The sequence below is a fragment of the Ruditapes philippinarum genome, unplaced genomic scaffold (assembly GCF_026571515.1).
Source record: "Ruditapes philippinarum isolate M1 unplaced genomic scaffold, ASM2657151v2 ctg3346_1_1_1_1, whole genome shotgun sequence".
Lineage (NCBI taxonomy): Eukaryota > Metazoa > Mollusca > Bivalvia > Venerida > Veneridae > Ruditapes > Ruditapes philippinarum.
Window position 1 is genome coordinate 1 of NW_026857779.1, and position 58,797 is coordinate 58,797.

At 33.3% G+C, this 58,797-nt stretch overlaps 4 protein-coding genes and 1 long non-coding RNA gene across 5 annotated transcripts; 4 read left to right on the forward strand and 1 right to left on the reverse strand.

The window, feature by feature from the left end:
* Positions 1 to 1,180: 1,180 nt before the first annotated feature.
* Positions 1,181 to 38,034, reverse strand: LOC132750998 (intermembrane lipid transfer protein Vps13-like; the record flags this gene model as incomplete). The annotated part of the gene is given in 3 exon segments (XM_060741097.1): positions 1,181 to 1,224; positions 22,135 to 22,316; positions 37,868 to 38,034. Coding segments are annotated over 2 exon segments (141 nt in total), but the record flags the coding sequence as incomplete, so codon positions are not given.
* Positions 2,718 to 3,588, forward strand: LOC132750997 (uncharacterized). The gene is made up of 3 exons (XR_009628626.1): positions 2,718 to 2,965; positions 3,173 to 3,243; positions 3,496 to 3,588. It is a non-coding gene; the product is annotated as an uncharacterized LOC132750997 (long non-coding RNA).
* Positions 3,906 to 6,131, forward strand: LOC132750996 (uncharacterized). The gene is made up of 2 exons (XM_060741096.1): positions 3,906 to 5,931; positions 5,965 to 6,131. The coding sequence occupies exons 1-2, from the start codon at positions 4,878 to 4,880 to the stop codon at positions 6,129 to 6,131; spliced, it is 1,221 nt and encodes a 406-aa protein (XP_060597079.1). The 5' UTR covers positions 3,906 to 4,877.
* LOC132751007 (uncharacterized) lies at positions 31,673 to 35,659 on the forward strand. Its single transcript, XM_060741104.1, has 3 exons — positions 31,673 to 31,868; positions 34,278 to 34,658; positions 35,139 to 35,659. Exons 1-3 carry the CDS (start codon positions 31,745 to 31,747, stop codon positions 35,579 to 35,581), a joined length of 948 nt encoding a protein of 315 aa, XP_060597087.1. The 5' UTR covers positions 31,673 to 31,744; the 3' UTR covers positions 35,582 to 35,659.
* Positions 38,035 to 38,325: 291 nt separating the features above from the next.
* LOC132750999 (citramalyl-CoA lyase, mitochondrial-like) lies at positions 38,326 to 58,561 on the forward strand. The gene is made up of 10 exons (XM_060741098.1): positions 38,326 to 38,472; positions 41,404 to 41,565; positions 42,699 to 42,835; positions 44,415 to 44,428; positions 45,768 to 45,782; positions 50,049 to 50,198; positions 53,371 to 53,569; positions 54,905 to 55,018; positions 57,178 to 57,356; positions 58,059 to 58,561. The coding sequence occupies exons 2-10, from the start codon at positions 41,420 to 41,422 to the stop codon at positions 58,164 to 58,166; spliced, it is 1,062 nt and encodes a 353-aa protein (XP_060597081.1). The 5' UTR covers positions 38,326 to 38,472; positions 41,404 to 41,419; the 3' UTR covers positions 58,167 to 58,561.
* The last annotated feature ends 236 nt before the right edge of the window (positions 58,562 to 58,797 follow it).

Sequence of the window (58,797 nt, forward strand, 5' to 3'; positions counted from 1 at the left end):
ACTTTACCACCTCTAATATGGCATAATACAGAATTACACTACCTTCTGCAATATTAAAACACTAGGACTCACTCAGAATGCCTATGGCTTCAAAAGTTCATCTTTATCAATTATTCTCCATACAAATTGTGGAAATGTGTTCCTTTTGATTAATTAATATTGATATTATTGAAACTGACATGTGTTCAATTAAGAGTTCTAAAATTTAATTTTTCAACTGAAGAATCAATGTTGGTTGCTTCTAATGAAATGAACAAAATTAATATATGGTAGTGTATATCTATCACAATGACTATTTAAAGTATAAATTATAAGGTGCTGAAGCAGATTTTGCACGCATTAGGGCATCTATAAACATGGGACTGAACTTTTCTTGGGCTAAAACTTGTACAAGATATTAGAACCCAATTGATATTCTGTCAATAACCTATAACCACAACATACAAAATAGATTACAAAGTTCTTGCCTAAAATTTACAAATCTTTGAAATAATATGAAAGAGTTTTTTTATCATTTTTTCTTGCTCGCCTAGTTTATTTATCAGACCAATTGCTCACCTAGTTTATATATCAGACCAATTGCTCACCTAGTTTATATATCAGACCAATTGCTCACCTAGTTAATATATCAGACCAATTGCTCACCTAGTTTATATATCAAACCAATTGCTCACCTAGTTTATATATCAGACCAATTGCTCACCTAGTTTATATATCAGACCAATTGCTCACCTAGTTAATATATCAGACCAATTGCTCACCTAGTATATATATCAGACCAATTGCTCACCTAGTTTATATATCAGACCAATTGCTCACCTAGTTTATATATCAGACCAATACCTAGTTTATATATCAGACCAATTGCTCACCTAGTTTATATATCAGACCAATTGCTCACCTAGTTTATATATCAGACCAATTGCTCACCTAGTTTATATATCAGACCAATTGCTCACCTAGTTTATATATCAGACCAATTGCTCACCTAGTTTATATATCAGACCAATTGCTCACCTAGTTTATATATCAGACAAATTGTTTGCCTAGTTTATATATCAGACCAATTGTTTATTAAGCAAGTAAACTGCCACAGTTAAATGTATCTTATTAAGCAAGTAAACTGCCACAGTTATGTATCATGACCAAGTCTCACTGCAAATTTGAATAATTCACTTACTAAAGCTTCAGGTCTCAGCTGCAAGTCTGTCAATTCTACATCGCCTGAAAATAAAACAAAACAATAAAATCAATATAATCTTAGGTCACAGTAACCTTGTATTAAATTTTGTGATATGGTAACAAATGTTCCTGGTTATAAAATAGCTTTTTTAAAAACATTAAAAATGCAATATCTAATATTTGCTGTAACAGAAATAAATACATGAGAAACAATAACTTAGACAGTTTAATATATGTCAACATAATGTCACACAACAGACAGTATTTTGTACTGTTAGACTGTTTGTACTAGGAAAACTCATCTTATATTCCCCATTCTGAGACAATTTATGTACTTTAAATAAGGTCATTCATGTGCAATTATTATAAGAGAATTGCATGCTTAGGATGACATCATTTGGCCGTAATTCCGAAATATGATTTATATATGATATACAAGAAAGGAAATAAAACACCAATTGTGTCATTGACAAAAATGCCTAACTCTCCTGTACCTAGCAGAAACTCAGCAGAACCTCCTTACACTGGTAAACAGTTACCCTCAAGCTACATATTCTGGTCAGTTTACTAGCAGGCAACACGGTTAACAGTTACCCTCAAGCTAGATATTCTGGTCAGTTTACTAGCAGGCAACACGGTAAACAGTTACCCTCAAGCTACGTATTCTGGTCAATGTACTGGCAGGCAACACAGTAAACAGTTACCCTCAAGCTAGATATTCTGGTCAGTTTACTAGCAGGCAACACGGTAAACAGTTACCCTCAAGCTACGTATTATGGTCAGTGTACTGGCAGGCAACACAGTAAACAGTTATCCTCAAGCTAGATATTCTGGTCAGTTTACTAGCAGGCAACACGGTAAACAGTTACCCTCAAGCTACATATTATGGTCAGTGTACTGGCAGGGAACACAGTAAATAGTTATCTTCAAGCTACTGATATTCAGAGGTCAGTGTACCTGCAGGCAACATGGTAAACAGTTACCGTCAAGCTACTGATATTAAGAGGTCAGTGTACTGGCAGGCAACATGATAAACAGTTACCCTCAAGCTACTGATATTCAGAGGTCAGACTGTACCTGCAGGAAACACGGTAAACAGTTACCCTCAAGCTACTGATATTCAGAGGTAAGTGTACTGGCAAGGAACACAGTAAACAGTTACCATCAAGCTACTGATATTCAGAGGTAAGTGTACTGGCAAGGAACACAGTAAACAGTTACCCTCAAGCTACTGATATTCAGAGGTCAGTGTACTGGCAAGGAACACAGTAAACAGTTACCATCAAGCTACTGATATTCTGACTCAGTGTACTGACAGGCAACATGGTAAACAGTTACCCTCAAGCAACATATTCTGGTCAGTGTACAGGCAGACAACATGGTAAACAGTTACCCTCAAGCAACATATTCTGGTCAGTGTACAGGCAGACAACATGGTAAACAGTTACCCTCAAGCAACATATTCTGGTCAGTGTACCGACAGACAATGATATTATTCTTATAAAACAAAGATCCATTGACATTTTACTGTAATGTCACTGTGACCAGACCGTCTTGACTGTGATTTCAATGTATTTTGTAAGAGTTTTAGTCATTGCCATGCACTTTGAACTTTATTGTTGGCATACTCTGTTTTGATTGGTTGTTAGTAATTTCTTTGTATCACGTGCTGATTCGCGGGGTTTTCAGTGCCGCCTACGTTTTTCTGTGTAATCTGTAGTTGAGATTGTGTCTTGGTAAACTTTTGAAAGTTTGTCTTCTTGTTATAAGGAAATATATCTTGGTATGTATATTTAGTATTTGTTGTATTACATGAGCTTCTGTTGAAATGAGTATTACATTCGTTTCTTTGTTTTCGGCGATATTTTAGACGTATATGTAATATTGCATATTTTGTGTACATGAAATTGAAATGGCATAATCTGGTATATAATTACTACTACTGTCACATATATTTCTTTTGTGCACAATACTTATTTTTAACTTACAGACTAAGCAGCACACACTGGAGAGAGAGAGTTTTATGCAGATGCAGTGTAATGTGATTGGTACCATATACTGGTGAGTGTACATGTTGTGGTTATGTTTGTACTATGTTTATGTTGAATACAGGTTTGACATGTGATTTATATGTATTAGGATTTGTGACATTTATGAAAGGTTAAGTATTAATGTATTTTGGCCACTAGCATTTGAGGAATTAATTGTATTACTCATACTATGATGATCTTGTTAAAATGTTGCTCATGTAATATGTATTTGTAATTCATTATTTTAATTATATAGTAATTGGTTGATGAAATGTATTTTCAGGTCACTTGTTGTTGTAACTGCAAGTAGCTGTCAACCATCATTTGTAATTGCTTGTGACAGATATGTAAATAAAGAAGAGAACTTAGAAGTGAACCCAACATCTTGGTTTTTATTTAATATATAATGCTTTATGTAAAAGCCCAAGAGTAACATTTGGCGCCCAAAAAAATGTGCAGTTAGTTGCACTTGGTTCTACTTTCGGTTTCGTTACTTTCGATTCCGTCTAAAACATGTGACCTTGTTCTTCTGAAAGGTAGGTAACGAGGAATTTGTAACAATTATCAGCGGCTACTAAAACTGTGTCATGATTACAGATTGATATTGTGGCAAAGTACTATTTAGTGTCCATATTGTTCAGAAGGCCTTTGTGATTTAAAAAAAAAATAAAGAAATAAATAAACAATTTAAAACAGCTGTTTTCAGTCATAGTTGAGCATCATAGATAAACATTTATTTGAAAGATGATTGCATAGTTTGTGGAGATATTGATTATTGTATTGTGATTTAAATAAATAGATGTAAAATAAATATAATATTTTCTTGATAAAATATATTGTCATCAAAGCTGAAATTTATTTTGGGTTATTGAATTGCACCTCCCTGTCATACTTTATATTGAAACATATTTGACCTTGAACTTTATTTGACCTTGAACCATACTTAACCCCGAACATTAAAGGTCAAACGATAATAATTTAATTGATTGTGTGTGAAAATATAGTGTTTAGACCTGATTTCTGATTGACATTTTATTTATTTTCATTAAAAAAAAAAAAAAAAAAAATTAGGAAATTTTGACATACTTTATTTTTTTAATGTAAACATTATTAAATTTTTTTCTTTTAGGCAATACACAGTTAGATATTAGTTTATTTGATATTGGAAACTTTTCATTTGTCATTGATTGATTAAATTACAATTTAGTACAATTGACATTAAAGATTTTACATTTTAAATTTTACTTTTTGATTGTTTACTTAGTGTGACAGTAACATACCGTTAATTAATTTACAATTTAACATCCGTATAGACAAGTAAATTAAAGACTATTTACTTTTAAGGTTTGAACTTGGATATATATGATAATGGTTCTACTGCGGCTTAACGTTAAGTGATTGATGGTTTTACTATGTCTTGATATGGGTTAGATAATTCAAAGTACTGATGATCTGTGACTATAGTTCTACAATATAGTGTCCATATTATGTATATATGAGATTTTTTATTTTGAGAATGTTCATATGATATAGTGTATTGATTGAAAAGTAATACTATTGTGAATTAAAGTGAATTACAGTGTAAATCACTGATTGACTATTGATAACTGATATTTGTGAAGCAACAATTAGACATTGTGAATTGAATAGTGAATAGTTTTCATTATGACGACATTAAGTAGCATTGAGGAAGATCCCTACTCACCTGAGGAAGAGGAGAAAGATTTGGGAGAGGAAATAACTGCAGATGAAGCTAAATTGATTGAAGCTTTAAGGACTTTGAAAATTAAGCCCAAATTAGGATCAGCTACTGATTTGATGAAATTTATGAAATTGTTTGGTGATATTAAAGAGGATGATGATGATGAGCATACTGCTACTGCAACAGGACATCCTGAGCCAGCACCTAAGTCAGGAAAGTATCAATATCCACGTTTGTCAATATTTTTTGGCGAAGAAGGGAAAGGTGAAGTAACATGGGATAGTTTTAAATATGAGGTAGATGCGTATCGTTCTGATGGTATATTTAAGCAGGAACAGATACTACATGGAATAAGACGGGCGTTAAAAGGGAGTGCCAGTGATAAGGTCAGGAGACTCGGACCAGATGCAACACTTGAAGAAGTTATGGATAAACTGGAAAATGATTATGGCACAGTCGAGTCTAGAGAAAGTGTGATGAGGAAGTTTTATTCAAGTAAACAAAAACAAGGAGAATCTGTTGAACAGTATGCTTCCCGGTTAGAAGAGCTTTTTGATCAAGCCGTGAAATTGGGATCACTTAAAAGAACAGATACAGATATTTTGAAGGAAGTTTTACATAATGGACTTTTAAAGGATCTTAAACATATGACAGTATACCAAATGGATAAGATTAAGGACTTCAATGACTTTAAAAGAGAATTGAGGAAGATTGAATCTGACTTGAAGGATAGTGGCAGCCCTAAGGACATGAAGGAGAAGACATGTAAAGTGGCGGTGAATACAGAGTCCAATGAGATGACAGAAGTGAAGAAGTTGCTGCAGAAGTTGAATGATAGGATAGACTTGTTAGAGAAACAGAAAGAGGAAGGAGCAGTGGGAGGTGCAAATGTTCCGAGATATTGGATGAACAGCCGAGGTTATCATAGAGGAAGAGGGATGACAAGAGGCCGTGGATATGCTGGTAGAGGAAGTGGAACATATAATGGAGTATATAGAGGTACTGGAGCATATAGAGGTACTGGAGCATATAGAGGATCATACACAGGAGGATCATACACAGGAGGATCATACACAGGAACTAGTAATCCAGGGGAATGCTATGTATGCAGGAAACCAGGACATTTAAGGAGAGATTGCCCAACTTTATTGAAAGACATCACCTGTTTCAAGTGTAACGAGAAAGGCCACCGACAACGAGATTGCCCAAAAGTGTAAGTGCCTCTGTTACAGGATCGAACTTTGGCACAGGTAAGTATAACGATCCAAAATTAGTAGGTGAAACCAACGAAGTTAAAATCTGTATTGAAGATACTCCAGTCACAGCCTTGCTTGATACAGGAAGTTGCGTAAGTGTAATATCAGAATCTTTTCAACAGGAATTTTTAACCGGTACATCAATTAAACCTATAAATGACATACTCAATATTGAATGCGCAGATGGAAACAGGTTGCCATATTTGGGATACGTTGAAGTTAAATTGGATGTACTAGAGGGATTACCAAAATCAAATTCACATCAATGCCTACTTCTAGTTACACCTGATACCAAGTATTCATCAAAAACTCCAGTAATTTTGGGAACCAATATTCTACAGGAACTTCTTAAAGAATGTAAAGAAAACTTTGGTGATCAATTTTTACAGAAGGCGGACTTGTTTACACCATGGTATTTGAGTTTTAGGGCAATAGTTATAAGAGAAAATGGACTTAGGAGGAACAAGAATAGATTGGCCATAGTTAGGAGTGCAGCATTACAGAAGATTATTTTGAAACCAAATGAGACTTTAGAAGTCAAAGGTTATACAGATAAGGAGATTGATTATCCTTCTACAACTGCTATTCTTCAGGAAACTCCGCTTAGTACCATATCATCGAATATAGACATCAATCCTGCTGTAGTTCAATATTGTTATCACAATAATGGAGAAATGAAGATTAATGTGTCAAACTTGACTACACATACTTTGACCATACCTCCTAGGGCAGTAATTTGTGAACTGCAACCAGTGACTGTGGCAGAAGAGGTCTTTGACAAGATAGAAGATGATCAAAAGTCAGATGACATTATTAACGAATTGAACATAGACGACAACCACATACTTGATGACGACCAGATTAAGCAGTTAAAGAAGTTACTTACAAGGCACAAGGACATATTTTCTACCAGTGATACTGACATTGGATTATGCAACAAAGTAAAACATCGCATTGAATTATTGAATAGTATTCCTTTCAAACAACGACATAGAAGAATACCGCCGAACATGTTGGAAGAGGTGCGCCAACACATAGAACAACTTTTGGCTGGAGGTATAATTAGACCATCAAAGTCACCTTGGACGTCTAATGTGGTTTTAGTTAGAAAGCGAAATGGCAAGTTGCGTTTATGTGTTGATTTTCGAATGCTGAATGATCGTTCTGTGAAAGATAGCTACGCCTTACCAAGAATAGAGGAAATTTTCGACTGTCTACATGGCGCAAAGTATTTTACAACTATCGACATGAAGTCGGGGTACCATCAAGTAGAGGTTGAGGAGTCTCATAAAGAACGCACAGGATTTACAGTTGGGTCAATTGGTTTTTTCGAGTATAACCGTATGCCGTTCGGGTTGACAAATGCCCCTGCTACTTATCAGCGTTTAATGGAGGAATGTCTACAAGGTCTTAATACTAGGATATGTCTCATATACTTGGACGATTTAATAATATTTTCAGAAACATTTGAGGAACATCTCGAACGATTGGACATTATCATGAAGCGCTTGAAGGACTGTAATTTGAAGTTGGCTCCAGAGAAGTGTTTCTTCTTTAAACCCAAGGTAAATTTTTTAGGACATGTCGTCAGTGGAGCTGGTATCGAGACGGATCCAGAAAAGATTAATAAGGTACAAAATTGGCCAATTCCATCCAACTCCGATGAATTACGATCATTTCTTGCCTTTGCTGGGTATTATAGGAGATTCATCCGTGACTTTAGCAAGTTAATTAGACCTCTGTCAGAATTGCTGCCGCCTACATCCACCAAGAAGGGACATAAGCGATTGAAAGTGGAATGGAAGTGGACTGAAGTGGAACAGCAAGTCTTTGATAATCTCAAGAAGATACTGTCATCCCCACCAATATTGGCCTATCCTGATTTCAGCAAGCCTTTTGAAGTTCACACAGATGCATCGACCAAAGCGTTAGGAGCCATATTGTACCAGGAACAAGAAGGTGTTAAGAGGGTGATTGCTTATGCCAGCAGGGCTTGTACCAAGGCTGAACAGAACTACAGTGCTTTCAAACTTGAATACTTAGCATTGAAATGGGCCATCACAGACAAGTTTAAAGATTACCTGAGTGGAAAACATTTCACAGTTTTAACCGACAATAATCCTTTGACACATATATTAACCAGCGCAAAATTAGATGCCACAGGTCAAAGATGGGCTTCCCAACTAGGACAATTTTCATTTGATGTCAAGTATCGAGCAGGATTAAGAAATGCAGACGCAGATGGCATGAGTCGATATCCACACGAGAAGTTATTGGAGGGAGCTGAAGAATGTATTCGAATAGATGACAAAACTGTTAAGGCTATATGCAGTTGTATTGTAATATCACCATTTATTGAGATGTTGCCTGTAGCTACGTTAAACATATTGGAAACAATTGATGTTGATGATGAGAGTCAAGTATTGGCACAGAAGGAAATTTTTGAGATTCGAAGAAGTCAAAGACAGGACCCATTGATAGAGAGATGGAGAAAAGCGGTAATTGATAGGACAGTACCAAATACTTATATGACAAAGGACGACTTGACCATGAAGAAGCAATTTCAGAAGCTTAAGATGAGAAGAGGAATTTTATTTAGGAATGTCAAGGATGAGGACAGAGAGGTGGAACAGTTGGTGTTACCACAATGTTTTAAAGAGGAAGTACTACGTGGTCTCCATAGTGAGGTTGGTCATCCAGGGCGAGAATGAACTCTTCGTCTTGTTAGAGAACGTTTTTATTGGCCAGGAATGTCGACTGATATAGACCAGTATGTGACGAAATGTGATCGATGTTTGCGTAGGAAGTCATCTGTTCATAGTAGAGCACCTCTTGTTAACGTCAACACAACTTATCCATTAGAGCTAGTGTGCTTCGATTATTTAACTTTGGAGCCTTCAAAAGGTGGAATAGGAAATATATTAGTTGTCACTGACCATTATACAAAGTTTGCTGTAGCCATCCCAACTATTAATCAGACAGCCAGAACTACTGCTGAAGCCTTCTACAATAATTTTATTATACCATATGGAATTCCAACTCGCCTTCATTCGGACCAAGGGGCAAATTTTGAGAGTGAACTTATTCGAGAACTTTGTAACATCATGAACATCAAGAAGAGCCATACAACACCATATCACCCGCAAGGTAATTCGGGCCCAGAGCGATTTAACAGGACGCTTTTGGACATGCTTGGTACGTTGGAGCCACATCAAAAGAGAGATTGGAAGAAATACATAAATCCTCTAGTTTATGCTTACAATTGTATTCCACATGAAAGTCTAGGAATTTCACCTTACGAACTCATGTTTCTTAGAAGACCAAAACTTCCAGTTGATTTAACATTTGAAAAGGCTACTGAAAAGGAAATAAACAGCAAGGAGGCAAAGGATTACATTATTGAAATGAAGGATAGGATAAGAAGAACACAAAAGATAGTTAAAGAGCATTTGGACAGGTCAAAAATAAAACAGAAGAAGTATTATGACAAGAAGGCGAAAGCTGCAAAGATAACGGTTGGTGACTTGGTATTAGTAAAGAAGCTCGCATTTGATGGAAAGCATAAGATAGATGATAAGTTTGAAGAAGAGTTGTACCATGTGGAAGAACAAACAAGACCAGACATCCCTGTTTTCCGTGTAAGGTCCGAAAAAACTCATACAGAGAAAATTCTGCACAGAAATCACTTGTTTCTGGTGGATAATAAGGAAGATGATGTAGACACTAATGAAGAGTTAGATGATGGAAGTATTAAGGATAATGTATCGTCTGATGCTAATGCAATCGATGAAGTTGTGAAGAAAGATAACCGTGACGTCACAGGTGATGATTCTGAAAGTGAAGATGGACAGAGCTCTGTTTCTATTACAGACTGGTACGGGGACGCCTGTAATCCTGACACAAGTAAGAAAAATGTAAATGAAGATGTTGAGAATACAGTAGAAGACAATGTGGCAGAAGATGATTTTGTTGAAGTTGAGGACACGGTAGAAGAAAATATGGCAGGAGATGGTTCTGGTGATGATGGTGATATACACAGTCATGAAGAAGATGCAGATGGTCTTGGTGATACCTCTAAAATGGAAATACATACAACAGATGGTGCAAACATAGAAGATGCAACTGAGAAACAAAATAATGAGATTAATAATGAAGTTAAACCTGTACCAATGCCTCGAAGAACTGGGAGAGCTAGAAGACCACCGGACAGATATGGAGAATACCAGATGAATCAAATGGCGCAGTGTTCAGGAGACAATAAATTTCAGGTTTTAGATAAATTAATGAATTCTGGAATCCTTGACGACGTAGATAGTGTGACTGCATATAGGATTGTCAGAGCTTTCGTTAAGTGATATTGTCATTTAAAAATGTCAATATATGTATATGTCATTAATACTGTCAATTAATATATTTGTCATTTGATATATGATTTTACTTTATTTTTTTATATAACAATGTATAATTAATTATTCTTTTGTATTTTACTTCTATAAGGCTAATTGCGAGGCCGCAATTAAGAACTGTGGGATGGAAAGTGGTAAGTTATTTTTTTGTTTATTTTGAATTGATATTTAGTCAACTGAGTAAGGTGTGTTACAACTTAATGGATAGTGGTTATGCAAAATTTGGGCGAGTATGATTCATATATCTAGTATATAGTATATAAGGTTAATGTAGTGTTTTGAGTAGGAGCGTCGTGTAGTTGTTCTTTGACATGACATATTTATGACGTGTGACTTAAAGACTGTGACTTAATGACGAGACGTCATTTTTGTAAGGTGGGGGAGTGTGTGACCAGACCGTCTTGACTGTGATTTCAATGTATTTTGTAAGAGTTTTAGTCATTGCCATGCACTTTGAACTTTATTGTTGGCATACTCTGTTTTGATTGGTTGTTAGTAATTTCTTTGTATCACGTGCTGATTCGCGGGGTTTTCAGTGCCGCCTACGTTTTTCTGTGTAACCTGTAGTTGAGATTGTGTCTTGGTAAACTTTTGAAAGTTTGTCTTCTTGTTATAAGGAAATATATCTTGGTATGTATATTTAGTATTTGTTGTATTACATGAGCTTCTGTTGAAATGAGTATTACATTCGTTTCTTTGTTTTCGGCGATATTTTAGACGTATATGTAATATTGCATATTTTGTGTACATGAAATTGAAATGGCATAAATCTGGTGAAATATAATTACTACTACTGTCACATATATTTCTTTTGTGCACAATACTTATTTTTAACTTACAGACTAAGCAGCACACACTGGAGAGAGAGAGTTTTATGCAGATGCAGTGTAATGTGATTGGTACCATATACTGGTGAGTGTACAATGTTGTGGTTATGTTTGTACTATGTTTATGTTGAATACAGGTTTTGACATGTGATTTATATGTATTAGGAATTTGTGACATTTATGAAAGGTTAAGTATTAATGTATTTTGGCCACTAGCATTTGAGGAATTAATTGTATTACTCATACTATGATGATCTTGTTAAAATGTTGCTCATGTAATATGTATTTGTAATTCATTATTTTAATTATATAGTAATTGGTTGATGAAATGTATTTTCAGGTCACTTGTTGTTGTAACTGCAAGTAGCTGTCAACCATCATTTGTAATTGCTTGTGACAGATATGTAAATAAAGAAGAGAACTTAGAAGTGAACCCAACATCTTGGTTTTTATTTAATATATAATGCTTTATGTAAAAGCCCAAGAGTAACATCACAATCATATTGTGTCAGGGTCATATGAACATGTTACATAACTAGCAATAAAATTAAAGATATTAAATGTTGACTTTTGCAATTAAAAAAACATGTGTACATTTTAGAAAATTGTCCTCTAAATTCATATTAATGGTTTTAAAACCACTTGTGTAATGGCGTGGGATTTCACTCTTTATTGCTTTAATAAAGCATTTAGTAATAGAATTCTTGACATTTATGCTTGACCTTGACTTTAATATTTGATCTTGATATTTTAACAGAGCATTTACCTTCATTTGAAGTTGAGATCTATATCCGAGTGTTCAGCTACATGGAAACAATTCAATTTAAGTACATGAATAACATCATATAATGAAGATCATAAATTCTAGTCACACTTATCTTGTTAATTTACCTGAATACCCTTTAGTATTTATGTGATAGACCAGCCCAGTTCTGAATTTCCAGTGTGAGCGTAGGGGCCTTTCAACACCTGAGCATGAATGACCAGTATAAAGTCTGGTTACACTACTGGTCTGGACATATATGTATACTCAGGGCCAGCAAAATCTGATTTTGACTTACTTGTCAGTTTTTATTTGAAGCATTTTTAACTTGTCCGTATGATATTTACATAGTTAATTCTTAAAAATTTTCACTTGTCCGTACAGGCTGTGGGACAACCTGGGCAATACGGACAATTGATTTTGCCGGCCCTGATACTATGTCTTAGACGTGTTTCAATCATTATATATCCAATCACTGAAAGAGTTTACTTGAAAAGATCTCTATATCATATAAAAAAGAGATCATTTACTCCCTTAAATTAAGATATTTATCAAAATAATTTTTATATTGTTTCTGCTGCACAATCATTTTGTTGTCTGTGTTTAACTATTTGCCAAAATTAAAGCTGCATACCTCCAGATGAACTAAATTATTTAAAGAAAATCAACCATGAGAAAAATTGTGCTATCATTAATATTCACAATTCAAGAATAAATTTACAAGTTATATGCAATTTACGAATGATTTATTTATTACCATATTTTTTACTGTTTGATTGTGTTTAGTGCTATCTGCTGTGTATAAATTAGTTTCTTTCATCATTTGACAATATTTTACTTTTAAATACATTCTAAAAATTAGCATTATTATTATGAAAATAAGCATGAATCTGAAAGGCATGCTGTTTCAAGGGGTATAATAAGATATTGTGTTTATTTTAATTATGAATACAAAACAAACAGATTTTACTTTTAGGAAACTTTTGATGTTGTTCAGATCCCACTGATTATGACAGCTTACTCTAAGGTCAAGACCCTAAATATCTCTCTATATATATGAGACCGAAGTTTGACACCTGAACTCTCTGCACATATCAGTTGACTTGCACATGAAGATTTTAATGTCTCAGTGAGAATCAAACCAACAGTGGTAAAACAGTGGGGAAATTGATTTTAAAATCAGCAACCTTAACCATACAGCTATGACACAACAAGATAATTGGTTTCCTAGAAAATTAGTCAATATTGTAAGTCATTTATCATCATTTCACTCAGATTTGTGGCCTGAGTGTTAATTACAAAATTCAGTGGAGAAAAGCTAGTAAATTGAATAACTTAAGAATTCCCCAACTTTTCACACTGTTAGCTAATGACATAAAATCTTTGTTTCCCAGTTTCATCAATGAAGACAATTTAGAGCATTTATATTTACAAATGTATATATTGTTTGTTGTATCCGTATTAAATCTTATCTTTATTTGAGAGACAGAGATGGAGATACAATGTAACTACATATTAAATAGACTGACAGTGTGTGTTCCACATGACTATCTTGCAGATGTGACATCAGTGTCATAACTCTGATATGATGACAATATTACAGTTTATATCTTAGAATAAGTCTAGGACAGGAGTTGATCAAATCAATATCTACATGTAGCTATAAACAATTTTTTAACATTTTGCAGGATTCATACCAGTATCTGATATTATAACGAAACAGCCTACAATCAGAGTGATTGAAAAGTACTATATTTAAATTGCTGAATTTCTTAGCTTCCATTTCCGGAACTGTCCCATTATCAATTTTGGGGGTATCAAAATAAACAATTGAAATTATTAAGTCTGCCAACCTCCCAGTTAAGAACCTGGTCACACTGAACTTCCATATAAGCTGACCTGGCTCTGTGCTAGTGGTAAAGGCTGACCATTTTCAGTTGCACCAGGTTACATAAATATGACAAGATTTTGTTAATATGTGATTCACAATTAATGTCTGATATAGCATTGTGGCAACCAAATTTACCAGGTATGAAAATGTTAAAATTCTCTGCACTCAATTAAATTTCCTTCCTTTCCTATGTAAAAATTTGCAGTACTTGCAGAAACGACTATAAAATGTGACCCTTGGGAATATTGTAATCCTTTATAGTATTACATATGCTGAGACTACTCTGAGACAAACATTTTTATATACTGCCAGGCATACTAAATGTGAACTTCATAAAGTATGAGACATTTGTAGGTGATAATCTCAAACAGAGCTAGACTTACTGTTATGACACCATATAACCATACCAGACTTTGTAAACTAATTCAAACAGAATACTGATGTGACATGCAAATGTGTAGGACAGTTTTGTAATTATATGTTAAGGCACTTTATAACTTGTTTACAGAGAAACTGTGATTGCATGTAACAACCTATCAGAGAAACTGTTTGTAACCTTCTAACAGAGAAACTGTGATTGTAACATTAGTTCTAAACGGTAGAAACTGTGTTTTTTTAAATTCTTACAAAAAACTGTAATTGTATACTTATGACAGAAAAACTGTATTTGTAGCCTTTTAACAGAGAAACAATGATAATTTTACAGAGAAACTATGACTTTAACCTTCTTACAGTTACAGAGAAACTGTATTTGTACTATGATCCCTGAGTTAAACAACACATCCTCTTTATACCCACATCTTAGGTGATCTTGACCTCTGACCCGGTGAGCTGGTTCATATGCAAGTTTGGATGCAAGCACGCACAATCAAACACTGAACAGCCATTTTGACAACTATGTCGAGCTCGGCGCAAGCAGACTTGACACTAAGCATAATACTTCAAAGCGTCAGCAAAATACAGCGCCAACAAACAAATTTTATTATTTTTATTTGACCTTTGACCTCTGGTGACCTTGACCTTCATTTTGAGCTGGACAAGAGAACATTTATGCTAAGTTGTTTTTAAATTCTATGTATTCAGAAGTTATACTCCCAAATGAATGTTTTATTTTGTAATTTGACCTTTGACCCCTAAGTATGACCTTAACCTTCACCTAAGACACCTGACTTTTTTACGTGACACTCTGCCTCACTATGGTTATATTAAAATCACTCCATGCATATGGAAGTTACGCTCTGGGCTGACCCTCAAGTGTGACTGTGTCCTCTCAGAGGCAGACCTTGGTTTTGTGTGGAACACACCACCCCATTATGGTGAAGATTGGTACCAAATTATTTTGTAATCCTTCAAAGAATAAGCAAGATATAGACCTGATAAATCTGGACGAACGCACAGACGCAAAATAATACACCAAACTTAAAATACGCCAAAAGTGGCAACTTTAAAAAGTAGAGATCCCCGCAAGCCGGCTTGAAATAATTATGATCCCCAAGTTACATAATTTATTATATATATATGATCCCTTGGTTACATATGATCCCTGGATTATATATATATATGATCCCTTGGTTACACATAATCCCTTGGATACATATGATCCCAGAGTTATCAAATTATGATCACTGAGTTACATATGATCATCCATTTGATCCAATTTAAGATCTAGTAATTTTAATTTTGTTTTGCCTCAAAATGATTCTTATGTTAAAAATACATTTTTCTACAATGCCATAAAATACTGGAATTCTTTACCAGACAACATTAGATCAATTGACAATATCCAAACATTTAAAACGAAAGTAAAACTTTTTTTAAGTAATGAAAATGATAAACAAGTGAATAATATGTTTATTTATTATTAAATTGATGTGTAACTTATGATAAGGTTTTGTAACATGTTTATGTTGTACTTGATATGTTTTAGTTTAAACAAAATTTATTTCATTTTGTTTGTGTACAATGTACTTGTCTTATTATATTGAAAAATGTGTCTTGATTGTTGAAAATTGTCATTAATAATATTTTAACTTCTTTATAATTCATTTATTATTATGTAAGTTAGTGTAATTATTTTACAGTAAATGGACCCCATTGGAAATAAGCTTTTAGCTTAATGGGCAATCCTAGGGTTACATAGAACATACTCATTAATTAATCTTATAATTATTTTTGTTGTATATATGTGTGTGTTTTAATATATGCAAGTTGATATATGTGTTAACATTGTATGTGTATATGTCTATTCCCTGAATAAATAGATACGATTGGTTACATATAATTCCTAGGTTCCATTATAATCTCTGAGTTATATAAGCTCAATAGGTTACATATAATCCAATAGGTTACATATAATCCAATAGGTTACATATAATCCTGATGCTACATTATAATCCCTAGGTTACATATAGGTTACATATAATCCCTAGGTTACATATAGGTTACATATAATCCCTAGGTTACATATAATCCCTAGGTAACATATAATTCCTGGGTTACATAATTATGATCTTTGAGTTATATATGCTCAATGGGTTACATACAATCTGTCAAGGATGACTTGAACATTTGGTTATTGTTCATACTTCATATATTTGTTTGAATTATCTTTCCTTGTGACCTTTTAACATTGTTAAGTTAATAGACACAAGAACAGTCCTCTCAGGTGTTATATAAATACCAACATAAAACAAAACAATAAAAAAAATAATGGCATTTTTATTTGTTATAATACATTACATGTAATGTTACTCCAATGTCCTTGACTTTGCAACCTTGTCTACTCTGTGTTTAAATCATTCTGGAGACAATAACATGACATATCTCATTCAACATCAAATAAAGTCAGAGGCTTTACACACTATTGCATGTAAGCCAATGAAATCACTGTGAATATTTCAAATACAGTAACAGCAAATGGTAACAGCCAACTACAAGACAACTAATATCATAGAACCAGTGGATACTGAGTGGTGATTGGTGTAGAATTACTCTGATTCAATTAATAAACTGACATCATGAAATAAAAAAAGAAATTCGATCAATGGCTTAATATGACATACTGAAAATGAAGTTTAAAAAGCACCATTATTTTTTGTTGCTGTTTTTTTTATGTAAGGTAATATTTGTTTTGCTAAACCATAAATGGTATGGTTAAAATAATAGAAGTATTAAAGTTACAAGTTATATTAATATAAAAGAATAAAGTCATTTAGATTGTTATTTACAATAAATACCACCTGGTTTCCATCATAACTTTATTCATGTGTCATTTACCATAAATTGATCCAGCATTTTCCATGTGTTTTTTTTAAAATTTAACCATTAGCCAGTGCTGGGAGCAAATGTATCACATTCATGTTAACTGATCATGGTCACTGTCTTCAAGCTTTTTAAGTCAGTAATTTTATTTTTTATTTACCCTAAAAATGATAAATGATTGTGTCCAGTCTGAAAGCTGGACATTTAAAGTCCGTTAAACAGGGTAGGGATATAAATCTTTAATATAATACAATGATCGCTGTAAAATATTTACATGTATATAATTTCTACAGACTAAAATTACTAAGAAGCACAAGTTATTACTATAGTTTCTATCAGAGAAATATATACGTGTTATAAGTAACGAAGCAATTCCCAGACAATGCGTTGTCTCCCAGGACAAGGTAAGGAAGACAGATACAAGAAAATTGTAATATTGACAATGATGAAGGGTCACAACTAAATCACTAATCACAAGTTAAACTTGACATTTGCCTGTAAAGAAACATTCTCTCCAAGGCATTTGTGTGTAACAGGAACCAGAAAATCCTACATGAGTTACTCCGACAAATCCAGGATTCTCAACAATTTGTATCAATTTCTGTATGAATATCATTAATGATTTATTGTATATATTATTTGGAGCAAAGATGAAAATATGCCTCCCATGTTTCAATAGATATATATTATTCTCATTTATCACATACATGGAAGAAGCTTTTAGGAAGAACCAAAATATAAATGTCATTCCATAAAAAAATGTTTTAATTGATTCAGAAACAAATGAAATACATTCATCTAGTTATATATAGAGCAGTTGTACAGAATATTCCAGCTTTCTGTCTGGATTTATTGAAACTTTTTGCAAGATAACACCTGTTTGCTTTGGTTTATGGAAGCATTTTCAAAATTCCAACAGTCTGTTTGGTTTCTTTAAGAATTTTTAAGATTGCAGCTGTCTGTCTGGGTTATTTAAACATTTGCAAGACTTCAGGTTTTTTCTAAACATTTTCAAGACTCCAGCTGTCCCTCTGGGTTTATTGAAAAATCAACAAGATTCCAGCTTTTCATCTGGGTTTAGTGAAACATTTACAAAATCCCAGCTGTCCGTCTACCAGTTTATTGAAACATTAACGAGATCCCAGATTCCAACTAGCTTTATTAAAACATGTGCAAGATTCCAGATTCCAACTGGGTTTATTGAAACATAAACAAGATACCAGATTCCAACTGGGTTTATTGAAACATAAACAAGATTCCAGATTCCAACTGGGTTTATTGAAACATCAACAAGATTCCAGATTCCAACTGGGTTTATTGAAACATAAACAAGATTCCAGATTCCGACTGGGTTTATTGACACATAAACAAGGTTCCAGATTCCAACACATAAACAAGGTTCCAGATTCCAAATGGGTTTATTGAAACATAAACATTATTCCAGATTCCAACTGGGTTTATTGAAACATAAACATTATTCCAGATTCCAACTGGGTTTATTGAAACATAAACATGATTCAAGATTCCAACTGTTTTAATTGAATCATAAACAAGATTCCAGATCCAACTGGGTTTATTGAAACATAAACAAGATTCTAGATTCCAACTGGGTTTATTGAAACATAAACAAGATTCTATATTCCAACTGGGTTTATTGAAACATACACAAGATTCCAGATTCCAACTGGGTTTATTGAAACATAAACAAGATTCTAGATTCCAACAGGGTTTATTGAAACATAAACAAGATTCTAGATTCTATCTGGGTTTATTGAAACATAAACAAGATTCTAGATTCCAACTGGGTTTATTGAAACATAAACAAGATTCCAGATTCCAACTGGGTTTATTGACACATAAACAAGGTTCCAGATTCCAACACATAAACAAGGTTCCATATTCCAAATGGGTTTATTGAAACATAAACATTATTCCAGATTCCAACTGGGTTTATTGAAACATAAACATTATTCCAGATTCCAACAGGGTTTATTGAAACATAAACATGATTCCAGATTCCAACTGTTTTTATTGAATCATAAACAAGATTCTAGATTCCAACTGGGTTTATTGAAACATAAACAAGATTCCAGATTCCAACTGGGTTTATTGAAACATAAACGAGATTCTAGATTCCAACTGGGTTTATTGAAACATAAACAAGATTCTAGATTCCAACTGGGTTTATTGAAACATAAACAAGATTCTAGATTCCAACAGGGTTTATTGAAACATAAACAAGATTCTAGATTCTATCTGGGTTTATTGAAACATAAACAAGATTCTAGATTCCAACTGGGTTTATTGAAACATACACAAGATTCCAGATTCCAACTGGGTTTATTGAAACATAAACAAGATTCTAGATTCCAACAGGGTTTATTGAAACATAAACAAGATTCTAGATTCCATCTGGGTTTATTGAAACATAAACAAGATTCTAGATTCCAACTGGGTTTATTGAAACATAAACAAGATTCTAGATTCCAACTGGGTTTATTGAAACATAAACAAGGTTCCAGATTCCATCTGGGTTTATTGAAACATAAACAAGATTCCAACTGGATTTATTTAAACATAAACAAGATTCTAGATTCCATCTGGGTTTATTGAAACATTAACAAGATTCTAGATTCCAACTGGGTTTTTTGAAAAAAGGAAGATTTTTAGGTATATTGAAACCTTGACAAGGTTCCAGCTGTCAATCTGGAAATATTGAAACCTTTACTGTGAGTGAGCTTCAGTCTCAGGGTTTACTGAAGCATTTGAAAAATTCCTGCTGTACATCTTGGTTTAATGAATCATGTGCAAGGTTCCAGCTGTCCATCTTGGTTTTAGAAATTTTTGCTCGCTAATTCAAGAGTTTTCTTACAATTTGTTAAAAATTTTTTTTATATAAATTCTCTTTTTATTCCAGCACTATGTTGGGTATATCCTGGTGAATATCTTCATGGTGTTTCACATTAGCCTAATTTATAATGGAATTAACAACTTTATATGTCATTTCTCTACCTAGCAAACATCTTGACTCAAACTCAAATATTGCTGACTTTGTCATTAATTTTGTTAATAACAAAAATACAGACCAGGTGACTCTCCAGTTTTACCAACTATGACCATTTATTAGCATACCTAACACTGTTTTCAAGTAAGTTACCTAAAAAATATATATGATTTTTTCTTAATAGCAGTACAAATCTTGTATTTTTAATTACTCTGAATTCCGAAAATGGATCAACTAAAAGCAGTACTTAGAATCAACTTCAATGTACTATAAATTTTTTAAAAAATGTACATATTTCATAAAAACGTACTTATCTTCCATATTTAAAATCTACGTTTTTGTAGATATTAAGTTATTTAAGATATACTAGAAACTCAGGTAATTCATCAAAAATATAACAATTTATAATACGATATTTAGAAACATAACATTATAATTATGTAGTCAAGCATAGATCATAACTGGCACCAGAATTCTATCTATGATTAACATTGTATTAATGGATCAAACAAGACTTTTGCAGAATATGATGTTGTGATAATGTACACCCGACATTACAGTAAACGTTCTAGTCTCCAAGCGGGATTACAAATCAACAGTCTACCAGACGACACTGTGTGCTCGTATATTGTCACACAATTATATAAATCTGCTGAGACATTCTTCAAGACTGCTCGCAGTTTGCTGCATGTGATTCATTTCCAACGCCCCGTCAATAACATAAAATTGCTTCATTTAATTCCATTCAATACAATACAATGCACGGATGGTCTGTCCAATACTGAATAATGTCTATATGATATAGATTAACAATTTTATAGATGCAACAATTTCAGCGCTCTGCCACTTAAAATAGAACTGCTTCGATTAATTTTGTTCGACTGGTGATATAACATAAAGGTCATCTTGATAATGAACATGTTCATTTATAAGAAGGACAGACAACGACAAGATATATCTCAAGAAATATTCAGACAAAGTCAGTTCCATTACACAATATGTTTAAATAATTAGACAAACAACACACTTTTCATTTAACTTGACTTCATATCACATAAGGTCGTATACACTCTGTCTGTACAGACTTTATGGAAGTAACAACGTTCTGCAAAACTTACTCAAGAAATAAATATTCCCAATTGTGAAAACAGCCAATATTTGATTCTTTTAAAGCATATAACAAATAAAGTAGACTTCAAAAAGAAGGAACAAAAGTGAATTTAAAGTAACTAGTTTTATGTTATAATTCACAACTTCATTTTTATAGCAGAATGAATCCTAAGCATGCAAGTCATTCAAAAAGATGCTTGAATGATGTCACCTTAACATGCAAGGTACATGTATTTTTTTCAGCGTCAGTGCAAAAACACTAGAATGCAAGGAAATTCTAGGTATGAAAATATCTTTCCATTTCCATGGGGTTTATCCTTACCCTTTAGATTAAAGGACTTTATAATTATACCAAATTTAAATGTGAGGAAGACCCAATAGAGACTTTTATGCACTGTTCCACTTCAAATCTGTCCGCCCACTTAGTTCCACAGGGAGAGCATGGGGTTAGTATATCCTGGCATAGCCGGTTCAATCCCCTGGTGAGGTGTAGTTTTTCCGTGACTATTTATATCCGACATCGAGTCTGAGTCTCTTGGTCATTTTCTCTCGGTGCAGATTCAGATATCATGTCGGATTATAGTCGGCACTTGCTGAGAAATTCATAATTACCCGTTACTTATCCAAGAAATCTGGTTTGAACCAAAAACATGTACAGAAATTGGAGTAAAATCCACTGAAAAAACACACAAACAAACTTACCTTTGAAAATGCTGACGTTGAGGTTGCTAGAGTCAAGATTCTGGACATATTTTCCGAGAAATCTGTTGAGAACATATGACACTGCACTCTCAAACATTGTTGTCTGCTTCACAACTCCACACACTTCTAATACACACACCAAACTTTCACCAAACCTTCATTTTCTCAACCTTGTATTCTACCTGGAAAGTAAAAATATTCATTACAAAAGAGAAAGAAAAACAAGAGCCATCAACAAATGGGAATGAACAAAATTATGACAATTTAAGCAAATTTCAATTGTTTGACCATGGCAATTAAAGTCAAATAAAAGTCAAGGTCACATTCGAATCATTTAACATGTCAGTTTTGTCATGAGTTCTTTTGTCTGATAAGTCCAATCTATAAATAAATAACAAAGGCATGGCCAATAGAACCAAATGCAATAATTTGACCTTTAGTGTCAAGGTCAAATTAAGGTCTAATAGTCAAGTTTAAATCTTCTTCAATGTCCAAGTATGAGGAAAAATCTATTTGCACTTTATAAAGTTATAACTAAATATAGCAAAAAAACTGAAATAACAATAATTTCACTGTCAAGGTCATTTATGAATCAAGGTGAAATTGAGTTTGATTTTCTAATTAACATTGTCCTTATTAGGTTTTTTTGCTATAATATGCACAATCTATTCATAAATAACAAAGCTAAAGTAACTAGAACTGTGTCCAAAGGACACGGATGCCCCCATTGACAACATATATATGGTATAAGGTGAAAAAATCAACAAAGGGCCATAATTCTGTTAAATTTGGTTGCAGCGAAAATTCCTTTCTTTTGTACCATCTACACATTAAGGTTGTTCATCCCTGGAAGTTTAAGCAAAATCTGCCATCTGGTTTAAGAGGAGTTGCATTCACAAAATTTCTACATAGTATATAGTGAAAAAATCAACAAAGGGCCATAATTCTGCTAAATTTGGTCGCAGCAAAAATTCCTTCCTTTACTGTCATCAACACATTAAGGTTGTTCATCCCTGGAAGTTTAAGCAAAATCTGCCATCCGGTTTAAGAGGAGTTGCGTTCACAAAATTTTGGGACATACGGACAGACGTACAGACGTACAGATGGACGGACAAGTGCAACGCTATATGCCCCCCACTTTGTGGGGGCATAAAAATTAAGTTAACATTCAAGGTCTATAATAAATGAAGGTCATAATTAATTTGGTCTACTTGAAGGTCTTATCTTGCTCTGTTGAAGTATATAAAGACAATCCATTTATAAATAAGTAAAATAACCAAGTTAAAGCCAATTAAAACAAAATTAAATCAGGCAAAATTGAGTCAAGGTCAAGTTCAGTCTGGTCAACTACAAGTGTTGTTGTGTCTAAGTATGAAGGAAATCCTTTGAGAAATAAAAACTTGTGAACAACGCTTAAGCTTTTGGATGACACAACAAAACGTTTGATAACACAATTAAACAACCGTATATTCTCAAACAAACACACCCCAAGGCATTACATTAAGAGGAACGCTTAATGCCAATTAGCAAATAAAAGTTTAATTAATTATCGTAAATAAAAAGAATGTTTACTGATTCTGTGTTATTTTCAGCTTGATTATATAATACAGTGTGTTAAAATTTGTAATTATTATTTGCTATACCCTTGCTTACTCAATTTTATTTTACTTTTTCTATCAAAATGGGGAAAGGGATAGGGTGAAAGAGGAACCTCAGCTGGTTTCTACATAAATATAACTTACTGTGGCAAGCACTTATTTATTGTTACTTTCAGGGACATTATCTTGTTACATGTATTATTTATATTAAGCCTAACATTTTTTGTAATAAATGGACAAAACATAATGAGAAATGAACAGATGAGCAAGCGTTCCTGGAATTATATCACCAGAAATTCCAAGCTCTGCAGAATGAAAACATGAAAAACTGCCAGCATGGCTTATGTAATCAATATTTTATCTCCACTTATTACAATCAAATCAGAACCCAACGAGACACTGTATTTATTTTTCAATTCCATTAGTTTACTGATAGTGTGAGAGATATCTAAGTTCATATCACTCATACAACAATCATTATTATACTCATTTTGTATCCAAACATCAGAATTTGAAATGCTGACTATGATACTTTTTAAAAAAGATTTCTCTGAGTTATGTCAAGTAGGAAAAACTTGAAATCTATATAATAAAAATTTAAAAACACATATTTTATGATCCCACGACAGTAATGGCCTTTTTTATTTAATTAATCATGGGCAGACTGTGTTTAAGACGTCCTTAAACCCTGGAATAACAGAGTTAACACTTTATATATTAAAAATCCAGTTTATTTCCTTCAACGTCCAATTTTCGAATGATATACATAAATACATTTTGCAACATTATAAAATAAATCATTATAAGAATACAATATTTGAATTAACAATAGTTTGATCTTTTAATTAACAAATATGGGGAAATTAGCTTTAAATAACTCACTTTGCATAAGAGGTACCATTTTAACAATTCAAATAATTATAATATTACTATTACATTGTACCTAACAAATTATATCAATTTACATATTTTGAACAGATTTTATAAACTTTAATGAATTATGAAATATAATATAAGTACATACCTGGAATAACAGAGTTAACACTTTATATATTAAAAATCCAGTTTATTACTTTAACGTCCAATTTTCGAATGATACTGGGACAGTTGAAGCTGGAAGTTTTGTTCAACTCTGTTAAACCATATATATACATCTTTATTGCCTCCGAATGTTCGAAGATATACATATTACATAACACAGTCAATGAAAAGAAACAACATTAAGCAAAGAAAAGCATCATAATTATACAAAAAAGAACAATTTCAAAGATGTAAAATTATATATATTACATAAGACAATATTTGAAGAGAAGTGACGTTAATCATATCAGCACATCATATTAGTGCAAGAAGATACATAACTACATGTAACATCTTACGCAAAAATAGCACATTCAGCTGCATACATACATGTATTTAACATTTATTTGCTTTTACGTGTTTTTTCGTTTTTTAAGTTATCATGTACATAACGTTTGGACCATACAATGAAGAAGACGGAATCTAATAGACATTGAAAGCAAACCTTACATATAGAAAGGTTAGAAATGCATAAAATGTCAGTAGTTCCTTTAGCTTTTGCAAGACATTATTTAACATTTTTTAAACATTGTTAAATGCGAAATCGAAATTTTAACAAATATAAATGAAATAGTGACTTTCTTAGCATTCCTTTTACATTTCTTTCTTGTCTATGTAATAAATTCATTCAAATAATTACTTTATTTAAATAATGATAACAAGAACTTTGCACATATGGCCATGAAATCTGGGTACTTATCAGCGGATAATACGTTAATAAGATTGATATTTACATATCCTAATGTGTACGTAATAAATATCTCTGTAGGAATTGCCTGCAAAAATCTACTAAGAGTGCTATTGAACTGATTTTCTAGGCAATCAAAGAATGTTGCCATTTTCTTTAGTTCTTTGTTCACCTCACAGTAAAACATCAGATGGTAGAGTTCATGTGTACATTCATTAAAACACTTTTGACAAATTATAGTTTGATCATGCTTAACTTTACAATTAAGTTGCGCAACAAATCGCATAAGAGTCAGTAAGTCTGGTCTTTCTTGTGCTACTCTCCATACATTGGACATAGTCAATTCACTATTAATCTCTCTAAAGTGTTGAAAGTCATTGTTTCTCTGTACGCGTACTTTCCATTGATTTTGCTCGTACTGTAGTATTGTTGATTTAACACACTTTTTCCATTTTACTTTTGCCGGGAATAAACCACTTTCTATAAACTGTTCAATATAATTAGTCAGTTTATACTTGTCCAATAATTTCAAGACATCTGGAATAAAGCCTAATGAGGATATCGTCACTTTTGTTTTAGCATGCATAAGTCTAGTTATGAACACTTTACTAATTATTTCGCTTGATTTTAACCTACACAAAGTACCTAAAAATAGGAGTTTCTGGAGGTCGATGTAGGCCTCGAGTGAGGTGAGACCTAGCATACCCGTTACCATATCAGATCTAGTGAGATGTGGAAAACCCTGCGCATTTTTCAGACATAAATGGAACGTGCATTCGAGTTTTTGTATGTCTGACTGCTTTAGAGGATTCCAAAGTTCGCATGCAAATAATGATCTAGGAAGGATACAGGTTGGAAACAACCTTGCGATAATATGTGGATTTACACCATCACAGCCACTGATTGAGTTTTTCAAAGAGAAATAAGTACTTCTCATGGAATGTCGAACATCGTCGATATCGAAGGGATAGTTACCATTTGATGACTGCACAATGCCGAGATGTGTATAATTGGGTACATCTGATATAATCGAGCTACCATATAAAAGTTTTATTGGCGCCAAAACACGTGATTTCTTTCTATTCATTGTCATAGTAGCACACTTGTCGGGATTATAAGAATACCGCCATTTATTTGCGTATGTTCGACTTATATCTAGCAGGATTTGAAGATCAACTCTACTTGTTGAAAGCAAGACAATATCGTCGGCCTGAGTTGGAGCGGAAAGAGGTAGTTCACTCATACGGAAACCGCTTTGTGAGTTTTGTAATTCGTTTAATAGTTCGTTTACAAAAACGGTGTAGTAAAATGGTGCACATATACTTCCCTGCCTGGTTCCTTGCATGATATGGAATGTATCAGATAAGTGTCCATTTAGGAAAACCTTGCTGTTTGAGCCGCGAAGGGAGCAATTGATTATACGTAGTAGTTTTCCATGAACGCCCATTTCGTTAAGTTTATATATTAAACCCGATATCCAAACCATGTCAAAAGCAGATTTCGCGTCAAGGAAACATACGTGCAATGGGCTACCACGTTCAATGCAATAATCACGTGACTCTTGTAGAAGAAACGAGACCATTTTACAACTTTTGCCCTTTTGAAACCCGTGTTGCATGTTATTTAATTTAATGTCTAAACAGTCTATTCTATTCAAAATAATCTTTTCAAATACTTTTGACACAACCGGAAGTAACGATATTGCTCTGTAGTTTTTAGGGTCTTTAAAGGATTTCCCTTTTCCTTTATGCAAAGTTACAGTGAGACCAGTTTTAAATTTCACAGGTAAGTATTCTCTTTCTATGATCTTATTAAAAAGCTGTAATAATGCGTTGATTAATGTTTCACCGCCATACTTCAAGTGTTCATACGTCACATTATCAATGGAGGCACTTTTGTTGTTAGGAAGAGCATTAATAACTTCAGAAATCTCTCGGAACGTTACCTCGTGAAAGTTTGTGTAATTTATATTTTCAGTATTGTCTGCTGAGTTTGATATACTGTTCGCGACTGAGTTTTCTATTAAATGCTTAAATGCGTTATCAAAACTTGGGTCGTCTGAGTACGAATACAGGCTTGAAAAATATTGACTCCATCCGTTTAGAATACCATCAAGAGTTGTCTCGCTTTTACCATTGAACACTATTTCACAGCCTTTCTTTTTATCCTTAAGAGACTTGTTGGAGTTTAAAACTTTCCAAAAGCCTTGTTGATCGAGTTCATATAACTTATCGATTCTCTCAAATTCTTCGCGTTCAAACTGCCTCGCTGCTTTTCGGAGGCTTTTACGAAACTCACGTTTTGCATTTTTATACTGTTTATAACTTTCGCCTACTCGCGGTTTGCCATGAGTGGTCCAAGAAAAGTGTAGCAGTCGTAACGTTTTATGTAGGTCACGCAGGGTACAGGACCAATAAGGTTTCAGCATTGGCCGAAACAACCGGGTAGAAAGAGTTTGTTCAGCAGCCGAAGCCATTGCTGAGATAATGGTGCCATATGCTTCATCAATGTTTGCAAAGTCAATTTCAGCGCCATCAATGTTTGCTTTTAAAACTGTTCTGTATTGATTGCATTCTTTTGGTTTGGTCCAAATGTATTTTAATTTCAAAAATTCTTCCGACGTTACATTATTATGCGGTGTGAATTCAAGTCTTAGACATACAAACAACGGTAAGTGTCTTGATATATTCAGAGGCGCATCGTGTATTACGCGACAGTCTTTCACTGCATTGAATAGTTGCTCGTCGACAAGAAAATGGTCGATTTTTGATGGGTTGGAATCGTTGTACGGTATAAAGGTATAGTTTGGTCCGCTACACATGTCATTGATTGTGATCGGTATCAAACTGTGTCTGCTAGCAAAATTCAGTGCATATATGTCCCGTGATCTCAAATATCCATCAAAACGGGCGTTAAAGTCACCCATTATTACCATATTACAGGTGTTGGAGTGCACAGCACAAAAGTCTACCATTTTATCTACTGTTTCTTTGAAGACATTTATACCGTGATTAACTGAAGGTAAGTATACTTGAAGCACCATTATAGATATTTGTGGAAAGACAAGTTTAATAGCAACAAGTCTGTCACTGTTAATATCAACTGTTTCGACGAATCTATCAAGAGATTTTTTCCAAAGAATTGAAACCCCTCCTTTCCCGATTAAATGTTTAAATTAAATGTTTTAAATACATTAATGTATAAAATGCCCTAAGAAGGAAACATTAGAATGATTTCCTGCAAAAGTTACTATTTTTGTTTAACCATATATTTAGGTATTTAGATAAGAATGGAAAAAGAAAGGAGTAAGCTGACCGCTTATCAAGACTTGTTTGTTTAAGTGCTAATTGTCACTTATTGATGCTTGGCTGTAAAGCTTGATATAAAATTACTTAACAAGTCTTTGTTAGACAGCTTACATAAAATAAAACTAAAGTGAAAAACACTATTTTTAAGTAAAATTGTAACTATTTTAAAGTTACTAAAATAAAACCATTATATTTGAAATCTACATTTAAAAACAAAGATTTTGATAAAAAATATGAAATATCTATTTTAAAAATAATGATTGTGATGTAAACTATCACAATCATTCATAATGTAAAAATATGAATCATAATATACATATATTACAATTATACACTTTATACTATCTAACTCTTTAAGGATTTCTTTTGAAATAAACAGAGATCTGAATCATTGACTATAAATTTGTCTTTTACAACGCTAAAATGTTAATATTCAAACTGAAGGTCAGATGGGAAAAGGTAAAATTCTCCAGCTTTAAGGTCATCTTTTCCTAAGCAATTAAAACAACTGTTTGTGATTTTAATTAATTATATGAAATCAAAGAAACATTTAGATATCAATCTATCATTGTTGTTTCTAGATATAAAATCAAAGAACATGAGGGCTATGATGGTAATTTATCAGCGTTTTTCTTTTCGCTTCACACCTTATATGGGATATAGGCTGTTCTGAGAGTTTTTCAAATATGATTATCCACATAATTTACTAGGGTTGGTAAAAATATGAATGGTGCATAATACTTGTAGACTCAGTAAATAAAAAACAACAATTCTACAGTATTCATAGTCTCGCATTTTTACCCATAATTCAGAGTTAGTTGGTATAAACAATCTCGCCACCTACTACATGATCTCAAAATTTAAAGATTAAATAGATTAGTCTGTTAATTATTTATGGACATTTCCTAGAATTATATTATTCTTTCATTTTTGTGCATGTTTTACATTAGTAAGTACCTTGGAAATATGAGGCACTGGTATACATGTATATTCAGGAATCTGTTAGTTATAAATTTTTGCTAAGTAAAGAAAATGACCAATGAAAGAAGATCAAATCTTCAATGTTATATCTTCACAATTAACATGTATAGTATTAAACATCTACAACAAAGAATAAGAGCAGCTGCCAATTCTTAGACAATATGATGTCAGTGATTTAGAAACTCCTCTGAAGCCCAAAAGCTTTAAAACATAAATTATAAATTCTTAATTTGCTTTTAACAAACATGTAAATAAATCGGGGCACTTTAAACAGAAAAAATTTATTAATGCACAAGACAATAAAAATAAATACAAAATAAACTCAGATAAATTGGTTATCAGTTCTAATATTGTGTGGTTCTCAGCTTTTCAATTTTAAGGTTTACACAACAAAAATTATTATTCTGCAAAAACGGAGTGAGCGAATATTTTGTTTTGAAATTTTGCATCCATAACAAATCATCAAATAGTACAAAAATCTTGAAAATAATTTTCGGTCACTTCAAGTAAAAAAACAACACTTGAGAAGTTGTGTCCCTATCAGACAACAGTGAACAACAGCAATGGTGACAGAAGCCTAAGTCTGCATTGCATTACATACATAATGATTTCTTTAAAGTAACTAATAATACAAGCAGAACACACACCAAGATTGGAAAAAGTTAAAAATCTTATTGAAAACACATGAGCCCTCAGAAAAAACCAACATAGTGTTTTTCCCCCAGCAGGACCCCTGCCCACCCCTGCGCAGATCAGGATCCTGCGTTCGCTATCATTTTGTATTGAAAGTTTGTAACCGAAAAAACGGGATCCTATTAGACTGCGCAGTGCGCGGCGGGTCTGGATCCATGCGGGTCGAAAACGCACATTTTGGTTTGTCAGCGCGGTAAATTTGTTTCCTTTTTATAAAAAAACTTTAAAAGTGTATTTTTTTAAAATTAGATACACTTAAAAAAATCTAAAAATCATAATTCCGATGTCTGCAAAAATTACAAAACCAATTTTAAAGTGACAAGTCTATATTTTCCCAAATAAAATGTGACCGCTTTTAGTAAACTGTAAAATTTAAAACATTAATTAGGTTTAATTAAGTTTTAATTATACAAAAATTTCCTATTTTTTAAGTCTACAGCTATGTATATAGAGGATATAGATTAATTATTAAAGGAACAGAAACACTCTGTACACAATAGATTCATGTATGTATGACTCACTGAAATACCAATACAAATATGATTCAAACACATGTGCTATCTTGACAATTATCTTTGTGTTTATAGTGTTTTATGATACAATATCAGATAAGTAGATTGTTTATTTGTATGTTCAACATGACTGTTTATGATAATGTGCAGTATTATAAAATTTGATACTCATATTATATTGAAAAACAATTAATGTTAAGCATATGACCTATCATTGTGGAAATCTTTGTAACTACAATGTAGGAGAGAGCATTTGAGGTCTTTGCAGTCTGACCTAACGTTCCATCACATATGGATCCAGGACTTTTTAAAACAGGGGGTCAGATAATTTCAACAAGGGGGTAACATATTTATTCATAAGGCGGTTACATTCAGAAGGAGGGGGCAAGAGACAAAGTTTTCTGACGGCAATGTCAATGGAACACCTACAGTTACAACTACAAATTAGGTCTTATTTCATTTTGGACTGGTCTATGGCCTGACAGGCATAAAGTAAGTCCTTTAAGAGACAATTATTCAAACATTGTCCTATTGTGTTCCATTTATTCTGATCCATTTATAGTGTTCTATTTAATGCATTCCATTTACATTGTAATATTGCACTTGATACTTCCCTGAATAATCTTATCTGAATTATGCACCTTTGACTTTTACTTGTGGGAATCTTTTAACTTTTCACAAACTGCATGATTATTTTAAAATATCAGGAAACAACCAGGAGTGTTAACTAGGCAGTATTTTATTACAAAAATGTCCAAAATAGGCTTCACTGTTATATGTTTCCTGGCCATTATACATTTACCTTCATGTATTGGAAATGCAGATTCAACCTTCACCTACATATGGGAAAGATTTGAGGAAATAGACAAAAGAGGTAATTTACCGTCTACTTTTTTCATAAGCAAAGCTATTTTTTTCACAATAGTTAAAAAAAAAATTTTCAGACTTTATTTCTTTCAAGTTTACTGTCACTACATAACATTAAGTACATAGCAATTTGTTTAACCAACATACAATTAAAGGAATGCCCAATGTTTACCAGGGGCCATTTATATCCCCGGGGGCCCCAAGGTTTCTTCCACCAGAAAACTGAAATCACCCAAAATCATCTTTTCAAAGATGGTTATGCAACACCCAACACCAAAAACACAACAAACAAACAAGCAAAAAACATTTACATAACTAAATTACCTTAATCTATGTTGGCTTTATTACAAAATTAAGCTACAAGGGACCTTAAGTTGTTAGAAATATACTATCATATCAAAAATAAACCACTGACTTCCAAAGCAGAAGTATATGGAGGGCGTTCGTTGCCAAAATTCCAAAATTGTTACAAAAGTTTTGTCACTAGCAACATCACTTGAAAATTGCTGATTTTACTATTTTACTATTTATGATGAAGATAACTTATGCATTAACTTTTTATCTAACATCGTGTTCTTATCAGTTACAAACTATTTATCATTTTAGTGATTAGCCTGTCCGTGCTCTGCCTAGTGACCTGTCCTGTGTTTTGTTTGGGGTCCGCCTGGGCTCCTTGCCACTTGTTCTTGTTGCTGGGTCATGTGGGGTTGCGTTCATTGAGCGCCGCCTTTCCTTGTTGATCTTGTTTATCATAAATTCCTGAGAAACATCGGCGATTGGATTTTTTTTTTGGGGAAACAATGACCAAACTTCAAGGGAGTAATTTTATTGATATCTAAAAACCATCCAATATTTTTATTGGTATCATTGAAAAATGTATTGGCACAAATTTCATTTTCAACAAAAACTATGCAAGTATTTGCAAAAATAAGATTTTAAAGCGGCCACCCGAGATTTCCTTTTCGAAATCAAGAAAATACTTTTTCTTAGCACATATGTACAATCTTTAATAAGTATTTTCAGTATGAATAAAAACTTTTTGCACTTGTTCATTATCCCTCATGTACAGAATCAATCAAACCGAGTCTGCAATTCTTATGTAATTTTGTTTTGTGATTAATGCTTTCCGAGGGATCACTTTGTTTCCAGATTTTTATACTATACAACAGCAGGACTGTGTCAAGTGCCGTGTGGCAGCTGTAAAAAAAGTTGTCCCGTACTTCACTTCAGTGTTGTTATATTTTTTATGGTCATTCGGGATCATTAATGCCAGCGCTATTAAGTATTGAGAATTGAGTACCGTTCAAGCCGGTGGTGCTAGGGGGCGTGAGGGATGTAGCACTTTGTTCATTATCCCTCATGTACAGACTCAATCAACCGAATCTGCAAAATTCTTATGTAATTTTGTTGTGATTAATGCTTCCGAGGGATCACTTTGTTTCCAGATTTTTAATATACTTGTTCAAAGCTTATGGTCTTAACTTTCATTCAATATTCATTTTCTTTTTTGAATAAAGTATCTAAAGGAAGCGACGTGATTTTTTTCCGAATATATTTTTTTATGAGTGTGGTTTTAAGAGAGAAAAGATAAACAACGATGAGTTTGAAACAAAATTTTTAATACTTCTACGTAATTAATTTTCATTTTTAAGGCATCACTATAAAGTTCATAAAGGATTCTTTTACTTGAGTCTAAAATTATTAAAATTGACCAAGAAAAAATGTAAGTAGGGGGCGCCATGTTTCTCTTACTGAATTTCAGAGTGTGTAAGAGAGACGACGGGTATTATACCTGTCCGTACATAGAAGATTCGTAAATACTCAGAGAGGGGCGGGGGTCATGCATGACTTAAAATCGTTTAACTTTGTGAATCTAGTTTTGTCATTTTAAAACATGTTACTGTGTAAACGTACTGTTGTAGTTCTACGACTGGAAACACGTTTTATTAAATTATATTTTCTGTATTCATGTTTTACATTTTCATTTCAGGTACAGATTGGTGTAAAACATTCTTATGTATTATATGCAATAGAAGATACGAACTTGTAAAATTTGTTGTTGTTCTCCATGTTCCGTCAGTTGTTAAGATTTACATGTAAACTTGTTATTTAAAAGCGCGATGCCTTTAATTAAAAGATTGGATTAAGAGGCATATCTTTTGCTGTGCACGAATACAATCAAAAATGCTAGACATACATGTTCGCATTTTCAAAAGTAGTTTTCAAAAGAAACACATTACATGTCTGGAATTTTGGCAACGATCGCCCTCCATAGAAGTATGAATGATTATTGTAACAGCTTTCTTAGAAAGCATACCTTATAACATTTATCATATAACTTTTGGATAGTATTTATTTATTTATTTCAGAAATAAGCACTTCACATGTACATGTGTATATTTATCTTTATGTTTAGAAAAAGAGCAATCAAAGACCATTATTGGACTAGAAAAACAGATTCTAGACCTTCAGACACAAGTCAATGCTCACACAAAGACTCTAGCAAATCAAGATAAAGTTATACGTACACTCAACAAATATTTGGAGCTTCAAAACACAACAATTACTGACTGCAAAAATGAGATTCAGTACCTTCAATTGAAAGGACAGAAAATGGAAATAAGATTAGAAGAGACAGAGAAACAGTTTGAAGAAGGTTTTGATGCAGCAGACGACACTAATGTAGCAACTGAGCCAGATGATGACATGGTCAAAAACAGAAAGCTCAGCTCTTCAAATACAAAACAAGCAATCTCTGATAAAGTTATACATTCCAAAGAAGTTGCTAAGGCAGATGGTAAGAAACTGAAAGTAAACGAGAATAATCTTGAAAATGAAGTAGAGTCTAATGTGATATAAATTCAAACCTAAATTCTAAATGGTTAAGAATTTCTAAACAGTTAATTTCATAAGCTGTCTATCTGTTTACTGGCAAACTGAATTAAACTCTTTGGTAATGAGAAAAGGTAAATGAGAAATTTCTAATTAACATAATATGCTTTATGAACTAAAAACAAATAGATTTTTATCTACAAATCTCATAGCCCATGATTTTTAACTACTTAATTTTAAATCTTATTGCCCTCAAAGGATCGCCATTTTTCTAAGAATTTCATTCATATTCTGAATAACTTCATCTTAAATGAATAGTCATATTCACTAGTATGTCTATGTAGGCATGGGTTTTCCTAGTGATTATTTTCAAGTAATTATATATTACATTTGTAAACACTGCTATCTAAAATAAATAATATAACTGAAAAATTCTGTCTTTCAGGAAAGCACAATGTTCAAAGATTTGTGGGAAATGTTCAAAATGGACCAATTGCATTCCAGTCACACCTGACACGAGGAGTAAACTATTTTAATGGTTCCTTCATAAATACATTAAATTTTGGAGGTGTGGAACTAAATCTAGGTGGAGGCTACCAGAGTGGACATTTTACTGCTCCTAGATCGGGAATATACATCTTTTCCTTAACAGTTACAACATTTCCTGATACAAAAGCCCCAATCATTGCTGCCATTGAGAAAAATGGACACATTCTTGCAAAAGCAACTAGCTACAGTAGTGTGAATTATCACCCAGGTTCTGTTACTATAGTAGTAGAGTTAAATGTTGGTGATGATATCAAGGTGATCAATCAAGAGACTGATCCCTTTTCATTATTGGGAGACCATTTCACCAATTTCATGGGTATTCTTGTCGTTGAAACATGATGAAAATTATAACAACTTGTTACAAAATATCTGACTAAAAACTTTGAGAAATAATGAAGATTTATTAAAAATTTGAATAAACCATTGAAAATATATTTCAGACAGAGAAAAATGCTCATATTTCTGTGTTAGAAATTTAGCAAAGTACTGATCTTTAATATCAAAGATTCACTTACTTTTCTACAAGTCATACTTTCAATAAGTTATTGATCTGATAATAATCACAATTAAAGAATCTAGTACAACTGTACTCATACATTATCAACTTGGCATTACATACCATAATGCATTGCACTGGCAATATCAACAACACCACTGTCACTGTTATTCTTAATATAGACTTAAATGCCATTATAAATACCACTGTATTCCCATTATCAATATAATTAATTCCACTGTGCTGACATTTAATCAATGATGATATAATGTCAATGAAATCAATACATATGTATTGACATTAAAATTAATACTAATGTATTAACATTCTGATTAATACCAATGTATTGACATTATAATCAATACAAATGTATTGACATTATAATCAATACAAATGTACTCAAATTGTAACCAATACCAATGTACTGACATTGTAACCAATACCAATGTATTAACATTGTAACCAATACCAATGTACTCACTTTGTAACCAATACCAATGTACTAACATTGTAACCAATACCAATGTACTCACATTGTAACCAATACCAATGTACTCACATTGTAACCAATACCAATGTACTAACATTGTAACCAATACCAATGTACTCACATTGTAACCAATACCAATGTACTAACATTGTAACCAATACCAATGTACTTACATTGTAACCAATACCAGTGTACTGACATTGTAACCAATACCAATGTACTCACTTTGTGACCAATATCAATGTACTGACATTGTAACCAATACAAATGTACTGACATTGTAATCAATACCAAGGTATTGACATAATAATCTACAAGTACAACACCACTGTATTTACTTGATCACTATCACAAATACCACTGCACTGACATTATCATTAATGCTATCGTAGACATCTTACTATCCATATTAAATCATGGCATTGTTGGTACTATTGCACAGACATTAACATCAATTCCATGTCATTACCATATACCAATTGTACTAACATTGTTATTTTTTCATGACATTACAATCATTTTCCACTGAACTGACATTACCATTGACACCACTTGGCTGACATTACCATAAATATCACAGCATTATGACAATGTCATCAATTTGTTGTTCAGTGGCAGTGAGTGTTATGATGGAATCTATAAAGTAAAGTGTTTCAGACACATATGATGGATCTCCTGCCTTGTGAAAAAAAAAGACCTCAGGTGTGTACCATGCCTGAATTTTAATTTACTAAAACTCCAGTTTTAAGTTCAGCAGTAAATAATCAAAAATTATACCCAGTGATTTTTTTTCCAATTTTCAAAACAACCAGTGGCTTTCTGAAGGGGAAAATATAGTGTGATAAATCAGAAAAGGGGAAATCAAATTCCAACAACTGAGAATGGAATTTACCCACACATTTTATAAAAATTTTAATTTCAATTCAATTTAACCTGCATGGTAATAGCAGAGGCTATACGGACAGCTATCTTTCTTCTAGCTGATATAATAAGTCTGATGCTGTTAAGTAATGGTTCTGGTGAAGAAGTGCACAGGGCATTACAGGGGAAAATATTATCTTTTTTAGGGGAAAACATACCTTTGAGCTAGGGCAAACAGCCTTTATTCGGCTGTAAAATACAGGAAAAATAATCACTGATACCCATTTTATATACAATGAATTAAAAAAAACACCTCTAGACTTTCAGACTTATAATTAGCTTAATTAATTCAGTGTGAATGGTTTGATCCATTTTACAGACTTTTTATTTTCATAGTGTCAATTTATCGTTAGAAAAAGACATCGCCCGTTCAAAATTGTCTCTTTGTCTTTGACAAGTGTAATTAGTTGGACTTACTTAGAATATTATCAAATTAAGCCACTATACATGTAATTATTTTTTTTATATAAAGGAAAATCAATTAAAGTTGTAACTGACATTACAGTTGCTCTATTGTTTATAATTCAATTGAACAATAATTTATTTCACATGAAGGAACAATTGAAAGGCATGTCTATGAGTCAACTATTCTAACAGTTCCAAGAAATTACCAGCATAATTTTAAACAGTTTTATAAAGAAAAATGGAATAGGATTAGGTAACCTTTTAAATTGTAACAAAGTTATAAGATTATAAAACATAAAAGTATTCTGCTTACTTCATCGTTATGATAAATCTCAAAGTTTATGCAATCCTAAGATAAAACTGTCAACTGTCACCATTTTCAATTTGTCAACCCTGAACTAACCTAGCTCACACAAATTCGTACTTTCACTTTCAGCTTGGTTTATTCAAAATTGCAAGATTGTTTCCGTGTGCAAACGTGTTTTATGATCATAATATCTTACCAGGTAAGGCTATAATTTAAAATCCGCTCACATCTGTTGCATTTATCCGTGACATTGAATACATCCAGCATCCAAGAAAATTATCATAGAATCTGTCAATAAACATATCACGTGATCAAACAAGGAAGTGGATTTGGGGGTAGTTTCAAAGAATGTTTTGCAAACCAGACAGGATGTACATCTGTGACAATGCATATAATCTGACGGTCTTTGGAGGCCAAATAATATTTGCTATAATTTAGAGGATTTTATAGATCAATATAGGGATAGATTTTCCAAAACTTTGTATTATTGTGAAACAACTTTGAGAAAATCCCGAATCAAATCAAGGGAGGTCATTCTTAAGGTTACTTGTTTGTTAATGACAGGTTATTGCCAAATTTTAACATATAAATGTTCTAAACATTGTTATTAGGTAAGTTTATTTCAAAAAATTGTTTCCTGCAATTGAACTTTTTAAATCTATAGCACACACGTTAACTGTCATGTTCCGGAATTCTTTTTAAAAATGTTTAAACATGTGATTGAACTGCTGAAAGTGAAACAGGTAGCTTGTGTGTCAAAAATTGTGTGTTAAAATAGTAAAAGATGACATGTGAAGAAGGACTTGTGAAGATGTAGTAATATGTAGAAATGTCACGGTCTATCGAACTGTTCATTAATTAGGGGAGAGACTTGGCCCTATAAATATGATGTTGCTCTGCGATATTTTTTACTTTGGTTTTCCCAACATAAACTTTAACAAGCCTATACAGTATGTCAAATATTTTGGATTCGGCAGAATATTGATGGCTCAGTGGGTATATAGCCTGTGATACAGAAATTTCGAGGGCATAAGTCCCCGTGGACTACAAATTTTTTCACGCAGCAGTGTGTCAATTGGCGCCCAATTGCCTTTGGGAACCATGATGGTATATGTTTATAGCTTCAGTTCACTGATAATTGTTCTCTGTTCCCATATTCAGAACTTCAAGGATGAATTTCAGATTAGGCAAGGAATGTGTACTGTAACTGTATTAAAATGATTCCAAATTAGGGAGAGAATGTTTAAGTTAGCGTCTGGATTATAAGCTCAATGGCACTGTCAGCCGAAGAACAGTATTTCTAGGGTCCCAGGTACGAGTTGGTACAATTTGCAGAGGCTACATATTTTTATGCCCCAGACATATATTAATTGAACCATCTGTCAATCTGTATGAGGTTAACCTAAACCGGCAACTTTGCTATCTGTACCAATGGCTTAAAAAAAATCAATTTAAAAATAAATGCCGTATGAGCAAAAATGTATTAATTCATTTTTTACACCAGAGTTGACCTCAGTGATCCCTTACTCCACAAAAAGATATCCATCTGCTAAATATAGAAGATATCATTAAATAAATGAAGTAATTAGTAGAAATTTAAGATATATCCAACTTGTAGGATAACCATACAAGGCCCTATTTTCAAAGTGATAAAAAGGGAATTAACTCGGAAAAATGGATGGCACAGTTATATAACTTGGCAATACTTTGTATTGATAAGTAACTTTAGTAAGTGTGGATATAACAGATAGAATTTAAGATATATCCAACTTGCTGGTTTACGTTACCATGTGCTGAAAAGGGCAATAATTTGGAAAAAATAAAAACCATAGTTATGTAACATATACCAAGATCATGTCTTCTTCTTGATAAGTAAGTGTGTAATTTTGGTCACCATGCAATGCCAAAAATATTTTTTTATACTTTTACACGTGTAACCTTTATCTGTTGACAGATATCTTTTATCTTTAGTAGGAACTAAATTGAGAAGTCTCTACCTTTAAATGGAGTTAGGGGTCACTGCATCAAGGTCAAGGGTGCCAATAATAGAGATCTACACATTTGCATATACATCCTTTATTTATTGACTTCCTACTTTGGTAGGGAGATAACTTGCATGGCTTTCTTCCTTTGGATTGAGTTAGGGGTCAGTGGGTCAAGAGTGCCAAAAATAGAGTTCTACTACAACCTTTATTTATTGATGATATTTTTTATATTTGGAAAGAACATAACTAGTATAGTCCAGGGTTGGGAGTCACAAGGTCAACTGTGCTAACAATAGTTGTTTTTACCTTTATCTTATACAGCCTGTGTTGTTTTTTTGTTATCAGTGTCACATATTTAGATTGAAAATACCTCAGGTGATCCTTTAAGTTTGGGTACAGTTTTTAATCACTGGGTTGATGGTTACGGTCTTGCATTTATATATATTTGATAAATTTGTATTGGTAAGTTGGAATATTTTTCAACTTCGTCTAATAGAATTGTCATGACAACTTATATTTTTCACAATAACAAATGGTCATGACTGTCAAGTTATATAACTGTGTTTACAATATATTTTTGGTGTTTTTTTCTGTCTATGAATGAGTGAGTGGGTAAACCTTTTTAGCTCTACTATTCGATAAGAATAAGTAGAGCTATTGTAGTCACCCGAGCGTCGGCGTCGGTGTAACCACTTATGTTAAAGTTTTTGTAATAGTTTAAATATTTTCAAAGTCCATTGACATATGGCTTTGAAACTTTGCACACTTGTTCACCATCATGACCCCAACATGTAGACAGGAGAAGGTAACTCTATCAAGCATTTTGACAGAATTATGCCCCTTTTTCAACTTAAAATTTACGTTAAAGTTTTTGTAATACCTCAAATATTTTCAAAGTCCATTGACATATGGGATTGGCTTTGAAACTTTGCACACTTGTTCACCATCATGACCCCACAATGTAGACAGGAGAAGGTAACTCTATCAAGCATTTTGACAGAATTATGCCCCTTTTTTGACTTAGAATTTACCTTAAAGTTTTTGTAATACCTCAAATATTTTCAAAGTCCATGACATATGGCTTTGAAACTTTGCACACTTATTCAACATCATGACCCCAACATGTAGACAAGAGGAGGTAACTCTATCAAGCATTTTGACAGAATTATGCCCCTTTACGACTTAGAATTTACGTTAAAGTTTTTGTAATACCTCAAATATTTTCAAAATTCATTGACATAAGGCTTTGAAACATGTTGAAATTTTATACTCTTCTTTGAGAGCATAATAGGACTCTCTGCAAGGCCTATAACTGTAATATGGATTTAAAGAAAAAATTTGCCTTTTTCTTTACTTAGAAAATTTTACCTTTTCATCAAGGCTTTTTTTACTATCAAGCACTAAGAATAGTCGAGCGTTGCTGTCCTACCGACAGCTCTTGTTTGAAAACTTTTGTTACTGACAAGAATCTGCACCAAGGGCATTTGTGTTTACTAAACAGGTTGTTGTTATTGGTCTAATTTAGTCCTTTTGTTTATACTTATTTTAACATTACAGATGTAATAGACTAATCATGAACATAGCAAGGACTTTCCTGACATTTTCTGCACGTAGAGTACTTCAGTCTAAATGTGCAACTTGTCTAGCAGTACAGAAATGCCAAGTATCTACAGGGTCAAGCTGCTGCCAAAATGATGCCAAGAAACTTAAAATTAAAAGGTAAAGCATGCATAAAATATTACTGTACAAAATGTTTATTATTTATAACTAATTAGGTTAAGATATACATGTATGTGCCTGATGGAAATGATCAAGTCCAGATTCCAATGGGTTGATGTCATTGTCATATTTATTATTTGTTCTTGAAAATTTTATCAGGTCAAAGCATTGTCAGTTTTTTTGTTATATGAAAAATAAAACAAAGTCAATAATATATGTCACAAAATGTGGCATAGGGGTTAAGATTGTTGACTTCAACACCTGCACCTCACTATTGTGTGTTTGAATCCCAACAGGCACTCTGGATTCTTTCATGTGAGGAAGCTATCCAGCTAGCTTTCAGAACGTCCGTGGTTCTACTGAGGTACCCGTTCCTGCCTGTAATATTGCACGGAAAGGCACCTAAGGACTTCCTTCACCAGTAATGCTGGAAAGTTGCCATATTACTTACAAGTGTTGCTGTGATGTAAAACCCAACCGAAACAAAAAAAACAAACCCAAACATGTACTTACCGGTAACACAATACATGCATTTGCAGTTCTATCCATTTTCTGTCATTATGAGCACCTGTTTATCTTTCATTTAAGAAAAATGTTTGTTTATTGGTAAGGATTAAATTAACCACTATTTAAACAGTACAAGGTTTATTCTAATTTACATTCAGTACTGATGTTAAACTAGGGAAAGGATTTTGCTTGCAACTTTATTACTCAATTTCTACTGAAGGTTACCACTTAAAACTGCACTCATTTTTTTAGCCTTTGTTTAAGACCTTCATTTGTTTGAACTCTGGCATAGATTTCTACCGAGTTGTACACATTAATTATTTTAGTTTAGAAACTTACTTGACTTTCAAAATCTGTCTTCTTAACCACTGAATTTATTTATTTGATACGTCACAAAAAGGTTTTTATAATAATTGTAATTGTTTACCAAGATGCATACATCTAGCATGCAATTTTGCTGAAATTACCTTTTGTGAATATTGTAAATTTCTGCTTGGGTCTTGTTTTGGTATCAGTCATTGAGAAAAACTTTCTGCATAGTTCTTGTATTACTGTTTTACACTGAGGAAACTGATAGTGTGAATATTGTTAATTTAAGGTATTGATATATAGTAGTTGTATTTCAGGTTTACACCACGTCGAGCAGTGCTATATATACCCGGCAGTGATGAGAGGAAGTTACAGAAGATACAGATACTAGATGTAGACTGTGCCGTCATGGACTGTGAAGATGGTGTTGCTGCTAACAGAAAAGTGAGAGACAGTCTATATTGATATAACATTTTGTACTTTATTAAAATTCATGAACTTTTTACACGAGAAAGCTCTGTATGGTAAGTGTTCAAGGCAGGCCTTTTTCCTAACCATTTTGGGAAAAGGAATCTAAGCCAAGTTTGGTAATTTGGGTCATAAAATTGTTTAATGTAGAAATATATTTTGAATCTTCTGAACCCTCAATTCAGATTCGTTTGGTTTAGTATTTCAGAAATTTCATTATTACATCTTTGAAAAATTAAACATTTATAAAGTGGTAGAGACTTGATGCATACAATTAAGAAAAAAATATAAGCATATTTGCCCTGGGGAATGTATTTGAATAGTATGACCAATGGTGACACTAAGGTAAATTGTTAAGGTCACTTTCTATGATTCACTTGACACTCACTATTGTAAGTTGAAATTCTGTTATTTGAGAAAGTTATCTAGCTATGAAAATTGGCTGTTCTCCTCAGATGTCTACTTGCCTGAAATTAAAAAAACTATAAATAAAAGTGAGAAAATGATCATATGGCCATAGCATAACATATATGGGGCATTTTATTCTCACAAGTAAGCCAATTTTGTGAAACATTGCCTCAATTATTTTGACCTGTAGACTTGAACTATTGAATAATACCTTTTAACATTGAATAAACAAACACTGTCTTTAGGGTTTTGCTTCTTAAGATTTTGCTATAGAAAATAAAGATTGTAGAAATGTTACCAGGGTAATATTGATTAAGGCAATATTAAATACTGAATTCAGACAAATTTACATTGTTACCCAATTTAAAAACCAATTAAAGGTAGGTAGATATGTTTTAATCTCAAGATATCTCACAAAATTGAATGTCAAGTGTAAATGATTAGATTGCCAAGCAAGTAATTCTGACAATATGCACAAAGCAGATAATAAGAAAATAAAATAATTTTCAGTAAGGAAAAGTAAGTATGTTCTATCAAAATTTTCACTTTATATAATTGGAATATACAAATAGAGCCAATATTCTAAGCAGACCCTTTTTCCAAATTTCAAAAGAGAAATTTGTGTAATTTTGATTTTAATTCTAACTACTCAATTTAATCACTCTCTGTTCTATTATTATAACCAATTTATTTCCTCTTAATGGTTAGGGTTAGTACTATGAAGAAGCTATGTAATTCATAGCAGTAATTGAGACATTGTATATAACATTAATTTTGACATTGTATATTACAGTAACTGAGACATTGTATTTTACAGTAACTGAGACATTGTACATTACAGTGACTGAGACATTGTACATTACAGTGACTGTGACATTGTATATTACAGTGACTGAGACATTGTACATTACAGTGACTGTGACATTGTATATTACAGTAAATGTGACATTGTATATTACAGTGACTGAGACATTGTATATTACAGTGACTGAGACATTGTATATTACAGTGACTGTGACATTGTATATTACAGTGACTGTGACATTGTATATTACAGTAACTGTGACATTGTATATTACAGTGACTGAGACATTGTATATTACAGTAATAATAATAATAATAATAATATCTTTATTTAAAGAAGTTTACACATTAAGAACATACAATAACAGTCATATATATCTTATTTCCAATGTGGCCTTCTGAAATAGAAAACAACAACAACAACAACAGGACATACATAGGTAGAAAAATGAATGTATAATATAGTAACTGAGACATTGTATATTACAGTGACTGAGACATTGTATATTACAGTGACTGTGACATTGTATATTACAGTAACTGAGACATTGTATATTACAGTAACTGTGACATTGTATATAACATTAATTTTGACATTGTATATTACAGTAACTGAGACATTGTATTTTACAGTAACTGAGACATTGTACATTACAGTGACTGAGACATTGTATATTACAGTGACTGAGACATTGTATATTACAGTAACTGAGACATTGTATATTACAGTAACTGTGACATTGTATATTACAGTAACTGAGACATTGTATATTACAGTGACTGTGACATTGTATATTACAGTAACTGTGACATTGTATATTACAGTAACTGAGACATTGTATATTACAGTAACTGTGACATTGTATATTACAGTGACTGTGACATTGTATATTACAGTAACTGTGACATTGTATATTACAGTGACAGTGACTGAGACATTGTATATTACAGTGACTGTGACATTGTATATTACAGTGACTGAGACATTGTATATTACAGTGACTGAGACATTGTATATTACAGTGACTGAGACATTGTATATTACAGTGACTGTGACATTGTATATTACAGTGACTGAGACATTGTATATTACAGAGACTGAGACATTGTATATTACAGTGACTGAGACATTGTATATTACAGTGACTGAGACATTGTATATTACAGTGACAGAGACATTGTATATTACAGTGACAGAGACATTGTATATTACAGTGACAGAGACATTGTATATTACAGTGACTGAGACATTGTATATTACAGTGACAGAGACATTGTATATTACAGTGACTGAGACATTGTATATTACAGTGACAGAGACATTGTATATTACAGTGACAGAGACATTGTATATTACAGTGACTGTGACATTGTATATTACATTGACTGTGACATTGTATATTACAGTAACTGTGACATTGTATATTATAGTGACTGAGACATTGTATATTACAGTGACTGAGACATTGTATATTACAGTAACTGAGACATTGTATATTACAGTAACTGAGACATTGTATATTACATCAAGGCCGTCGTCGATGGTCCGGCCGGTCCGGCCTTGGCCGGACCAATATTTTGGCCAAAAATGAGTAAAAAAAAAACAAAAACAAACAAAAACAAAAAAACACGCATCGCTGATTAGCAATTTGACACTTAACTGGCCCCTTATGCAATACGCGGTTACATACAAACATTGCGCGAAGAAACAAATGGACACTGTTAATTGACCAGGTATTTGTAGGGGTCCTACGAAGTTAAATGTGAAGTTAATTGACATCGACGTGGCTTCGGACAGTTCACCGTATATACATGTATATATATGTGCATTATGAATATGAACTAGTATGCCTGAATTCTCCGAGAAACTTGATAATATTTTATTGATTGTACAAGGCAAACCGTTCAAAAGTCATATTTTTATCACATTATCCGTGCCGTTTTTGGCGACCCGGTGAAAATGGTATTGCACGGCCGCTGCATATATTTTGACGTCATTTGCGTTATACACACTAAATGTGTTAGCGTTTTTCTATGGGCGTCAATGGAAAAATGGTTTTGCTCTTTCACTTCAAAAGGTACTTATTTTTGGTATGTAATAAACATAATATTGAATTCGTGTAAGTTCATTACTGAATTTTATTGAACTCGTTGAATCAAAATATTATACTCGCCATGCAGAGGCTCGAATAATATATTTTCATTCAACTCCTAACATAAATTCAGTCATAAACTCATTCAATTACTCTATTACATAATTACAGTGCAGGACGTGTTCCGGCCTTAGTATTTTGAAGCAATCGATCTTGCCATGGCCAGTGTTAAAGAGAGATTTGACAAACCGAGATATCGTGTACTTCAGAACGTGAAGGATTTTATTTATTAAGTCCGAAAAACTTTTGAAGACCGTTCACTAGAAAACTTGGTTTTTGTTTGTGATTTATTTGGCAACGATATTAACCGAGACATCTTAGAGGGGGGCAGCTTCAGCTGCTACGTTCACATTTTGAAAAATCAAAAATAGTACTGTTACTCTACCTGACGCTTTGAAATTTGTGTCAAAACAATCGGTGCAAGAACAGAGGTCATTGTGTTGTTAAAGAATTTTTTAGTAATGCCTGCTGCTAAATGCTACCAGTGAAAGGACATTCTCGGAGCTCAGAAGAATAAATGTGAAAATACACAGGGAGAATAATAAGAAACGGCGACGTGCATTGTTTGTTAGAATAATGCACGCTTCGGGCCTTCTTTGTTTATATAGAAAAAAATCCGATAGTGTTAGAATGTTTATTTTTTTCATTCGCCCAAATATCAATTACATGTATTCATCTTTTATGTTCACCTGTCCGTTTCCGTTATGCAAACCTTAAATTTCACCCTTAAAAAAACTAACCACGTATCCTTACATCTGTAAAAAAAATCGTTGACATTTTTACTATAACATGTTCTAGCGACAGGCCTGTAAAATGTGCCAAATATATGGGAAAACGCCCCTAAGAACATCCTAGAATAAAAAAATTTCCGGGGGAGCATGCCCCCGTACCCCCCTAGATTCTGGCTAAAATCTACCAAATTGGCCGCACCAATCACAAAATCGTGACGACGGGCCTGTACATTGACTGTGACATTGTATATTACAGTAACTTAGACATTGTATATTATAGTGACTGAGACAATGTATATTACAGTGACTGAGACATTGTATATTACAGTGACTGTGACATTGTATATTACAGTGACTGAGACATTGTATATTACAGTAACTGAGACATTGTATATTACAGTAACTGTGACATTGTATATATAGTGACTTTGAGACAAATTGTATATATACAGTGACTGAGACATTGTATATTACAGTGACTGAGACATTGTATATTACAGTAACTGTGACATTGTATATTACAGTAACTGAGACATTGTATATTATAGTGACTGTGACATTGTACATTACAGTAACTGTGACATTGTATATTATAGTAACTGGTGACATTGTATATTACAGTAACTGTGACATGTGTATATTATAAGTGACTGAGACATTGTATATTACAGTGACTGTGACATTGTATATTATAGTAACTGAGACATTGTATATTATAGTAACTGTGACATTGTACATTACAGTGACTGTGACATTGTATATTATAGTAACTGTGACATTGTATATTACAGTAAACTGTGACATTGTATATTATAGTGACAGAGACATTGTATATTAGCAGTGACTTGAGACATTGTAATATTACAGTAACTGAGACATTGTATATTACAGTGACTGTGACATTGTATATTATAGTAACTGAGACATTGTTTATTACAGTGACTGAGACATTGTATATTACAGTGACTGAGACATTGTATATTATAGTGACTGAGACATTGTATATTACAGTAATTGAGACATTGTATATTACAGTAACTGTGACATTGTATATTACAGAGACTGAGACATTGTATATTACAGTAACTGAGACATTGTATATTACAGTGACTGAGACATTGTATATTAACAGTGACTGAGACATTGTAATTTACAGTGACTGAGACATTGTATATTACAGTAACTGTGACATTGGTATATTACAGTAACTGAGACATTTGTATATTACAGTGGGAACTGAGACATTGTACATTACAGTAACTGAGACATTGTAATATTACAGTGACTGTGACATTGTATATTACAGTGACTGTGACATTGTATGAAATTATAGTGACTGTGACATTGTATATTACAGTGACTGAGACATTGTATATTTATAGTGACTGAGAACCATTGTTATTATAGTGACTGTGAACATTGTATATTACAGGTAACTGTGACATTGTATATTACAGTAACTGTGACATTTGTAATATTACAGTGACTGTGGACATTGTATATTACAGTAAATGTGACATTGTATATTACAGTGACTGTGTACATTGTATATTACAGTAAATGAGACATTGTATATTTACAGTAACTGTGACATTGTATAATTACAGTGGACTGATGACATTGTATATTACAGTAACTGTGAACATTTGTTATATTTTACAGTGACAGTGACTGAGACATTGTATATTACAGTTGACTGTGACATTGTATATTATAGTGACTGAGACATTGGTATATTACAGTGACGGTGAGACATTGTTTATTACCCCAGTAACTGTGACATTGTATATTATAGTAACTGTGACTTGTAATATTACAGTAAACTGTGACATTGTATATTATAGTGACTGAGACTTGGTTTATAATTATAGTGACTGAGACATTGTATATTAGCAAGTGACTGAGACATTGTAATTTACAGTAAACTGTGGACATTGTATATTTACAGTAACTGAGACATTGTATAAAAGGTGCTTCCTTTCCGCAGATTTCGACTTATTTCTTCTTTATGTGATTTTACAACTGACATGTGCATTGTATATTTACAGTAAAACCTGGTGACATGGTAATAGTTACAGTGACTGTGACAATTGTTATTACAGTAATGAGACATTGTACTTACAGTGACTGTGACATTGTAATATTTACAGTGACTGTTGACATTGTATATTACAGTGACTGAGACAAATTGTATATAACAGTAACTGAGACAATGTATATTTCAGTGACTGAGACATTGTATACTTACAAGTGACTGTGGACATTGTATATTACAGTAACTGTGACAATGGTTGTATATTACAGTAATCTGAGACATTGTAATAATTACAGTAACTGTGACATTGTATATTACAGTGACTGTGACAATTGTATAATTACAAGTAACTGTGACATTGTTATTTCCAGGACAGTGACTGAGACATTGTATATTACAGTGACTGTGGACATTGTATATGTTACAGTGACTGTGACATTGTAATATTACAGTGACTGAGACATTGTATATTACAGTAACTGAGACATTGGTATATTACAGGGTGACTGTGACATTGTATAGGTTACATCGGGGGACAGAGACATTGGTATATTACAGTAACTGTGACATTGTGATATTAACTGGTGACTGAGACATTTTGTATAGTTACAGTGACTGTGACATTGTATATTACAATGACTGAGACATTTGTCATGAATTAACATGACTGTGACATTGGTATATTACAAATTGACTGTGAACCATTGTAAATTACAGTAACTGGTGACATTGTATATTACAGTAACTGGGGATCATTGTATATTTACAGTAACTGTGACATTGTATTAAATTCACAGTGACTGAGACATTGTGATATTACAGTGACTGAGACATTGTATATTACAGTGACTGAGACATTGTATATTACAGGTGAACTGAGACATTGTATATTACAGAACTGTTAGACATTGTATATTAACGAGTGAGCTGAGATGTGTATTACAGTGACTATGACATTTATGTAACAGTAATGGAGACATAGTATATTACAGTACTTTTGACATTTTATATTACAGGAGAAGGGCAAAGGGGAAAAACAATTTCAAACACAATTTGGAGTACATTAAGATTTTTTTTCCATACAGAGTGTGTGGGGTTCGTGTAAATGCTGTTAGTAGTGGATTGATGGAGGAAGATTTACGTGTCATATTTCAGGCACAACATTTACCACAGACAATAATGGTTCCTAAAGTAAACAGTGTACAAGAGCTTGCCTCGGTATGTATAGTGATGTTGTCATCTAATGCTACCTTGTCTCTGTTTAAACATAATTTCATAATTGCTCAATTTCTCTGCATGTATGATTTATTGTAGAAAATATGTATGTGTTGTTTAAGTTTTCTCATTTTCATTTTATGATTAGAAGTCTTTTTCACTAAGATTTTAGACATTTTTAAGATTTTTCTTAAATAAAATACAGGAAAATCCATCCCATGTATATTATTAGTTGTAAAGATATTATCCCCCGCCCATGGAATCGGGAGGGGGATATAGTTTTGGCGTTGTCCGTCCGTCCTTCCGTCCGTCCGAATTTCGTTTCCGGAGTAGTTCTCTGCAACTACTGGCTGGCATTCAACGAAACTTTATGGGAATCATCAATATCAAGAGGAGATGCGCATATCGTCGGCTTGTTCCGGTCAGACCCTTTAACTCTGAGTTATAGGCCCTTGATTAGTTATGTAGTATGCATATTAGAAGTAAAATCGTTTTCCGGAGTAGTTCTCTGCAACTACTGGCTGGAAATGCAACGAAACTTTATGGGAATCATCAATACCAAAAGGAGATGCGCATATCGTACGGCTTGTTCCGGTCAGACACTTTAACTCAGAGTTATGGCCCTTGATTAGTTTATGCAGTATGCATATGGAGTAAAAAATCGTTTCCTGCGCTACTTCTCTGAACTACTGGCTGGATTTCAACGAAACTTTTTGGGAACCTTCAATACCAAGAAGAAGAGCCATATTGTTGGATTGTTCGGTCAGAAGCAACTTTAACTTCAAAGTTATCTGCCCTTGATTAGTTTATGCAATGATGCATATGGAGTAAAAAAATCGATTCCGGAGTAGTTCTGCTGGCAACTACTGGCTGGAATTCAACAAAACTTTATGGGAATCATCAATATCAAGAGGAGATGCGCCATATCGTCGGCTTGTTCCGGTCAGAACCCTTAACTCTGAGTTATGGCCCTTGATTATTATGTAAGTATGCAATATAGAAGAAAATCGTTTCCGGAGTAGTTCTCTGCAACTACAAATTCAACGAAACTTTATGGGAATCATCATAACCAAGAGGAGATGCGCATATTCGTCGTGCTTGTTCCAGTCAGACACTTTTAATCTCAGAGGTATGGGGCCCTTGAATTAGTTATTGCAGTATGCATATGGAGTAAAAATAGTTTTCGGCGCTACTTTCTCATGGCAACTACTGGCTGGAATTTCAAGCGAAAACTTTTTGGGAACCGTTCAAGTACGCAGAGAGGAGATGCGCATATTTGTTTGGCTTGTTCGAGTCAGACCTTAGACTGCATAGAGCAGTTATGGCCTTGATTAGTTATGCAATATGCATATGATGGAGTAAAAATCGTTTCCAAGATAGTTCTCTGCAACTACTGGCTGGAATTCAACAAAATTATGGGAATCATCAATATCAAGAAGGAGATGCGCATATCGTCGGCTTGTCCGGTCAGACCCTTTAACTCCTGAGTTATGGCCCTTGATTCGTTAATGTAGTATGCATGTAGAGTAAAAATCGTTTCCGGAGTAGTCTCTCTGCAACTACAAATTCACGAAACTTGATATGGGGAATCATCAATACCAAAGAGGAGATGCGGCATATTCGTCAGCTTGTCCAGGTCAGACGACTTTAACTCAGAGTTATGGCCCTTGTATTAGTTATGCAGTATGCATATGGAGTAAAAATCGTTCCGCTGGCGCTAGCTTCTCTGCAACGTACTGGCTGGAATTCAGACTCCGAAACTTATGGGAAGGCTTCAATACCAAGAGGAGATGCACATATCGGTCGGCTTGTTCCGGTCAGACACTTTAACTCAGAGTTATAGGTCCTGTGATTAGTTATGCAATAGCATATGGAGTAAAAAATCATTTCCGGATAGTTCTCTGCAACTACTGGCTGGAATTCAACGAAAACTTTATGGGAATCACATCAATATCAAGAGGAGATGCGCATATCGTCGGCTTTGTTCCTGTCCGACCCTTTAACTCAGAGTTATGGCCCTTGATGAGTTATGTAGTATGCATATAGAGTAAAAATCATTTTCGCGCACTACTTCTCCTGCAACTTATGGCTGGAATTCAACGAAACTTTATGGGAAATACATCAATATCAAGAGGAGATGCGCATATCGTCGGCTTGTTCCGGTCTGACCCTTTAACTCTGAGTTATGGCCCTTGATTAGTTATGTAGTATGCATATAGAGTAAAAATCGTTTCCGGAGTAGTTCTTCTGCAACTACTGCTGGAATGCAACGAAACTTCTATGGGAATCATCAAATACCAAAAGGAGATGCGCATATCGTCGGCTTGTTCCGGTCAGTGGAACACTTTAACTCAGAGTTTATGGCCTTGATTAGTTATCACAGTATGCATATGGAGTAAAAATCATTACCGCACTACTATTCTGCAACTACTGGCTGGAATTCAACGAAACTTTATAGGAACCTTTAATACCAAGAGGAGATGCGCATATCGTCGGCTTGTTCCGGTCAGACACTTTAACTCAGAGTTATGGCCCTGGATTAGTTATGCTGTATCCATATAGAAAAATATTTGTTTCCTCGCTACTTCTCTGCTACTACTGGCTGGAATTCAATGAAACTTTATGGGATACTAAGAGGAGATGTGCATATAGTCGCCTTGTTCCAGTCAGATACTTATAACTCAGATTTATGGCCCTTGATTAGTTATGTAGTATGCATACATCTCATTGGCATTTCCAGATTTTACTATTTAACACAAAGTTATGGCTCTGTTATTGCCCTGAATATTTATCAAGTTCAAAGAATATTACTGTTCATGCCATGATTAATATATAAATAAAGCCTTATGTCTTCAGTTGTTGTGTTAATAATAACCAGTACTCGGCGGGGAATATAAATTCAACGAATTTGCTTGTTTTACAGGTTATATGGCCCTATATAATTGGTTTTATTGCAAAAACATTTATGTACAGCCATATAACCTATCAAGAAACTAAATAACTAAATTGTAAGACTGAAAAATTTCTTTATTGAAGAAAAAACTAAATTAATTGATAATATGGACTGCAGACTTACATTTATATATATGTTATATAAATGTCACAATTATCCAATGAAAAACGACGTTACAAACATGCAGTATTATAATACATGTGTTACATTTACTTATTTCAGATAACAAATAATTTACAGAATGCTCTCAAAGATCGCACAGTTCAGCATAAGATCTCACTTGTTTTGTTTGTAGAGAGTGCATTAGGACTGATAAATCTACGTGATATTTGTGAGAGAGGCGTGGAACTCTCGTTACGATCTAACATCTATAATGTTGACGGTCTCGTGTTTGGCTCAGATGACTTTTGTGCTGATATAGGTAAATAAAGGAGTGATATGTATACTACAGTGAAATATAGAAGTATTTATGATATTTCAAGTTCAAAATTGATTAATACTTTTGTTCTTATTATGTAAATATAACTATTTTGTATTGAAATTATTGACCTGTTTAAAATTTCTAAACAAATAATTTGTCAGCATGCTCATGTAATGTATTTATTTGTAGGTTTTAAGTCACACTGACAAATGGAAACTTTCCTATGAAAGAATCCAAAGTCCCTAAATGGATTCAAACTATCAGCAGTTAAGGTTGAGTGATTTTAAGTTAGGAAGATTTACCACTCAGTCATTTAAGTCCCTGGTGAAAAGATATAGCTCACTGTTGCCAGATAATTGTCTTAAATTGATGCAAAATCTAGAACAAATTAATCACTGAAGAATAACTTACAGCTGTGTCTTACTTATTAAGGTAGAACTATTCCTGTTGTTTACAGCACTTTATTATTGATTAATTAACTTAAATGATTAAGAATGACAGACAGTTTGTTGTTGTGTTATTTATCTTTTGTTGTTTCATACAGAACGACAATGTTTATTGTTACATGTGTTTATCTTCTATTGTTTTATACAAAAGGACGGGGCATCCGTGGCCGAGTGGTTAAGGTCGTTGACTTCAAACCACTTGCCCCTCACCGTTGTGGTTTCGAATCCCGACAGGGACTTTAGTTTCTTTCATGTGAGGAAGCTATCCAGCTAGCTTATGGAACGTCGGTGGTTCTACTCAGTTGCCTGTTCTTGCCTGAAATAATACACGGAGGGGCACCTGCGGTCTTCCTCCACCAGTAAAACTGGAATGTCGCTATATGACCTATACTGTGTCAGTGTGACATAAAACCCAAACATACAAACATACAGAAGAACATGTTTATGGTTCCATGTACTTATCTTCTGTTGTTTCATACTGAAGGACAATGTTTATTATTCCATGTGTTTATCTAATGTTGTTGCATACAAGAGGACAATAGTTATTATTCCATGTGTTTATCTTCTGTTGTTTCATACAAGAGGACAATAGTTATTATTCCATGTGTTTATCTAATGTTGTTGCATACAAGAGGACAATAGTTATTATTCCATGTGTTTATCTTCTGTTGTTTCATACTGAAGGACAATGTTTATTATTCCATGTGTTTATCTAATGTTGTTGCATACAAGAGGACAATAGTTATTATTCCATGTGTTTATCTAATGTTGTTTCACACAGGACAATGCTTATTGTCCAATGTGTTTATCTTCAGGAGGACAATAGTTATTGTTCCATGTGTGTTTATCTTTTGTTGTTTCATACAGGAGGACAATGTTTATTTTTCAGGTGCTAAGAGGTCAGCAGAAGGATCAGAACTTCTCTATGCACGTCAGAAATTTGTAACGATAGCTAAAGCTTTCCGACTACAAGCTATAGATATGGTACATATAGATTACAAAGGTGAGATATATTTCATATCACAGGCTAATGACATATCGTCGCCTTAGTGCAGTAACTGGTTAAAACCTTATAAATTTAATAGGAGTTAATCAGTTAATGCACTAAGATTTATTTTACATATGAAAGTGATATTGGATATAAAAGGTAAAAGTTTTTTTTAGTTGAATTCTAATTTTAAATGGGATATATATGTAGTAAGTGTAGGAAAGTGTTTGAACTGATAAGAAAATCTTGCCTATGTAGAGATTTTAACCCTTAATCTGCTGGAACCGAAAATGATTATCCATTTCCGCCAGTATAGATCTAGGCCAGCCTGCATTTCTGTGTAGTCTAGCTCTGTTGGCAGCTCTTTTTTAGCTCACCTGAGCACAAAGTGCTCAAAGGTGAGCTTTTGTCATCACTCTGCGTCCGTCGTGCGTCGTGCGTCCTTCAAAAAATGGCGTCAAACTTTTCAAACAACATCTCCTCCTAAACCAAATGGCCAAGTGCAACCAAACTTTACAGAAATGATCCTTAGGTGGACCCCTTTCAAAGTTGTTCAAAAATTTAAATTCCATTTAAAACTCTGGTTGCCATGGCAACCAATAAGATAAACTTAAAAAATCTTCTTCTAAAAAACCCTAAGAGCTAGAGCTTAGATATTTGGCATGAAACATCTTCTAATGAGTGCCTACCAAGTTTGTTCAAATAAAAGCCCTAGGGTCAAAATTGGCCCCGCCAAAGGGGGTCATTGATTTTCCCTATGTGCATATAGTAAAAAGTTAAAAAATCTTCTTTTAAAGAACCCAAAGAGCTAGAGCTAAGATATTTAGCATGAAACATGTTCTAATGAGTGTCTACCAAGTTTGTTCAAATAAAAACCCTAGGGTCAAAATTGGCCCCGCCCAAGGGGGTCATTGATTTTCCCTATATGCATATAGTAAAAACTTAAAAAATCTTCTTTTAAAGAACTCAAAGAGCTAGAGCTAAGATATTTAGCATGAAACATGTTCTAATGGGTGTCTAAAAAGTTTGTTCAAATAAAAGCCCTGGGGTCAAATTGGCCCCGCCCCAGGGGTCATTGATTTTCCTTATATGTGTATAGCAAAAACTTAAAAAATCTTCATTGAAAAAACCCAAATAGCTAGAGTTTAGATATTAAGCATGAAACATCTTCTAGTGAGTGTCTACAAAGTTTGTTCAAATAAAAGCCTCAGGGTCAAAATTGGCCCCGCCCTGGGGGTCATTGATTTTCCTTATATGTGTATGGCAAAAACTTAAAAATCTTCTTTGAAAAAACCCAAATAGCTAGAGTTTAGATATTAAGCATGAAACATCTTCTAGTAAGTGTCTACAAAGTTTGTTCAAATAAAAGCCCTGGGGTTAAAACTGGCCCCGCCCCAGAGGTGTCATTGTTTTTAACTATATGTGAAAAAAAAAAAAAACTATATGTGATAACCGCCTCCGTGGTCGAGGTGTTAGAGTCGATGACTTCTAATCCAGTTACCATTCTGGCGTGGGTTCGATCCCCGGGAGATGCTTTGGTAGTTTAGCGCGGAGGAAGGTAGTCTAGTACTGGTGTAACTCTCCAGGAACGATGGTTAGGAAACTACCCTCCTATATGACTGAAATACTGTTGAAAAAGGCGTAAAATGAAACAAACAAACAAACAAACTATATGTGTATAGTAAAAACTTAAAAAGTCTTCTTTTAAAAAACCCAATGAGCTAGAGGTTAGATTGTTAAGCAGGAAACATCTTTTTGTGGGTGTCTACCAAGTTTGTTCGAGTAAAAGCCCTTGGGTTAAAATTGGCCCTGCCAAGGGGGGGGGGATCATTGTTTTTCATTATATGTGTGTAGTAAAAACTTAACATCATGAAACATTTTCTAATGGGTGTCTTCCAAGTTTGTTCAAATAAAAGCCCTGGGGTTTAAACTGGCCCCGCTCTGGGAGCCTATAAACAGGTGAGCGACCTCAGGGCCATCATGGCCCTCTTGTTTGATATTAAATTCCCATAATTTTAATGGATTGATTCAAATTCAAATCAAGGTAAATCCATTACACATATACAGCAGGTTAAACATTTTATATTTATGATTTATCAGAAACATTTCTTTTAGCCACTACTATCCGATGTATGTTATGTTTTATTGTTTATATTGGTATGTTATATTTTTAGACCAGGTGACCTTGAAGGAACAGTCTATTAAAAGTGCAGGTATGGGTTTCACAGGTAAACAGGTGATTCATCCATCACAGGTACCCATAGTGCAGGAAGCATTTAGTCCAAGTGAAGAACATATAGACTGGGCTAAAGGACTCATTAAGGCGTTTGAAGATCACCAGACATCTGGAACAGTAAGTTTATATGGTCACTTTTTCTGGTGAAACCAGTAGATTTTATCAATAATTGTCATAGTTTTTGAAATAAAAAAATACATCGTAAATCATAAAAGGAATTGCTTCATGCTCTTTTGTCCTTAATGTTGCAACTTCAAATTTTGGATATATTAATAAGTGTTACAGACCTATTAATATACATGTACTATCTTGTAAGTTGTTTTAAAATTTGTATTGTTATATATCATTTCCACCATATAGGGTCAGGGTTGGTAAAAATCAACCAAGTTATGGTCCTTGGATTAGAAAGCCACACAAAATAGCTGCTGGCGTCAATGATTTTATTATTTCTCATAAGAAAATCCCGAACCTGATGTCGAGATTTATTGACATTTATTTAGGCTACTGTAATAAAAAAATAAATTTTGTTAGAGTTATGGCACTTCATTTGTTAGAAAAATTATGAAATAATTTGTTTTCTCTTTATTGTATGTGCTTTCCTTTCAATAGAATGTTGTAGTGGATGCTGTATATTGAATGAGAGGCAAAAAAGAACCTTTAAAGATCAAACAATTGTAAAAATAATCTCAACTACATACATAAGAATTGATTTTACTTTTGGTGAATGAGGTGGAAGTTGAGAGTATATATAAAGTTATATACAGACTAATACATGTATATTATAAAGGAATTGTAGCATAAAGTAACTTTATATTACAGGGGGCGTTTACATATCGTGGTCACATGATTGACATGCCGTTGTTATTGCAAGCGAAGAACGTTGTACAGTTAGCGGAAGCGATACATGCTGTACGTAGAAGTTTATGAGAGATGTTGTAACGGAGGAATTTCAATCACCACTGTAACAAGCTTATATTGAGTGCTGTGTTACTCCCAGCAGCTGTTGAGAGATAACATTGTCACGTCTGGTGTTTAAAATGTCAATTGTCTATGTTTTTCAACAATCTAATGTCATTGACAATGTATAATTAGCAAATTCACATGCAATCAAAATACTCTATGCAAGAGAAAGAAAATGTTATTCTTTGAAGCAGTTGTGCATGTAATCAAGCAATCATATGATTGTAGTCATGATTGACTTTTGAGATTTTTTTCAATAATCATAGTTTGAATGCAAGACCATAAACAGCCAAAATTTTATTGTGTTGTGTGTATATTTTTTCGTATTTTCCAATGAAAAGTTACAAATTCTACAGTTTATACTACAGTCGACTATCGTTATCTCGACATCGCTTTTCACGATATTTCGTTATCTCGATGAAATTTTGAAAGTCCAGATTTTCTTCCTTCTTTATCTTTATTGGAAATATGTGTTTATCTCGATATTTTTATTTCGATATTTTCAGTATCTCGATGTAAAATTTCAGCCCCAATAGATATTTTCACACTGTCATCCTTTGTTTATCTCGACTTATAGTTTTCTGTCGTCTGTTCCCTT

Bases quoted from the DNA above. Each gene is read 5' to 3' on its own strand.
- LOC132750996 (XM_060741096.1), top strand. From the start codon at position 4,878: ATGACGACATTAAGTAGCATTGAGGAAGATCCCTACTCACCTGAGGAA. The intron at 5,932-5,964 runs GTACTGGAGCAT...CATACACAGGAG, and splicing joins AGGTACTGGAGCATATAGAG to GATCATACACAGGAGGATCA.
- LOC132751007 (XM_060741104.1), top strand. From the start codon at position 31,745: ATGTCCAAAATAGGCTTCACTGTTATATGTTTCCTGGCCATTATACAT. The intron at 31,869-34,277 runs GTAATTTACCGT...CTTTATGTTTAG, and splicing joins TGAGGAAATAGACAAAAGAG to AAAAAGAGCAATCAAAGACC. The intron at 34,659-35,138 runs GTAAGAAACTGA...TCTGTCTTTCAG, and splicing joins AGAAGTTGCTAAGGCAGATG to GAAAGCACAATGTTCAAAGA.
- LOC132750999 (XM_060741098.1), top strand. From the start codon at position 41,420: ATGAACATAGCAAGGACTTTCCTGACATTTTCTGCACGTAGAGTACTT. The intron at 50,199-53,370 runs GTATGTATAGTG...TACTTATTTCAG, and splicing joins GTGTACAAGAGCTTGCCTCG to ATAACAAATAATTTACAGAA. The intron at 57,357-58,058 runs GTAAGTTTATAT...TTTATATTACAG, and splicing joins ATCACCAGACATCTGGAACA to GGGGCGTTTACATATCGTGG.